We start from the raw sequence: 72,089 nt of genomic DNA, 5'->3' as shown, positions 1-72,089 counted from the left end.
TAGATCAGGGCTACCACGTTCCCTCAGACAAAAAAGAAAAGAATACTAGACCTGTTGGACTCGCAAAGTAGGATCAGGCTTTTTCTACTAGAAACAGAGGAGAGCGAAAACTAAGTCAAAGGGGGAAGAGCTGTTTCTGAGCATTTTAAGGCCGGCTGACAACATCCAATGTCTCCCACGAGGGTGCCTGAAACTCCAGTTTTTCTAGGCAGAGGTAGGTATATATATATTTAACACATTTTAGTTTGTAGGAAGATTCCCCGCTCTGAAATTTTTTCTATTTGGAGCTTCTTCCAAAGAGGTTGGGATTCTAGTTTCAATTGGATGTGTCCCGTAAGATCGTTAACGACTGATATACTGCCTGAGACAGGGCATGCTCTCCCCTCTGCGTATCAAGAGAAAGAAACAACTTCCTGATTCCAGTTTCTTTCATTTATACCTACGATATCCACGCTAAAGATGAAAACTTTTGCAGTTCATATCAGCCTGAATGAGGAAGTAGAGTCAGTTTCGTCCATAAATTGGGCCGAAGATCGGACAGAGGTTGACTTGCTGGCTTGTGAGTTGCCAGCTCCGTAGTTGATTGCTAACCATAGGATAGTGACAGCCAATATTCCTATTCCTGCTTGTGTGCTTGTTTGCTATTCTTCCTGTTCCTGTTACGAGACGACCTCGGCTCAAGCTGACCCCACACCGAAAGTCGTCAAGCAGTCTTGGGCTCCATCAATCAGTGAGGAGGAAACCAAAACATGTTGGAGTTCCCCGCCATCACCTCGCCTAGATCCGGGGGTTCATACCCTCCTGTAGCAGAGATGTAAGTCGCAAAGGCTACTTGCCTGCCGAGGGGGGAGAACTACCTAGTATCAAATTCACAAAGCAGCACATTTAGTAGTTGACATCTTTCTTTCTCGTTTTCATCGGAAAGGAGAGTTTTCACGTTAAGCAAGAAGAGCTACGAGTTGGAGGGCTATTTCACCGACCGTCACTTCTCCTTTGTATCTGCCGAAGACGCAAGTAGCCCAACGACAGGCTTGTGTGGAGTTGAATGACAACACGCAGAGGTCTTTTGGTGAAACTGAGGGCTCTTTGTCTAAAGGAAGGGCAAAGTCAACAGGCCAATCCCAGTTTCAGAATTGGAAGAAGCAGTAGGAGGTTCACCATCAGAAAGGCATGGGACAACAAACTCTCTTAAAGCTTTCTTCGAATAAGTCCTTCGCTTGACTTGGCTCAACGGCTTTAGTTCAGTAAATGCTTTCGTATGAAGCTTGAATCAAGTCTAGTCTCATGCAGTGAAGATCGTCAAGCAATCATTGCTCGTCTCTCCGAAACCTATTGATAAGGAACGCGTTCAAGTGTATGGAATAATCAAACCTTTCATGTATTTGTTAACATAGCGTTGGACGATTGATTCCTCTCTTTCTCCATGGCCTGCTTCCCATAACTGGCCTTACTAAAACTTACGAAATGCTAATTTGACCTAAATTTCCGGTTAACTGCTGACTTTCTTTGCTAGCTCACCCGAAACTCTGTCTTCGGGAGGAAAGCTTGCTTGAGTACCTTACTTGAAAACAAACCGCTTGAGCTGTAACCGAAACAGAAAGGTTTGATGAGCCGCTGCTTGCTCCCTAACTGCTCTTACCGCTTCTTCTTCTTGACCTCTGCTCACTGCTGCCAATGCTGTGACTGCCGCCCCTATCTCTAAAGCTGCGGATTACAGCTCCTGATTCAAGCAGTTTTTTTCTGAAGTATGAGTCTTGTTTGTGACATTCAATTCCAGAATGAACATTCAAAGGAAAAGTAGTATGGGACGCTGCTTGCTATTACTGACTGCGGCTGCCGACCGAAGAACTGAAGATCTTCAATCTATGTTTGAGTGCTCTTGCGAAAGAAAATAATTTCGAATGAAAAAATGACTTCAAAAATAGGATAGGATCGCGGATTCCATATATTTTTGACGGCGATGAAAGAAAGAGAACCCCTCCTATCTTTTGATCGTGGTCAAAATCCTATCCAAGTCCCCTTTTTTCAGATCTTTCTCCTGGTTTTGATCATCACCGTTCACCTACTTGTTACGGAGATCCCGACCAATGCACAATCCAGATTTTTTTAGCTTTTTTTCTCCCATCCCATCTTGGACGGGCCCATAAGCTTTTCTCATGTTTGAATGGAGGTCTTCTGCAAATGAATTTCCATATAGGAATTCTATAATGTGCCTGCAGATATTGATTGAAAGCTTGTTTCAATTGAACGAGGATGTGAACGAGAAGGCAACAAAAGGGAGCTTGGAGCAAGAGGAGTCATTTAGTAGTTCACGAAAAAAGGCATAGTAGAGAAAGTCTGAGGAGCAGGAAAATTTGGTCACGTAGATCTTCTATTTCGCCGGAATTCGTTGATTGCTCCGTACTCATTTACAATGGAAAAACTCCTATTCGTTGTAAGATCACTGAAGGAAAGGTTGGTCATAAATTTGGAGAGTTTGCTTTTACACGGAGACGAAGATCCTATCGAACAAATAGAGGAAAGGGGAAAAAGTAAAGTCATAGCGACATATGGATCAATAAGGAAATCCAATTTCGGTAATCCGAATCCCATATAGGTCTTTTCTTCATACTCGACCAGCCCTAGGTTGGGGATAATGAATTTTTCGAATCTTGTTGGGAGATGCTTCGCTCCGAGTCAGACTGGGACGGAATGGGGGACCCAGGCCCTTCAATGCCTCCCTCCGGATCCACTAACTCGGAAGAGCTATTCAAAGCTTTTCTGGCTGACTGTGAGGACGCCTCTGCATCCCAGGAGCAGACCGCTCCCTCGGAAGCTATGGTCAGTCAAGAGCGGCATCTGAATCCCGCTCCAATGCCTGGAGTGGCAGCGGAAGCTGAACAGAACCCTCCTTCTTTTGATTGGGAGGGACGACCTAAATCCTGTGGTCAGTTCGGACAGGGGCATTACAAACGAGCTATGCTCTATGATTTCGCTTTGTTTACATGGGTGCGTGACCTACACCTTCCAATCTATGGTTTCACCCGCGAGGTAGAACTTTCTCTAAAGCTTCTTCGCTCCGTAATACACTTGCGCCTTCCTTATAACCATGCACTCCCACTACTTCTTTAGGACATGGCTGACTTGCTTATCACAAGTCGTCTCCCGAAAAGGCAAATATCGAGACTGAGATGCTGCTTGGAGTCTTCATTCTCTAGGGCAGAGCTCACTACCACTCATTATCGGAGGGAGACGTAATAATACTGAGCTATTCTTCGATTTCCTTGCTTGCGAGATCAAAAATTGGGTATCGAACAAAGAAATCTGCTCACGGTACCTCTTAGCTCAAAACTTCTATTGGATCTGGGATCAGAAGAATTCCAATTTGAATGTGCTCATATCCAACTACCCGAAGGGACGATATCAGGAAAAGCAAAAGGTGCATGGGCGGTTTCAAGTTGTTTTGGTTGCGCAGCTTTCGATCATTGCGTCAGCCGAGCTCTAACGCTTCTATAAAGTGAGAAATCATGGTACCTTCACGTCTACCTTTCCCAAGGGCTAGTTCAATTCCAGAGAAATGCAAGCAATCGTACGGGACTCCCGCCGCCTGCTAGGCTCACTATACCAAGTTAAGTTCCTCCAAAGTATTTTCATCATCGGTATCAGCAGAGTCACAAGATAAGGGATAAAGATAGTAGCCCATAGCTCCTTTATCAATTTCCTTCTGAAACTTATCAGGGTCTAACAATGTTGGAGAAGTAGTATTGCTGCTGTCAGAAAGAATAATGGTTTCTTGCCCATTGTGACAAATACTCATTGTTCTGGCCTTCCAATCTAAATTGATTGGACTGTGACGATATAGCCAATCATAACCCAGTATAACATCATTGCTTTCCAATTTCAGTAGCTTGAAGGTGTCTTGAAATGTGTGCCCTTTAATAAGTAGTATCTGCAGTGTAAGCTCCAGTAGTTAATTGACCTCCTCCAGCCACTTTGACAGTAAACAAATGTTTCTGACTCTCATATCAGTGAAGCCCACACCACCATAATCTTTAGGGGTGCATAGGTGTTCCCATCTGACCATGTGAAATTTCTTCTTCTTACTCCCAGTAGAAGTGATTTATTATTGTATCAACTTTTTTCTGTATTTTGACAGGCAAAGTGTAGCAACCCAGAAGGTACATAGGGACATTTGATAAACATGCATTGATCAATATATCTCTTCCTCCATAAGAGAAATGTTTGCATTGCCAAGAGTCCAACTTCTTTTCTACCCTTTAATGAAAAAAAATCATTAGAAGAGATCTTGTCTTTGCTGATTGGTAATCCCAGATATTATATTTTATTGGAAATTTGCCTATCTCACAGTTATATCAGCTACCCTCTGCTCCTCCTCTACACTCAACCCTACTGTGAAAATATCACTCTTCAAGTAATTGACTTTCATGCCAGACATTTCCTCTAAACAGTAGAGAAGGAATTAGAATCCAGTAATAGACTCCATGTCATTATGCAAAAAAAAGCAAAGTATCAGAAGCATATTGCAAATGACTAATCCCCCCTGGTATCAGATGTGGTACCAAACCTCTAATCACACCTGCTTCCTTAGCTCTATCCAGAATTGCAGATAGTGCATCACCTACTAGGTGAAAAAGCAAAGGAGAAAGAGGATCTCCTTGCCTCAAACCTCTGAAAGTAGAGAAATATTCTCGCCAATCTCCATTCATATTCACACACACTTTGCCTCCTTCCACTACTTGTCTAATCCAATCTATCCACCTGTCAGGGAAGTTTTTCCTATGCATTACCTCTGCCAAGAAAGGCCACTGAACTCTATCATAAGCTTTTTCAAAGTCCAACTGAAGCAAAATTCCTTCAGAGTGAGAGGTTTTCAACTCATGCAAAACTTCATGAAGAATTACACATCCATCCAAAATGTACCTCCCAGGAATAAATCCAGTCTGAAGAGAGTTGATTACTTGTCGAGCCAGAGGAGTAAATCTAAGTGTCAGAGCTTTGGTAATAGCTTTAAACATAACATTTAGAACACATATGGGTCTATACTGTAGGATACTATTAGCATCCTTAATCTTTGGCAGTAGAGAAATGACACCATAGTTTAGTCTGGACAAGTTCAACCTGCCATGATACAGCTCCTGAAGCATTTATATTAGTATACCTCTCAACTAGGGCCAAAAAGCTCTAAAAAGCTAACAGAGAAGCCATCTGGACCTGGAGCAGTATTTGGTTTCATGCTTTTCACCACCTTGTCTATCTCTTCACTCATGAAGTTAATACAAGTGAGGACTGATTTCTGTCATTCATATAATTCAGAAGAGGAAGGCCGGTTGAGTGCTTTCCGCGTAAGACTATTGAGTTTCCAGCTGATTGCCCATATTTTCCAGGATAGGATTTGTCCACTTGATTGAATTCATGTCATTGAAGCAATGAACTTGCTAGCCAGCGTGCCAAAAAGGTTGCTGACTTTGGGTACACAGAGTAGTGGCGAGAAAAGGGCTTGTGCCTCAGCCATTTCGCTTGATTCGGACCTTATGGTTGTAGTCACAGGGTACAAAGATAACCCCACAACCATTTGTTGTATTCTTTAAGTCAATCGCTCGTAGTATGTGCTAGAATGAGATGAGATCCAGCTCAAAGGTGAAGACCTCATTCTTTGAACCCTCCCGGGCAGTTCCTGTTCTAGCTTCTCTATCTCTAGCAAGTGATACGAACAACACAACATCTTCTCCGGTGGTAGGTCGGTAGGGCTTGCCCTGGCTAAGAAATGGAATAAAAAATTCCCAGTTTCTTGACTGTTTCTGAGATTATTTACCTTTATTTACATGAAGATGCACAGTCTCTTACACTTTTCCTAGCTTAAGTTGGCGGATTGGTAAACAAACGGCTCTGCAGCTCCATTCGCTTCGGCACCACTCCCTTGCTTCTTATCGAGGTCGGTGCCAACAAACAAGTCCCATTCGAGCAATGGAATCTACATAAGAATGTAATCACTGTTAAGTATTCCACTCACTGATGCCCAGGAAAATGGGCCTCTGAAGAAAGCAAAGACGTGGCCCAGACCGAAAAAGGAACTTGATCACCCGGAGAAGATTTCTTTTCTTTGCTGATTCCTCTCAATGAAATTTGCCATGTTGCACTAAGTTACTTACGGATGTATGCATGCAGTCCGGGAACACTTTGGGGTGAACACCCATCCGAACAAGTAGGGTCAATAGTTCAGCATTTAGGCCGTAACATTTAGCAAAAATGAATCTGAAACCCAACAAGTGCTCTCCGAACCAAGCTAGATAGTCTCCTATCACTAGGCTCACCAACCAACCTGGACTTTGATTCTTTCTTATTATTCTAACCGGATATAAAAACCATAAGGATTGTTTCCAGCCGAGAGTTCCCATATGACATAAGCGCTCTTGGGTGGGGTGGGCCCTCATTCGCCAGGTCTTTGAGTGCCCGTCGTACCACGTGGTTGGTACACTAGGCTGATAGATACTTTACTTTAAGGATCTGGCACCTTCACTAGACGGAGAGTAAGCGACTTCTATTAGCACCAGACCGTCGAGTCGAATTTCTCGTGTCATGTGCAACGTCCATCAATGGTGGTTCATTAATGTCCATAGATTTAGACTCCTTCCCCCTTCCCTTATACGCAAAAGATCGAGAGGGGCCCGAACCCAAACCGAGAACGTAAACAGAATTCGACTCACTCTCGTATGGCTCGCCCTCGAGCCCTGGGCGAGTCGGCCGGGTCTTTCCCTCTTGTTCTGTTTCCGCCACAATAAAGACGCACGGAAGAACTATGGTATGCCCAGCGCGTGGAGGATCCGTTGAGAGTGTCCCTTGTCTCGGTAGGGAACAGTACCTATTGTCTTGAAAAAAAAGGTCAGTGCTACGGTCCCCTATTGTTTGATCCAATATTGACCGGTGCGGATCACGTTCTACTACCTCCGGTCCGTGGTTCGACCTCCCGTAGTGGTCCTTGCTTTTCTTTTTGAAAGCTCCGCAGGGCCAATTTTGCGTACTTGCTCAGCGTGCCCCCCTTTCGTCGAGTGCCCCGCCCGGTTCACAGGGCTGTTGGCCTACCAAGCAAGCACTTGCCCGCTGCTCCTGCCGCTTGCCAAGTGGGCTCCGCGCTCGTTATCCTGACTGTTCTCTCTGCTGGGCCCTTTCCTATTGCTCTAACCATAAGCTATGGCAATTCCAGCTCGCACCCACTCTGGCCCGCCCAGCGGGGCCTGAGTGAGCTCAGTGGTCAGCCCCTGACGTTAGGGGTCTTTCGCTTTTGCCAGATCTATAGAGATATTACGAGTCCTCCGTCCCAGATTCCCTCGCCGCGGCCATCTGGTTCACCGGTACTACCAAAAAGTCGCATGCTTACGTTACTGTGACTGATATATAAGTATGATCTCGGACTACGAAGACCCAGTCGTGCTTCTGGTTTCCATTCTCATCATCATATTGAAGGAAACTCCTCGTGCTCTGCCATAAGAACTTGGAGTCCGTATCATGGTGAAGGTAAGGTAACGCTGTGATTCTTGCTCAAAAAACTGACCGAACACGTTCGAGTTATTGGCTCGTCCGACCCGGCAGCATTCATGAGTCGCTCGTTCAACTGTCCCTCGGAGACACAGTCGAGAAGTGCCATGCATGGTCGCCCCCCCCCCCCCGTCCTTTCTTTCTCTCGGTCCCACCAGGGTGGGCCACTCTGGGGTAATAAAGAAATGGATAAAAAAGGGGACTTCTGCTACGGGCTATGCCACCCATTACTTATGAGGGAAGTCGCAGCCGTCCCATCGCAAGCACCTACAATGTCATGATCACATTGGTTTACCCTTTTTTGGTAGTTCAACGGACGGTCGCCCCTCCAACAAGAAAAGGTAGAAATATGGAAACTTCTCTGCCATTTAGATCGGAGAATTTATAGAGGAAATCGGGTTTTAAATTTCCAGAAACCACACGATTATATAGCCAAAGGGAATACGCCGCGCCTAAAATCATCCCAAGCGCAGCTTATGTGGCTACTAAGCTATTTCTTTGGAAAGCTCCTACTAAGATTAGAAATTCCCTGATAAAGCTGCTAGTGCCGGGTAAACTCATATTGGCTAAAGTGAAAAAGAAGAAAATGGTAGAGAAATTCGGCATGGTGCTCACTAAACCTCCATAATATCTAACAAGTCGAGTCTTATGTCGGTCATATAGAACACCAACACATAGAAAAAGGGCTGAAGAAACCAGTCCATGACTTAACATAAGTAAAATGCTACCTCCAATTCCCTGTATGTTCGATAGAGCCTAATATTCCCCCAGAGTACGCCGCTTACCCCCCGAACCGTACAAGATAGTTACCACCTATCATACGGCTTTCTAACTCCACTTATTTTTCTGGTCGTTCCGCTCTGTCGGATCGATGGTAGTCTCAGAGATCTGGTAACCTCCGACATTTTTGACAACACGTTTCCTGCTTCCGTTTTGAGTTGCGCATCTTTCTCCCCGGGGCATACTATAGTATCACATCGTAGACCCCCACCCCAACTCTATCTTCCTTATCAGTGAACCGGAACATAGTGCATAGGTACTCTTCGATGCTGCGAGGACGAGACGAGGTGACATACTACGATCACGCACTGAAGTTCTGCCCTTCGGCTCGGCATATGGAACCTCTCAGCTGCTCCCTCGGGATAGGTAGGCCCACCCCCCCTTTCCCGATAGGCGGCCGGGCTGTGTTCCCCTGCGGCCACCCAATGGTGGCAGAAAATGAAAAAGGGTGGGCTCCGCGCGGTTCGTGTTTTATTGTAAAAAGAGAGCTTTTCATTCTCTTATAGAAGCCCACGCCCACGCGGGTAAAGCCCAGCGAAGCTGCAGGGAGCACTGAGCAATGGGGGGATGAGGGCGACTCCGCCCATGGGTTGGACCACACCACAGGCAAAAGTCCTTCCACGGCAAGAGAAGGGTGACCGGAACAAGAAAAGGGAGCTAGTCGTTGGAGGGAAGACAAGGCTCGTTCCGTGCGACTCCACAGAAGAGTACGCGCGCTAGAAAAGGCAGCCAGCTTAAAAACGCTAGCTAGCTACTTTTGTAGCCTTATTTAGTTTGGTTGCCTACGCTTGCTCTCCGGCGCGCTACGGCAACACCCCCTGCTTGCTTCTTTCTGTTCGACGCGGAGCTCGCAGCCTCCCCACCCTTGCTTAGCGTTCCACTTGTGATCCTGGAGGATTTGGAGAAATGCGCCCGACCATGAAGAATGGATTTTGTATTTTCTTTCATGTGAACGGCCCTATCTTGTAAAGAATGGTTTTTCGTGCTATAGACCACGTTGAGAAAGACCAACCAACAACACAAATAAAGACCGTTCCATTTGGTTACCTCGAAAGGGAGGTGCTCCTTATGATGCTACGGACGGCTGTCCGAAGTGCATGCAATGACGGGCTTGGATAGGATAGGATTGTGCGCGGGCCCTTCGGGTGTCCATATTTTGGCCGACCTTAGCGTATATACTATGTTATGCGGCCGTAATATTTTGATACCTTCCACCGCTGTTACGCCAGAAATCCAAGGTTCCACACGAGCTCCTGTTCTGCGGCGTGGTGGCAGGACCGCTAGGGGATTGGCTCCGGGTGTAGGTAGGGTCAAATCCGCAGGGGTCATGCAAATACAAAGGCCCCTTCCCTTCTGCTGAGTTGTTTAGAAGGTGCTTTCCATTCTACGGTCCCTCGGAGCGAAGGGTTAGGCAGGTAGTACGGGCCCTCTGACTTCCAGCTATGTGCTGTGTGCGACTCCCGCGAAGCGAATGAAGGGAAGCTCTTCGAGCTTTCTCTGCCAGCGGCTTATGTAGTGGTCGGCATTCCTACGTGCTCCGACTGATCCCCACTAGAGATTATATGAGGGGTCTTGGAAACTGTTGTGACGCTTTGGTGACGAAGGTCACCGGGGTGACTATGGAAGGATTCCGTGGTAGTCTCTGACTCCCTCCAACTCAATCAATATCAAGAACATGTCGTGAGCATGGGGGTTTGGCCGACTACTAAACTATTGGCTAGGGCTTTTCTAGTTATAGCTTCTATAGTGAGTGGCCCTTCCGCTTTGATCTAGTTTTAGTTTGTATTGTACTAAATTGAACACATATCAAAGAAAGGCGATCAATCAATAAGTAGTTGCCCTTCTCCGGCCTGGGAAAAGCAGCGAACTCGTTAAACAACAGGCTTTTTATTCATGGTCGCTACTGTTGTATTGTATATTGTCGGGGGAAGCTACTTCTTCTACGACAGCTCCGCTTCCTCATCTTGCTTCTACTTTGCTTGTTTGCGCGAAGGCTTAGAGTCCTTTTTGCTAGGTCCAAATTCGTCAAAGCGAAAGATCTGATCCAACGGAAATCCCGCATATTGAGCGCAGCTGATATGTGGCTACTAGGCGCGATCATCCCGCATGCCATAAAAAAATACTTCTTTTTTTATGGCCCGTCATATAAAGATAGAATAGATATGGATAGAGAGACATTCTATTGATTCGCAAAATGGCTCGTCGATCCAAATGAATCATTCTTCTGGTCTCTCTCTGCCCCCCCCCCCCCCCCCCCGCGCCCCAAAACTGACCCACGACACAGAGCCCATTCATTTCGCGCGCGGGAAGGCAATGAAGTTCAGTTCAAAAGACCCCAGCGGAGTGGAGCAGCCACGACACGAAGTTCCTTACCTTAGCTGGATCTCGCTGGTGCCACCTAAACGGTAGGTATAGGCGGCGGATGTCTGACGTTTGGAGTTGTCGTTCGTGCACCTGTCCCGAATAGAAGAATGAGTGATCCCTTCCCCTGCGGATCATGGCCTTACCACTAGGTCCCCGATGGCCAGCGGGGGATTCGGTATAGCAGCTCACGTTCGTTTGCGCTTCGCGTTCCCACTGGACTGGACACGTGTTAGCTGTAGGAAGTATGGTTACGAAACTGACTTCGGTTCGCCAGTTCAGGCTCAACTCCTCGCTTTACGTTAGCGGACTTACATGTCGGGCCGGGGCTCCACGCTCTTTCTTTCTGTGTGGGACGATGCCGGGGAATGTGTCGAGGCGGCGAACAACAACAAGACAACTAACTACATTTGCTTTTTCCCTCCATGAGATGAGCCAGTGCATTGGACCGATGGATAATAGAACTGAGCTGGCCAAACGCTTGGGCGCTCTACATACGATGTAGAAAAAATCAGATACATATCGATTTCTTTCTGATGGATCCAGAATAGATAGATATCTTGTATCCTCAATAGATAGAAAGAGGTCAACCCTTATTATTGATAGAAAACCTTTCGATCTATCAGAATAGATCAGGCCATCTATCAATCGATTTGAATCATCTCGCTTTTCGTTCATTTCAGCCACGCCATAATAGCCGCCACAATAAGAAAGAAGCAAGCGAAACAGCTAGAAGCGCTCGCTTCGCCGCGCCCAACAATTCTTATTCACGGGAAAGCCAACCGAAAGATTCGATTCGGACTTCGTAGAGCCGGTGATGCTGCTGTCTGCATAGGGCCGTCCCCCACTCCCGTCCCGGGGCGCTAAGGGGTTTTGTTTTAGGAACAGACGGCGGTGTTTTGCTGACGCCTCGAATCGACGCTTTTGTTGCGACATGCTAAGTTTTCTCCCCTATTGCTAGTAGGTTGATGGGTCGCACGCCCGGCACACATGTTTTGGCCTTGCTTGTGTGTCCATAACTCAAAATAGGTGACCTAACGGCCGCCGCCCGACTAAACATACCAATAGTCACCAAATTCATATGGGCTACTGAGGAGTAGGCAATGATCTTCTTAAGATCGATATGTCTTAAAGTGGTCAAGGAAGTATATGTTATAGCAATCGCGCTTAGAGTATAAATGAAAGGAGTGAAACAAAGTGTCGCTTCGGGAAACATGGGTATTGAAAATCTTAAAAACGCGTAGGTTCCCAATTTTAAAAGAATTCCAGCCAAGATGACGGATCCAGCCGTAGGTGCCTCTACATGGGCTTCGGGTAACCAAATATGAACTGGTACCATAGGCACCTTGACGGAAAAAGAGGCGAAAAAAGCAATCCATAGAAGGATTTGGCGCCACTCACTAAATTCAGTGGTTAATAAAATTTGTAAATCGGTGGTTCCTGTTTGGAGAAGAATCAACAGAATAGCTAATAGCATAAAAACGGATCCCAGTAAAGTATATAGGAAAAACTGATATGCTGCCTTGATCTTTCTTTGTCTCAAACCCCATACCCCTATAATGATGGTAGAATCAGGGGTGGCCCCAAAGCGGAATTGACCGGTGGTAGTTGGTCGAAGCTCCAGTGGGTAGCCACTCCCTTCTCAGGGAACCGTACGTGAGACTTCCGCATCATACGGCTCCGTCCCGAGCTTCCGTCATCGGCCCTTGTCATTAGACCACTATGCTTGTCTTTTCCACCTTGACTGTCGAATCTTTTGCTTCTCGGGTGGTGGCGAACAATGATACTTGCGTAGCGGGAGATGCCCGCCCGTCGTTTAGGCCTGCTTCCTGCCCGAAAGAAGGCTAGCCGGACTAGTGGTAGGGGACCCGACCGTCAAAAACCCTACCCTATTCTCGAACCCCCTGCCGAGCTCTACCCTGCCCGCATTTATTTGGAAGGGGGCCAAAGAAATGTCTCCACCTGCTGCCAATAGTCTTTCTTCGGAATTCTACTGAACGGGTCGATCCTCCCCTCCGTTTGTTTTAGCAACTTATCCTAAGGTCGCTTCGCCAAGAACTCTCCGGCAACGACAGAGAAACTAACCTGCCTGCAGTGGCGGGGCGGCTTTTTTTTAAATAAGACCTGGACGATTATCCCTACCCTCGGTAGCTTACGAGTTTACGTCCATCCCTGGTCGGGTACATTTTCCTTCATTTTTATCCGTTGTAGCCGTTACCCGAATTCGCGCAAGTGTGTCCACACCCCCCCTGACTTGACGAGGAATTCATTCTCGCGAACAAACACACCCCCTACACACACCTAGGAGCACCCCTTCCTGCATATCCATACAAGACCTGAGTAGGCGGGTCGAGGTCCTACGAGGTACCCACTACTCGGAGTACCCTCCCACCAAAAAAAGATGTGTGGTTCGGTGGTTCGACCAGAAATGCTATGCTTACGCACAAGACTACCCCTCTTCCCGAAAGCTTCGCGGGGACCTTTACTACTTTACGACGACGGGGGACCGCCGGTAGGGGGTTTACTGCACAAGGCCCCTGCAGAGGAAAAGCTTGATCCCAGCGAATAGAAGATGCTCAGCTCCGCACAACATAGGGATTGGCACGCTTTCGGAAAGAACATAGAATAGTAGAGGATCCAGCATGCAGGACATGGCGATCATTAGAAATTCACGAATTAGAAATGCTGTAATATACTCTTTCCCGAAACTTCTCATACCAGACCAACCCACTGAAATGCAAATAGGGATCAGAAATGTGGTCAATATCACGAAGAATAATGAAAGACCGTCTATACCCATATACAAATGGATGTTTTCATAAGGAAGCCATCGAAGGCTTTCCACAAATTGAGATTTGGCCGTAGAAGGATCGAATTGTATCCGAGGAACAGGGGGATACAAAAAAGTAATAAGAGAAACGCACAAACCAATCAATCGTATCGGTCTTATTGAAGAATTTGGAATGAAAAGAGGAGTAATGCTTCCTAGCACGGGACAGAGAATAGGACCACTTAGATCGAAATAGCATTCACAGAAATGTTCTAACATAGAGTAGAATTGAACATTGAAAAGATTAGTTGACAACAGTCAATCAAAAGATGGGGCGCCAAATTACTAAACAATAGGGGTCTTTCTGTGCAAGTCAGCTGAACACCGTAATTGATGAGTGAGTAGGTGGGTTAGGTGCACCCCTCGCCCAGTGGGAAGTCATGAGGCTAGCCCCCCCCCCTGAATGAAGAAGTAGTGGGGCCCCCTGCCCGCCCACGTATGCGCCTTTATTTAGATTATAACTAAATATTATACTGAACTTTATCCGGCAATCTTTCTAAAGAATCCATCTGGCAAAACGCAATTTGTCGATTTCAATCTAAGGTGCACCTTGCCTTTTTCAGGTAGCTTTGTTACGCCTATTCAGCTAGGTGGGGCATTGGTGATAGCCGAAGTCGAAGGGAAAAAATAAGGTAATGAGATGATGGTGCCATCAAGAAGTTTTCGACGAACGTAGTAGCGGCCAAAAATGAAACTCTTGCATGAAAGACCGGATTTGATGCAAGATGAATGGCATTGGGGTTTTTTAAATGAAACCCGCGATCAGAAAGTCACCAACGGAGCCATACAATCTATCTAGTAGTGTGCCATGGCACGGTACTCCGCTTCGGCAGTGGAAGGAGCAACTGTCTATTGCTTTTATCTCATCCAAGATAGTGTCTCGTCTCCCCATAAAATAGATAAGCCTGTAGTTGAGCACCTATCTGAAGGCCCAATCGGCATTAGTAGTTGCACGCAACTCTAAAGAAGACGATGATGGAAAAAAGGACGGCTCGAGAAAAGGTACCTCGAATATATCTAAGAATCCGATGAACTGTTGCAAAGTGAACTGACCGGGGGGCAGCCATGAAAGGCTGACTTTCTTAGGAAAAGCCATCTGGGCAAGAGATCGTCAGCGCCTTCATAGCAAATAATTGATGAAGGCGACACTTGATCAGCGATATGGTAACGGAGTAATCACCAGTCAGTTTGATATCATCAACATACAACAACAGAATAGCACGTCCTCGAGGATAAACTGATACGAACATGGCCGAATCATGATCACTCCGAGCAAACCCTGCCTGGATAACATAACCACAGTGCTGAACTTCAAAAACCGACGCTATCGGGGCTTGTTGAGACCATAGATCGCTTTGCGTAAAGGACAGACAAGAGAAGAAGTCAGAAGGGCAGGTTCTCTTTCATCCGTCTTTTCTAGGTGCGCATCTCCATCTACTAAAAGTAGGGGTGGTTGCCATAGATAGATTGGGTCATTCGTAACCTAAGCAATAACCGATGCTACTACAGCAATAACGGAAATAACCGATGCTACAGCAGAAACTACAGCTATACGTGGCGGCCCCACACGCAGCTTTGTTTAACAAGCATCACCCTTCCTTTCTTTTCAAATGCTTCCTCAGTCAATCAGCAGCTTATTCGATTCCTATTCTTATTAAACATCTGATATAGATGGTGGGAACAATGAAGCAGATTCTTCATCTGTAGGTTGCAATCCGTATGATTTCTTTTCTCGATCTCCTGCTTGTGTTTCACCTCGCACCTAAGCATCACGTTCCTAGGGACAGAGACATCTGCGCTCTAAGGCAATCATAGTACTACCAGCATGGTTACATCATTCTGCGGGCAAGCTTCAACTTCAAAGTCACCTGATTTGGCACCAGCCAAAGGAGTAGGAACAGCAGCTGGGGAAGCACCATTACCATCCATGGGATGCTTTGTGAACAGCCCCCTCTGTTCAATACCGATACCTATCAGATTCCATAGCTGATGAATCTCTTTCTTTTTCCACTCTTTCCCCGTCATGCAAGACCCATTTCTGGCACAAACCTAGTAGTTATTTGTCCTGCTGATCTTGGGTGAACTGATGACACTGATGCTCCAAGACCAATAGTTTTCACAGCCAAAGCTATTGAAGCTGCTCCCTCCCATGAATCACAGCTTTCTGGACGCACTGCTTGAACACCATGGAGCAAGATAGAGAAAAAACTCCTATCCCAGTTGATCGAGCTGAACCCACCCACCGCCGGGCAGGTGCATCAGCCTCTTCTTTCTAGTTTCCGACAGGGCTACCCGCACTAGCCTCTGACCTCTACTCCAAAACCTGAACTTCACAGATCCGAAGCCTAAACCTTCACTGCTTCCGTCACTTCACAGAGCAGGTCTTGTTTTCAAACTTGCTTTCGGGTTAAGTGCAGAAAATCAATTCAATATTCCTGTCATTGAGGATCTATTAGATGAGCTACATGGTGCACAACTGTTTTCCAAACTTGATTTGAGATCAGGTTATCATCAGATAAGAATGAGAAGAGAAGACATTCATAAATTTTAGGACATATTTTTGTCATTATGAATACTTAGTGATGCCATTTGGACTCACTAATGCACCTGCTACCTTCCAATCTTTAATGAATCATGTTTTTGCTCCGGAAATACCTTTTGGTATTCTTTGATGATATTCTGATATATAGCAAGACCAAACAAGCTCATCTCAAGCATCTAAAGTTAGTCCTGGACATTCTAAGGTCATAAAAACTATATGCTAAGATTAGCAAATGCAGTTTTCCTGTCCCTCAAGTGGAGTATTTAGGGCATGTTATCTAAGGATAGGGTCTATCTACAGACCCCCACAAAATAGTTGCCATCAAAGAATGGCCAGCACCTAAGACTATCACTCAGTTGAGGAGTTTTCTTGGTATGGCTGCAGAAAAAGAAGATTTGTCAAGAATTATGGGATCAATTCTAGGCCACTTCATGACTGTCTAAAAAAAGATTCATTCCAGTGGTCAGATGCTCAAATTGAGGCCTTCACAACATTGAAGAATTGTCTGGTCACTGCCATTACCTACTTTTGCTTGGACTGACATCTCCCTGGATTTCTTTGAGGGTCTTCCCAAATCATTGGGCAAAGAAGTCATATTGTTGGTGGTGGACAGGTTCACTAAATATTCTCATTTCATTCCCCTTGCTCACCCTTATACAGTACAATCAGTCTCTCATGCTTTCATGGATAATGTTTTTAAGTGGAATGGATTGCCAAAGTCAATAGTCTCTGATAGAAACTGGATATTCACAAGTAACATGTGGCAGGCCTTCTTCAAAGCACTGCAAGTGAAATTGAGGTTTAGCTCTGCCTATCACCCACAATCAGATGGCCAGACAGAACGTGTGAATCAGTGTGTGGAAAATTACTTGTGTTGCATGGTTTTTCAGCAACCAAGGAAGTGGGCTAGTTTGGATCAAGCAAATGCCACTTAGGAGGATGCCGACTTCATCAAAGGTCTCTTTCCGGAGTTCTATACAGCTCCTATTCGTGGTTGGTGCCCAAATTCCAACACTTGACAATGCTTTGGGGGAGGTATAATCATATCTGAAGATTACTGTACCTAACTCTCGATTGAATTCAGAGTGCTGCCTTTACTTCATCTGCCGTGAACGGAGCCAAGAGGCTTGCGTTCATTTCTTCAGTTACTCGCCTGTTTACTTTCCCCAGTAGCCCAGGGTCGGGAGCTAGGACTTCTGAGGTGAACAGTCCCTCAAAGTAACCCTGTATCAGAGATGCTAACTGGTCATTACCTTCGATCCTGTTGCCGTTTGAGTCATTCAGAAACTTTATTATGTTCTTCTTTTTTCTCCGTTGCAAAATGATGTGATGAAAGAAGCTCGTATTTCGGTCTCCATGGCGGAGCCAATTAGCCCTTCCTCTTTGCAGCCATTAATCCGAGTGCAAACTCTCTCAATTAAGTGTTGGAAGCAGTCGCTCCTATCCACTCCTACCAGGGAGGGGAGCCCCAAGTATTTGTCAGTGAGCGATTCGGTGACAATATTCAGCAGGTTGCATACCTCTTGTCTGTCCCCCCTATCTGTCTAAGGGTCCTTGGTAAAACTCTCTTCATTGAAGGCAGTACGTGGGTATCCATCTTATCTACGGTCTGCGGGTCATCCACATGACCAAAACAAAGGGTACGAAAGCAGTGAAACCGATATATCTGTTGAAGGCGATCCCACCGGTCCTATTTATTAAGTTGCAATGGCGAGTATCTTTGGACCCCAAAGAGTTGTATAAGTTGGAAAATGGAGATTTGCCTGTGGCATTGGCCGTTGGGCAGCTAGCTATTGCATTTGAAGGCTCCACAGAAAGAACCCGTAGGTACTATTACGACAGGTGGCTTCGAATCCAGTTTGTTAGTCGTTTGCATCTCGGTTAACAAAAATAAGCTTGAATCCCAGCAAGGTAACCAAGTAAGGTAACCAAGTAATCCTCTTTCTTGTGCTTTAGCCCTATGAGGATATGGTGAGAAACGTGGAACATTTGAGAAAATGTGCTGTGTCGTTGAGGGGAAGAGCTTTTCTTTCGAAGGCATCTTTCTGAAGGAAGAGTATCCCCTCCATTTGGATACAGTTTCTGATTGTTAGCTAGAATATATGGGTGTATTGTCATTCAAGTTCTATAGATGGTGTCTGTCTCACTATCTGTTTGAGTGCCTGAAGGCCCCTGGAGGAGTCGTTCTATGAGTTGTATTCAAGCTCGCCCTTAGACCGAGTCAAGTTAGCGATAAGAGTCAGCTACTTTGGCCTTGTCATTCGCTTTGTTGCCATATAGATAGGTTGGAGTGCGGGTGGCCACTAACCCAACGAACGAACTTACGTGTAGGTGTGATCCTATCTGCTCTTCCACTATAGGACTAGAAATCTAGTACAACCATGTCCCTTTCTTAGGGGAAAAGCCCTCTTTGAAGGAGAATCCACTTCTGAGCGCCAAAGGCGGGCATCCGACGTCACCAAAAAGAAGGAGAAAGGCATTCAGGCACCGCAAATCCAAGAAACTCCGAATACAGGCCGGCATGAAAAGCGAAATGACCAAAGGGATTGGGGTTGTTTCGGCACCAAAAAAAGTGTCACTATGCTAAACACATCGAATATCCGTCTCTTTATGTGGGAGCGAACCATCTTCGCTTACGGGTCTACCGATCCTATAGCTCCGATATAGATTTAAGTAACTTGGCAGAAAAAAATGCGGAAAAATGGTTTTGGATGGAAGAGGTAGATGAGAAAGACTTTCCACTTAGAGTCAGAAGTCCATGCTAGATGACCGATCTTTATGACCTTGAGGAAAATTACCTATCTTGAATTAATACACCAAAATCGGTTATTTCAATCGATCCACGAAAGGAATTGATCACCACGATAATGTGACGCAAGGCAAAATCTGTAATCAACATCGGTTATGTGAAATAGGTCATTTGAGAAAAAAAGAGAGAATAGGACAATCTATATGTTTAACACAAGCGGTTAAGTCGATAGCTTTCTTAAGGAACAGCTAAAGAAAACGCTCTCACGAATCCTATTTTCTGATTATGTATGTCGCGACATTACGATTTGGAGCTTTGATCCGGCCATGTAGAGCACTCATAGAGGTCCGGCTTCACGTCAGTAATCTACCACACCCATGCTAGAATTCAGTAGAGTCCCAGCATGAGATGTCTGGCGGCGGTGGGGAGATTTTTTTTAGGGTTAGGGGGAGAGGATCCGCGAATTTGGAATGGGGGTGTATATATAGGCCTAGGGGGAGCTAGGAGAGTCCAAATGAGGTGCGGTTTTTGGCCACGCGATCGTGATCGAACGCTCTAGATGATGGAGCAGAGTTAGGTGGGTTTTGGGCCAAATTGGAGGGGTGTTGGGCTGCAACACACACGAGGCCTTTTCGGTCCCTCAGTTAACCATTGGAGTATCAAACGAAGTCCAAATGATACGAAACTTGACAGGCGGTCTACCGGTAGTAAACCAAGGCCGCTTGGCAAGTCTCGGTCCAATCCGGAAATGTTTAATCCCCACACACGAAAGAAAGCTAGAAATGACCACCGGAGGAGAACGGAACGCCGGAATGCAAAACGGACAACGGGGAAAATGCTCGAATGCATGAGATGAACACATATGCAAATGCAATGCACATGATGACATGATATGAGATTCATGACAACGACAACAACACACGGAGACAAAAACCCGAACCCGAGGAAATAAATATAACTTAATGCCGGAAACGGCAAGAGTTGGAGTACAAATAGGGAAAGTTACATCCGGGATGTTACACATATCTACCTACGGATTGAGTAAGATCCTTCAAGTAAGTTGTCATTGGTGCAAAGCAATAAAAATTGCTCTAAATATGTATGATTGATTGGCGTGGGAGAAATAAGCTTTATACGATCTTGTGATGTGAAAGCAATAAAAGCGACAGACTGCATAATAAAGGTTCATATCACAAGGGGTAATATAAAGTGACGTTCTTTCGCATTGAGATTTTATGCATCCAACCATAAAAGCGCATGGCAACCTCTGCTTCCCTCTGCGAAGGGCCTATCCTTTATTATTATCTTCTACCTTCTGCAAGAGTCATGGTGATCTTCACCTTTTCTTTTTTATTTTATCCTTTGGCAAGCTCAGCATGTTGGAAAGAACATGATATATATCTAATTGGATGTAGGGGAGCATGAACCATTATTGTTGACATTACCCTTGAGGTAAAAGGTTGTGGGGCAAAACTATAAGCTCCTATCTTTCTCTGTGTCCGATTAAAACTCCGTAACCACAAGTATCGCGTGAGTGTTAGCAATTATGGAGGACTAAATGATAGTTGAGTATGTGGACTTGCTTTCTAGCTCTGACATAGACTCTTTCCGATGTTATGATAAATTGCAATTGCTTCAATGATTGAGATTATAGTTTGTCGGAGCCCAATAAGGTTTATGATTTATACTTTTGCATTGTGAATAGATCATCACTTGAACATAAGTAATCATATGACAAAATCTATATATATTGCTGTTATGAGAATAATCATGATGCCTTCATGTCCGTATTTTATTTTTATCGACGCCTCTACCTCTAAACATGAGGACATATTTATTGTTATCGGCTTTTCGCTTGAGGACAAGCGAGGTCTAAGCTTGGGGGAGTTGATACGTCCATTTTGCATCATGCTTTTATATCGATATTTATCACATTATGGACTGTTATTTCACTTTATGTCACAATACTTATGGCTATTCTCTCTTATTTTACAAGGTTTACACAAGGAGGGAGAATGCCGGCAGCTGGAATTCTGGTCTGGAAAAGGAGCAAATATTAGAGACCTATTCTGCGCAACTCCAAAAGTCCTGAAACTCCACGGAACGTCTTAAAAGAAATAAAGAAAAATCCACGCCAAAGATGAAGGCCAGGGGGCCCACACCCTTCTCACGAGGGTGGGGGGCGCCCCCCCTAGGGCGCGCCCCCCTACCTCGTGGGCCCCCTGGTGGCTCTCCGACGCCCATCTTCTCCTATATGAAGTCTTTCGATGAGAAAAAAATAAGAGGAACTTTTCGGGACGAGACTCAGCTGCCACGAGGCGGAACCTTGGCGGATCCAATCTAGAGCTCCGGCAGAGCTGTTCTGCTGGGGAAACTTCCCTCCGGGAGGGGGAAATCATCACCATTGTCATCACCAACGCTCCTCTCATCGGGAGAGGGCAATCTCCATCAACATCTTCACCAGCACCATCTCATCTCCAAACCCTAGTTCATCTCTTGCATCCAATTCTTGTCTCAAAGTCCGGGATTGGTGCTAGTAGGTTGCTAGTAGTGTTGATTACTCCTTGTAGTTGATGCTAGTTGGTTTAATTGGTGGAAGATCATATGTTCAAATCCTATATGCATATTATTACCCCTCTGATTATGAACATGAATATGCTCTGTGAGTAACTACGTTCGTTCCTGAGGACAAGGGAGAAGTCTTGCTATGAGTAGTCATGTGAATTTGGTATTCGTTTGATATTCTGATAAGATGTATGTTGTCTAGCCTCTAGTGGTGTTATGTGAACGTCGACTACATAACACTTCACCATTATTTGGGCCCAGAGGAAGGCATTGGGAAGTAATAAGTAGATGATGGGTTGCTAGAGTGACAGAAGCTTAAACCCTAGTTTATGCGTTGCTTCGTAAGGGGCTGATTTGGATCCATATGTTTCATGCTATGGTTAGGTTTACCTTAATACTTTTGTTGTAGTTGCGGATGCTTGCAATAGAGGTTAATCATAAGTGGGATGCTTGTTCAAGTAAGAACAGCACCCAAGCACCGGTCCACCCACATATCAAATTATCAAAGTATCGAACGCGAATCATATGAACGTGATGAAAACTAGCTTGACGATATTCCCATGTGTCCTCGGGAGTGCCTTTCCTATTATAAGAGTTTGTTCCGGCTTGTCCTTTGCTACAAAAGGATTGGGCCATCTTGCTGCACTTTATTTACTTTTGTTACTTGTTGCTCGTTACAACCTATCTTATCACCAAACTATCTGTTACCACGTATTTCGGTACTTGTAGAGAATACCTTGCTGAAAACCACTTATCATTTCCTTCTGCTCCTCGTTGGATTCGACACACTTACTTATCGAAAGGACTAGGATAGATCCCCTATACTTGTGGTTCATCAAAGCTCTTTTCTTATACTTTCGATTTGGATCTTTTCTCTTGAGTTTTAACCTTGCATCTATTGCTTGAGTGCTTGTGTATGCTATCATTTGTTTGCGATAGAATTCCCGGAGTGCGAAGCGTGCTACTACGATTCACTAGGGTTTTCAGATTGTCAGCAAGGCAAGTAACACTTTGATCATACCCCTTTATTACCCAGTTTTTATGCATTAGTTTAAACCCTCAAACATTGCATGGTTAGGACTTGATAACATGTGGGTATTGGGAAGTAGTACTTGAGGTAGTACCTATTGCCCTTTTTTATTCAAACCCTGGGAGTTACTTCTACGTTATGTTTTTACTGCTATGCTATGCTCGTAGACATGGTTTGTGCTACCTCTTGAGCACTGCGTTGGTTTTTCCCCGAAGAGGAAGGGATGATGCAGTAGAGTAGCGTAAGTATTTCCCTCGGTATTTGAGAACCAAGGTATCAATCCAGTAGGAGGCTATGCGTGAGTCCCTCATACCTGCACAAAACAAGTAAATCCTCGCAACCAATGCGATAAGGGGTTGTCAATCCCTACACGGCCACTTACGAGAGTGAGATCTGATAGATATGATAAGATAATATTTTTGGTATTTTTTATGATAAAGATATAAAGTAAAATAAAAGCAAAGTAAATAACAAAGTATTGGAAGATTAATATGATGAAGATAGACCCGGGGGCCATAGGTTTCACTAGTGGCTTCTCTCAAGAGCATAAGTATTCTACGGTGGGTGAACAAATTACTGTTGAGCAATTGACAGAATTGAGCATAGTTATGAGAATATCTAGGCATGATCATGTATATAGGCATCACGTCCAAGACAAGTAGACCGACTCCTGCCTGCATCTACTACTATTACTCCACTCATCGACCGCTATCCAGCATGTATCTAGAGTATTAAGTTAATGAAAACAGAGTAACGCCTTAAGCAAGATGACATGATGTAGAGGGATAAAATCATGCAATATGATGAAAACCCCATCTTGTTATCCTCGATGGCAACAATACAATACGTGTCTTGCTGCCCCTATTGTCACTAGGAAAGGACACCGCAAGATTGAACCCAAAGCTAAGCACTTCTCCCATTGCAAGAAAGATCAATCTAGTAGGCCAAACCAAACTAATAATTTGGACTTGCAAAGATAACCAATCATACATAAAAGAATTCAGAGAAGATTCAAATATTGTTCATAGATAGACTTGATCATAAACCCACAATTCATCGGTCTCAACAAACACACCGTAAAAAAAAGATTACATCGAATAGTTCTCCACAAGAGAGGGGGAGAACATTGTATTGAGATCCAAAAAGAGAGAAGAAGCCATCTAGCTAATAACTATGGACCCGTAGGTCTGAGGTAAACTACTCATACTTCATCAGAGGGGCTATGGTGATGATGTAGAAGCCCTCCGCGATCGATGCCCCCTCCGGTGGAGCTCCGGAATAGGCCCCAAGATGGGATCTCGTGGGCACAGAAAGTTGTGGCGGTGGAATTAGGGTTTTGGCTCTGTATCTGATCGTTTGGGGGTACGTAGGTATATATAGGAGGAAGTAGTACGTCAATGGAGCAACAGGGGGCCCACGAGGGTGGAGGGCGCGCCTGGGGGGTAGGCGCGCCCCCCTACCTCATGGCCTACTCTTTTGTGTCTTGACGTAGGGTCCAAGTCTCCTGGATCATGTTCAGTGAGAAAATCACGTTCCCGAAGGTTTCATTCCGTTTGGACTCCGTTTGATATTCCTTTTCTTCGAAAGCCTAAAATAGGCAAAAAAACAGCAATTCTGGGTTGGGCCTCCGGTTAGTAGGTTAGTCCCAAAAATAAGATAAAAGTGGATAATAAAGCCCAATAATGTCCAAAATAGTAGATAATATAGCATTGAGCAATCAATAATTATAGATACGTTGGAGACGTATCAAGCATCCCCAAGCTTAATTCCTGCTCGTCCTCGAGTAGGTAGATGATAAAAACAGAAATTTTGATGCGGAGTGCTACTTGGCATAATTTTAATGTAATTCTTCTTAATTGTGGTATGAATATTCAGATCCGAAAGATTCAAGATAAAAGTTCATATTGACATAAAAATAATAATACTTTGAGCATACTTATAAAGCAATCATGTCTTCTCAAAATAACATGGCCAAAGAAAGTTATCCCTACAAAATCATATAGTCTGGCTATGCTCTATCTTCACCACACAAAGTATTTAAATCATGCACAACCCCGATGACAAGCCAAGCAATTGTTTCATACTTTTGAAAATCTCAAAACTTTTTCAATCTTCACGCAATACATGAGCGTGAGCCATGGATATAGCACTATAGGTGGAATAGAATGGTGGTTGTGGAGAAGACAAAAAAGGGGGAAGATAGTCTCACATCAACTAGGCGTATCAACGGGCTATGGAGATGCCCATCAATAGATATCAATGTGAGTGAGTAGGGATTGCCATGCAAGTATATGAAATCTCAACAAAAGAAACTAAGTGGGTGTGCATCCAACTTGCTTGCTCACGAAGACCTAGGGCAATTTGAGGAAGCCCATCATTGGAATATACAAGCCAAGTTCTATGATGAAAAATTCCCACTAGTATATGAAAGTGATGAAATGAGAGACTCTCTACTATGAATATCATGGTGCTACTTTGAAGCACAAGTGTGGTAAAAGGATAGTAGCATTGCCCCTTCTCTCTTTTTCTCTCATTTTTTTTTATTTGGGCCTTTTCTCTTCTTCTTTTTTGGCCTCTTATCTTTCTTTTTTTTCTTTTTTTCGTCCGGAGTCTCATCCTGACTTGTGGGGGAATCATAGTCTCCATCATCCTTTCCTCACTGGGACAATGCTCTAATAATGATGACCATCACACTTTTATTTTCTTACAACTCAACAATTACAACTCGATACTTAGAACAAAATATGACTCTATATGAATGCCTCCGGCGGTGTACCGGGATATGCAACGACTCATGAGTGACATGTATGAAAGAATTATGAACGGTGGCTTTGCCACAAATACGATGTCAACTACATGATCATGCTAAGCAATATGACAATGATGGAGTGTGTCATAATAAACAGAACGGTGGAAAGTTGCATGGCAATATATCTCGGAATGGCTATGGAAATGCCATAATAGGTAGGTATGGTGGCTGTTTTGAGGAAGGCATATGGTGGGTGTATGATACCGGCGAAAGGTGCGCGGTATTAGAGAGGCTAGCAATGGTGGAAGGGTGAGAGTGCGTATAATCCATGGACTCAACATTAGTCATAAAGAACTCATATACTTATTACAAAAATCTACAAGTTATCAAAGCAAAGTATTACGTGCATGCTCCTAGTGGGGTAGATTGGTAGGAAAATACCATCGCTCGTCCCCGACCGCCACTCATAAGGAAGACAATCAATAAATAAATCATGCTCCAACTTCATCACATAACGGTTCACCATACGTGCATGCTACGGGAATCACAAACTTTAACACAAGTATTTCTCAAATTCACAACTAATCAACTAGCACAACTTTAATATCACCATCTTCATATCTCAAAACAATTATCAAGCATCAAACTTCTCATAGTATCAACACACTCATAAGAGAATTTTATTATTAATCTTGTATACCTAGCATATAAGGATTTTTTAAGCAAATTACCATGCTATTTAAGACTCTCAAAATAATCTAAGTGAAGCATGAGAGGTCAATAGTTTCTATAAAACAAATCCACCACCGTGCTCTAAAAGATATAAGTGAAGTACTAGAGCAAAACTATATAACTCAATTGATATAAGCGAAGCACATAGAGTATTCTAACAAATTCCAAATCATGTATGGCTCTCTCAAAAGGTGTGTACAGAAAGGATGATTGTGGTAAACTAACAAATAAATACTCAAATAATACAAGACGCTCCAAGCAAAACACATATCATGTGGTGAATAAAAATATAGCTCCAAGTAAAGTTACCGATAGAAGTAGAGGAAAGAGGGGATGCCTTCCGGGGCATCCCCAAGCTTTGGATTTTAAGTGTCCTTAGATTATCTTGGGGGTGCCATGGGCATCCCCAAGCTTAGTCTCTTGCCACTCCTTGTTCCATAATCCATCAAATCTTTACCCAAAACTTGAAAACTTCACAACACAAAACTTAAAGTAGAAAATCTTGTGAGCTCCGTTAGCGAAAGAAAACAAAATACCACTTCAAGGTACTGTAATGAACTCATTCTTTATTTATATTGGTGTTAAAACTACTGTATTCCAACTTCTCTATGGTTTATAAACTATTTTAATAGCCATAGATTCATCAAAATAAGCAAACAACACATGAAAAACAGAATCTGTCAAAAACAGAACAGTCTGTAGTAATCTGTAGCTAGCGCAAGATCTGGAACCCCAAAAATTCTAAAATAAATTGCTGGACGTGAGGAATTTATCTATTAATCATCTTCAAAAAGAATTAACTAAGTAGCACTTTCCACATAAAAATGTCAGCAGTTCTCGTGAGCGCTAAAGTTTCTGTTTTTACAGCAAGATTAACAAGACTTTCCCCAAGTCTTCCCAACGGTTCTACTTGGCACAAACACTAATTAAACACAAAAAACACAACCTAAATATAGTATATATAAATTATTTATTACTAAACAGGATAAAAAATCAAGGAATAAAAATAAAATTGGGTTGCCTCCCAACAAGCCTATCGTTTAACGCCCCTAGCTAGGCATAAAAAGCAAAGATAGATCTAGGTATTGCCATATTTGGTTGGCAATCCATAAGTGGCTCTCATAATAGATTCATAAGGTAATTTAATTTTCTTTCTAGGAAAGTGTTCCATGCCTCTCCTTAACGGAAATTGGAATCTAATATTTCCTTCCTTCATATCAATAATTGCACCAATCGTTCTAAGGAAAGGTCTACCAAGAATAATAGGACATGAAGGATTGCAATCTATGTCAAGAACAATAAAATCTGCGGGCACATAGTTCCTATTTGCAACAATAAGAACATCATTAATTCTTCCCATAGGTTTCTTAATAGTGGAATCCGCAAGGTGCAAGTTTAGAGAGCAATCATCAAAATCACGAAAACCTAACAAATCACACAAAGTCTTTGGAATCGTGGAAACACTAGAACCCAAATACATAAAGCATAGAATTCATGATCTTTAATATTAATTTTAATAGTTGGTTCCCACTCATCATAAAGTTTTCTAGGGATAGAAACTTCCAATTCAAGTTTTTCTTCATAAGATTGCATCAAGGCATCAACGATATGTTTAGTGAACGCTTTATTTTGACTATAAGCATGAGGAGAATTTAGCACGGATTGCAACAAGGAAATACAATAAATCAAAGAGAAATTTTCATAATTAAATTCCTTGAAATCCAAGATAGTGGGTTTAGCAACATCTAGGGTTTTAATTTCTTTGATCCCACTTTCATTAATTTTAGCATCAAGATCTAAAAACTCTGAATTCTTGGAACATCTTCTAGGTAAAGGTGGATCATATTCAGTCCCATCATTATTAAGATTCATATTGCAAAACAAAGATTTAATAGGGGAGACATCGATAACTTTTAGATCTTCATCTTTATTTTCATAGGAACTAGAGGAACACGCTCTTATAAAGGCATCTTTTTTAGCACGCATCCTAGCGGTTCTTTCTTTGCACTCATCAATGGAAATTCTCATGGCTTTGAGAGACTCATTGATATCATGCTTAGGTGGAATAGATCTAAGTTTCAAAGAATCAACATCAAGAGCAATTCTATCAACGTTCCTAGCCAACTCATCAATCTTAAGCAATTTTTCTTCAATCAAAGCATTAAAATTCTTTTGCAAAGTAATAAATTCATTAATATTAGATTCAAAATCAGAGGGCATCTTATCATAATTTCCATAAGAATTGTTGTAGGAATTACCATAATTATTAGAGGGATTACTAGGATAACGCCTAGGATTGAAATTTCCTCTATACGCGTTGTTACCAAAATTTTTCCTACCAAGATTCATTATTATTCTCAATCAAAGTAGACAAGGGCATATCATTAGGATCAGAAGAAACACTTTTATTAACAAATAATTTCATAAGTTCATCCATCTTTCCACTCAAAACATTAATTTCTTCTATCGCATGCACCTTTTTATTAGTAGATCTTTCAGTATGCCATTGAGAATAATTAACCATAATATTATCTAAGAGTTTAGTAGCTTCTCCTAAAGTGATTTCCATAAAAGTGCCTCTCGTGGCTGAATCTAAAAGATTTATAGAAGCAAAATTTAATCCGGCATAAAAAATTTGTATAATCATCCACAACTTCAAACCATGAGTAGGGCAATTACGTATCATTAGTTTCATCCTCTCCCAAGCTTGTGCAACATGTTCATGATCAAGTTGCTTAAAATTCATAATATCGTTTCAAAGGGAGATGATCTTAGCGGGAGCAAAATACTTAGAGATAAAAGCACCTTTGCACTTATTCCATGAATCAATACTATTTTTCGGCAAAGACGAAAACCAAGCTTTAGCGTGATCTCTAAGCGAAAAAGGAAATAGCTTCAATTTAACAATATCATTATCCACATCTTTCTTCTTTTGCATATCACACAAATCAATGAAGCTATTTAGATGGGTAGCGGCATCTTCACTAGGAAGGCCGGAAAACGGATCTTTCATGACAAGATTAAGCAAAGCAGTATTAATTTCACAAGATTCAGCATTGGTAAGAGGAGCAATCGGAGTGCTAATAAAATCATTGTTGTTGGTATTGGTAAATTCACACAATTTAGTGTTATCTTGAGCCATCGTGACAAGCAAGCAAACTAACACACAAGCAAACAAAAAGCAAGCGGGCAAAAAGAGGCAAATAGAGAAAGAGAGGGAGGATAGAGAGAGAGAGAGAGAGGGTGAATAAAATGGCAAGGGTGAAGTGGGGGAGAGGAAAACGAGAGGCAAATGGCAAATAATGTAATGCAGGAGATAGGGATTGTGATGGGTAATTGGTATATTGACTTTTGCGTAGACTCCCCGGCAACGGCGCCAGAAATCGTTCTTGCTACCTCTTGAGCACTGCGCTAGTTTTTCCCCGAAGAGGAAGGGATGATGCAGCAGAGTAGCGTAAGTATTTCCCTCAGTTTTTGAGAACCAAGGTATCAATCCAGTAGGAGGCTACGCGCGAGTCCCTCGTACCTGCACAAAACAAGTAAATCCTCGCAACCAACGCGATAAGGGGTTGTAAATCCCTACACGGCCACTTACGAGAGTGAGATCTGATAGATATGATAAGATAATATTTTTGGTATTTTTTATGATAAATATGCAAAGTAAAATAAAAGCAAAGTAAATAACAAAGTATTGGAAGATTAATATGATGAAGATAGACCCGGGGGCCATAGGTTTCACTAGTGGCTTCTCTCAAGAGCATAAGTATTCTACGGTGGGTGAACAAATTACTGTTGAGCAACTGACAGAATTGAGCATAGTTATGAGAATATCTAGGCATGATCATGTATATAGGCATCACGTCCGAGACAAGTAGACCGACTCCTGCCTGCATCTACTACTATTACTCCACTCATCGACCGCTATCCAGCATGCATCTAGAGTATTAAGTTAATGAAAATAGAGTAACGCCTTAAGCAAGATGACATGATGTAGAGGGATAAAATCATGCAATATGATGAAAACCCCATCTTGTTATCCTCGATGGCAACAATACAATACGTGCCTTGCTGCCCCTACTATCACTGGGAAAGGACACCGCAAGATTGAACCCAAAGCTAAGCACTTCTCCCATTGCAAGAAAGATCAATCTAGTAGGCCAAACCAAACTGATAATTCGAAGAGACTTGCAAAGATAACCAATCATACATAAAAGAATTCAGAGAAGATTCAAATATTGTTCATAGACACAATTCATCGGTCTCAACAAACACACAGCAAAAAGAAGATTACATCGAATAGTTCTCCACAAGAGAGGGGGAGAACATTGTATTGAGATCCAAAAAGAGAGAAGAAGCCATCTAGCTAATAACTATGGACCCGTAGGTCTGAGGTAAACTACTCACACTTCATCAGAGGGGCTATGGTGATGATGTAGAAGCCCTTAGTGATCGATGCCCCCTCCGGCGGAGCTCCGGAACAGGCCCCAAGATGGGATCTCGTGGATATAGAAAGTTGCGGCGGTGGAATTAGGGTTTTGGCTCCGTATCTGATCGTTTGGGGGTATGTAGGTATATATAGGAGGAAGGAGTATGTCGGTGGAGCAACAGGGGGCCCACGAGGGTGGAGGGCGCGCTTGGGGGGTAGGCGCGCCCCCCTACCTCGTGGCCTCCTCTTTTGTGTCTTGACGTAGGGTCCAAGTCTCCTGGATCATGTTCGGTGAGAAAATCACGTTCCCGAAGGTTTCATTCCGTTTGGACTCCGTTTGATATTCCTTTTCTTCGAAACCCTAAAATAGGCAAAAAACAACAATTCTGGGCTGGGCCTACGGTTAGTAGGTTAGTCCAAAAGATAATATAAAAGTGGATAATAAAGCCCAATAATGTCCAAAACAGTAGATAATATAGCATGGAGCAATCAAAAATTATAGATACGTTGGAGACGTATCAGTTTGGTTTGATTGATTCATGACAGTTGTGAGTATTATTATGAACTAAGGGTTTATTTAAGGTGGCTACTTTAACACACATCTGGGTGGATTGTTTGTGGGCACTTGGGGCAATCCAGTGCTGTCCAAGGAGATCCCAGGGAATTCGTGTGATCATCCTATGGTCCGCCACCCAGGCTCAAAGGGATCATATTGTTATTGATGCTGGAAACTCCCGTGTGTAGCCACAAGCCATTATGGGCTATGGCATAGTTGAGTATGTTGTGTGACCTCTTTCAGTGGTAAACTAGCAGATGTAGGGGATGTAGGAGGTACGGTTTACCCGTCGAAAGGGCTAATGTTTCTGAAAGACTATGTCTCGGTCATCCGTTTCTCAAACATCATGTAGTGCGAGAAAATCAACGGAGGAGATTGAGTCTTGTGGGGAAAAGTGCGCAAACCTCTGTAGAGTGTACAATCTAATTATGATTAGCCGTGTCCCCAGTTATGGACATCTTGAGTATCTGGTGCTTGAATTATTATGTTGATCTCGTCACTTTATTTAATTAACTTGTTGGGTTAATGATTACTTTAATTGGGATTGAGATGGGGTTACCATTCTCAATGTTTATCAACTACCATGATAGTTAAACAAAATATATTCCTTTGTTGTAAGGAAAAATTGGCTTTTCGCAAAAACATGAAAACCGTAGAGCCTCCACCAGCCATATATGCATGTAGTTATAGTTGTTTCATGTTCATTGCTCTACAGTGTTATTTTGCCAGCATATTCCATGTGCTGACCCGTTTTCAGGCTGTAGCGTATTATGTTGCAGACTTTTCATACGAAGAGTAAGGTGCACTAGGTCGTTGTCGTGCACTCAGCTATGCCGTTGGAGTTGATGGACTCACTTACCTTCGAAGCCATCCGCTGTTATCTTATTTAGATGGGTTTAAGCCATATTATTGTAATAAGTTCTCTTTTCGATGTATTAAGTGTGTGATTGAAACTCTGTTATAAATCCTTCAAGTACTCTGTGTGTGTCAGCATTACCGATCCAGGGATGACACTTATGCACAGAGATTTGACCATTTGAGGTCGGATCGCTACGGTTATGAACGTTTGGCAAGCTCGGCATGATGACTACTTGATAGTTTAGTGCGCCATGCTTTACGGCTTAGAAGTGGGACTTCAAAAACGTTTTGAACGCCACGAAGCATATAAGATGTTCCAAGAGTTGAAATTAGTATTTCATACTCATGCTCGTGTCGAGAGGTATGAGACCTCTGATAGTACTTTGCCTACAAGATGGAGGAGAATAGCTCAACCAGTGAGCATGTGCTCAGATTGTCTGGGTACTACAATTGCTTGAATCAAGTGGGAGTTAATCTTCCAGATAATATAGTGATTGACAGAGTTATCTAGTCACTATCACCAAGTTACTATCAGATAACTCTTCGAGCTCTTCGCGATGCTGAAATCGGCGAAGGTAGAAATCAAGAAAAGCATCAAGTGTTGATGGTTGACAAGACCACTAGTTTCAAGTAAAAGGGCAAGGGAAAGAAAGGGAACTTTAAGAATAATGGCAAGCAAGTTGCCACTCCCATGAAGAAGCCCAAAGCTAGACCCAAGCCTGAAACTGAGTGCTTCTACTATAAAGGAAATGGTCACTGGAAGCAGAACTGCCCCAAATACTTGGCGGATAAGAAGAATGGCAAAGTGAACAAAAGTATATATGATATACATGTTATTGATGTGTACTTTAATAGTGTTCATAGTAGCCCCTGGGTATTTGATACTGGTTCAGTTGCTATGATTAGTAACTTGAAACAGGAGTTACAAAATGAACAGAGACTAGTTGAGGGCGAGGTGACGATGTGTGTTGGAATTAATTCCAAGGTTGATAAGATCACCATCGCACACTCCCTTTACCTTCGGGATTAGTGGTGAACCTAAAATAAATGTTATTTGGTGGTTGCGTTGAGCATGAATATGATTGGATCATGTTTATTGCAATACGGTTATTCATTTAAGTCAAAGTATAATTGGTGTTCTGTTTACATGAATAAAACCTTCTATGGTCATACATTTAATATAAATGGTTTATTGAATCTCGATCGTAGTGATACACATATTCATAATATCGATGCCAAAAGATGCAAAGTTGATAATGATAGTGCAACATACTTGTGGCACTGTCGTTTAGGTCATATTGGTGTAAAGCGCATGAAGAAACTCCATGCGGATGGACTTTTGGAATCACTTGATTATGAATCATTTGATACTTGAGAACCATGCCTCATGGGCAAGATGACTAAGACTCCGTTCTCCGGAACAATGGAGCAAGCCACTGACTTATTGGAAATAATACATACCGATGTATGCGGTCCGATGAGTGTTGAGGCTCGTGGCAGGTATCGTTATTTTCTGACCTTCACAGATGATTTGAGCAGATATGAGTATATCTACTTAATAAAACACAAGTCTAAAACGTTTGAAAAGTTCAAAGAATTTCAGAGTGAAGTGGAGAATCATCGTAACAAGAAAATAAAGTTTCTATGATCTGATCGCGGAGACGAAATATTTGAGTTACGAGTTTGGCCTTCAGTTGAAACAATGTCGAATAGTTTCGCAACTCACGCCACGTGGAAAACCATAGCATAATGGTGTGTCCGAACGTCATAGCCGTACTTTTATTAGATATGGTGCGATATATGATGTCTCGTACCGATTTACCACTATCATTTTGGGGTTATGCATTAGAGACAACTGCATTCACGTTAAATAGGGCACCATCTAAATCTGTTGATACGACACCATATGAATTGTGGTTTGGCAAGAAACCTAAGCTGTCATTTCTTAAAATTTGGGGTTGCGATGCTTATGTGAAAAAGTTTCAACCTGATAAGCTCGAACCCAAATCGGAGAAATGCGTCTTCATAGGATACCCAAAGGAAATTGTTGGGTACACCTTCTATCACAGATCCGAAGGCAAGTTATCTATTGCTAAGAATGGATCCTTTCTAGAGGATTTTCTCTCGAAAGAAGTGAGTGGGAGGAAAGTAGAACTTGATGAGGTAATTGTACCTTCTCCCGAATTGGAAAATGGTTCATCATAGAAATCAGTTCCAGTGATGCCTACACCAATTAGTGAGGAAGTTAATGATGATGGTCATGAAACTTCAGATCAAGTTACTACCGAACCTCGTAGGTCAACCAGAGTATGATCTGCACCAGAGTGGTACAGTAATCCTGTTATGGAGGTCATGTTACTTGACCATGACGAACCTACGAACTATGAGGAAGTGATGATGAGCCCAGATACCGCAAAATGGCTTGAGGCCATGAAATCTGAGATGGGATCCATGTATGAGAACAAAGTATGGACTTTGGTTGACTTGCCTGATGATCGGCAAGCCATAGAGAATAAATGGATCTTCAAGAAGAAGACAGACGCTGACGGTAATGTTACTGTCTACAAAGCTCGACTTGTTGCGAAAGGTTTTAAAAAAGTTCAAGGAGTTGACTACGATGAGACCTTCTCACTCGTATCGATGCTTAAAAGTCTGTCTGAATCATGTTAGCAGTTGCCGCATTTTATGAAATCTGGAAAATGGATGTCAAAATTGTATTCCTTAATGGATTTATTAAAGAAGAGTTGTATATGATGCAACCAGAAGGTTTTGTCGATCCTAAAGGTGCTAACAAAGTGAGCAAGCTCCAGCGGTCCATTTATGGACTGGTGCAAGCCTCTGGGAGTTGGAATATACGCTTTGATAGTGTGATCAAAGCATATGGTTTTATACAGACTTTTAGAGAAGCATGTATTTACAAGAAAGTGAGCGGGAGCGCTACAGCCTTTCTGATAAGTATATGTGAATGACATATTGTTGATCGGAAATGATGTAGAATTTTCTGGAAAACATAAAGGAGTGTTTGAAAGGAGTTTTTCAAAGAAAGACCTTGGTGAAGCTGCTTACACATTGAGCATCAAGCAATCTATAGAGATAGATCAAGACGCTTGATAAGTTTTTTCAATGAGTACATACCTTGATAAGATTTTGAAGTAGTTCAAAATGGAACAGTCAAAGAAGGAGTTCTTGCCTGTGTTGCAAGGTGTGAAGTTGAGTAAGACTCAAAACCCGACCACGGAAGAAAATAGAAAGACAATGAAAGTCATTCCCTATGCCTCAGTCATAGGTTCTATAAAGTATGTTATGTTGTGTACCAGACCTATTGTGTACCTCACCATGAGTTTGGCAAGAGGGTACAATAGTGATCCAGAAGTGGATCACTAGACAGCGGTCAAAATTATCCTTAGTGGAATAAGGATATGTTTCTCGATTATGGAGGTGACAAAGAGTTCGTCGTAAAGGGTTACGTCGATGCAAGTTTTGACACTGATCCGGATGAGTCTAAGTCTCAATCTGGATACATATTGAAAGTGGGAGCAATTAGCTAGAGTAGCTCCATGCAGAGCATTGTAGACATAGAAAATTTGCAAAAATACATACGGCTCTGAATGTGGCAGACCCGTTGACTAAACTTCTCTCACAAGCAAAACATGATCACACCTTAGTACTCTTTGGGTGTTAATCACATAGCAATGTGAACTAGATTATTGACTCTAGTAAACCCTTTGGATATTAGTCACATGGAGATGTGAACTAATCACATAAAGATGTGAACTATTGGTGTTAAATCACATGACGATGTGAACTAGATTATTGACTCTAGTGCAAGTGGGAGACTGAAGGAAATATGCCCTAGAGGCAATAATAAAGTTGTTATTTATATTTCCTTATATCATGATAAATGTTTATTATTCATGCTAGAATTGTATTAACCAGAAACTTAGTACATGTGTGAATACATAGACAAACAGAGTGTCCCTAGTATGCCTCTACTTGACTAGCTCGTTAATCAAAGATGGTTAAGTTTCCTAGCCATGGACATGTGTTGTCATTTGATGAACGGGATCACATCATTAGATAATGATGTGATGGACTTGACCCATCCGTTAGCTTAGCACTATAATCGTTTAGTTTATTGCTATTGCTTTCTCCATAACTTATACATGTTCCTATGACTATGAGATTATGCAACTCCCGAATACCGGAGGAACACTTAGTGTGTTATCAAATGTCACAACATAACTGGGTGATTATAAAGATGCTCTACAGGTGTCTCCGATGGTGTTTTTTGAGTTGGCATTGTCGGAGAGGTATCTCTGGGCCCTCTCGGTAATGTACATCACTATAAGCCTTGCAAGAAATGTGACTAATGAGTTTGTTATGGGATGACGCATTATGGAACGAGTAAAGAGACTTGCCGGTAACGAGATTGAACTAGGTATGATGATACCGACGATCGAATCTCGGGCAAGTAACATACCGATGACAAAGGGAACAACATATGTTGTTATGCGGTTTGACCGATAAAGATCTTCATAGAATATGTAGGAACCAATATGAGCATATATGTTCTGCTGTTGGTTATTGACCGGAGATGAGTCTCAGACATGTCTACATAGTTCCCGAACCCGTAGGGTCCGGACGCTTAACGTTCGATGACGATTGGTATTATGAGTTTATGTGTTTTGATGTACCGAAGGTAGTTCGCAGTCCCGGATGTGATCACGGACATGATAAGGAGTCTCGAAATGGTTGAGACATGAAGATTGATATATTGGAAGGTTAAGTTTGGACGCCAGGATGGTTTCGGATGAGTTCGGGCATTTACCGGAGTACCGGGGGGTTACCGGAACCCCCCGGGGAGTTTATGGGCCTTAATGGGCCATGGTGGGAGAGAGGAGGAGGCGGCCAAGTAGGAGGCGCCCCCCCCCCCCAAGCCCAATCCGGATTGGGAGGGGGGCGGGCCCCTTTCCTTCCCTCTCTCTCCCTCTTCCTTCTTCTCCTACTCCGACTAGGGAAAGGGGAGAAATATACTCCTACTAGGAGTAGGAATCCCCCTTGGGGCACACCATAGAGAGGGCCGGCCCTCCCCTCCTCCACTCCTTTATATACGGGGGAGGGGCACCCCATAGACACACAAGTTGATTCTTAACCGTGTGCGGTGCCCCCTCCACATATTTCCACCTCGTTCATATCATCGTAGTGCTTAGGTGAAGCCCTACATCGGTAACTTCATCATCACCGTCAACACGCCGTCGTGCTGACGAAACTCTCCCTCGGCCTCAACTAGATCAAGAGTACGAGGGACGTCACCGAGATGAACGTGTGCAGATCGCGGAGGTGTCGTGCGTTCGGTACTTGATCGGTTGGATCACGAAGACGTTCGACTACATTAACCGCGTTTCTTAACGCTTCCGCTTTCGGTCTACGAGGGTACGTAGACATACTCTCCCCTCTCGTTGCTATGCATCCCTAGGTAGATCTTGCGTGATCGTAGAATTTTTTTGAAATACTGTGTTCCCCAACAGAAGCTACTCTATCAGTAGATCGAGATCTCCCTTGGCTCCCCTAACTACGTAGAACCCATTCACGATGCCAAATCCGCAAAAAATGGCTCATTTTGGTGTAGAAATTGGAGGCATTTCGAATGAGAAAGAGGAGAAAGAAAGAACAGAGAGTTGTTGCGCGCGTGGGGAGAAGGAGAAGGAAAAAGGAGGAAGAGGCCAGCCGTTGTGGGGTCTGCACCCTGTCGGCCCGCAGCTGACCGATCGGTCGACAATAGGCTGACAGGGCGCCCCGTAAGCAAGCCACGCCGACAGCCCCTTCGTTGTGTGGCCTAGCCAATGCTCGATCTGCACGTGGCGGACTGGCCAGCTGTCAGCCGGCTATTGGCTGACTAGGTGCAGTCGGCTTGCTGTGGGCTGACTAAATCCAATCGTCAACAGCGGGCTGATGGTGTATTATTTTTAAAAATAACTAGGAAAAATGCCTGTGTGTTGCAACGCGAAAAAAATTATATAGAAATTACCAAAGGCCTTGCTAGCAACGGCTAGAATTCACCTAGAATGTCACGGGCGATTTTTGACGCCCATTCTATCCTATCTGAATCATCTGAGCTCGACCCGCCACATGGTTCACACAACAAATAATTGATACAACAAAGAGTGGTAGCAAAGAATATCAGAAAAGCATATCATAATAGCAGCAGAAATCACAATTCTTATTCTATCACTTTTCTACAAAAAGGCGAAGCTCATCCCAGTCAAGAGAGTATGATATAGTGGTATTCGCCCTGCTCTTACACATCCCGAAATCAACCATAGAACATCAGCCCCGAGCACCCATACGTCTTCCCAAATTATTAAGATTTCTTTGAGCTCCGATAAACAATGAAAATACTGCAGAACTATGTTTACATAATATGTGTTGCCATTATTTAGAATACCGGCATAGCTATCACTTATTTCTGCTTGCCCTCGGAAACCTAAACCTTTTGTGGGTCTTCTGATATGACATTACCAATGTCTTTGCATGCAACAGTAAGATTAGTAAAATCTTTCCAATGTGTTCATCATCTTGCTCAATGATATTTGCTTCGAAATCATCATTCTGCCATTCATGCTCAGAAGAAGAGTGTCGCACATTTTCTATGCTGGTCATAAAGTTTTCCACTTCATTAGGAATTAGGTAATTAAGGCTAACATTGTCCAACAGTTCATCCATCTTGCCATCCGCTGGTGTCTCCTCTCCCTTCTTTGACATGTTAAACTATAAAAGTATGATAAAATATAACGCTTTATTCTCTCCGAGCCACTTGTTAAAAGGATATCCAGCTTATTAGTGGAGGGGCCCTACCAATTGGGATGTACTGGTATATCTTATATGTAAACATTGGAAAGAATGGCTTCTTCGCGTGAAACATCCATAACTTCTGGTCCAAAATATTCACCACTAGAACCCTCTGGCTCATGCATTGACATCTTTCCTCTTTTCATGTTTGCCCATTTGTCTGGGGTTAAATCTAGCATTACGTCTGATGCCGTATCACTATGATCAACCCAATCATTGGCTTCATCAACAAGTTCTCGGCCCACTGTGATGACTCATAAAAAATTGTTGTCTATCTTGCGGAACAACTTATCTGACCTTCTAGACTTGGGCAGATGCAGGATAATGGAATTGCAAGCTTCTGTTACCTCATTAATACTATGTGGTACTGGTTGAAAGAGCTCATGTATTTATGCATACCATCATCACAGAATCTAAAAACTAAAGTACCAACGCATTTCAACAAAAGCTCACTTAAATGTGTGGTTGCTACCCTGAGCTCTGTGCCTGACAAACAATATCGCATGAATGTAGCCTGATATTCATTAATTCATACGAATTTTTCCTGAGAAAATATGAAGTTTTAAGACCTATTTTTTAGATGGCATCGACAGCCACCCTTGACTAATCACCTTGCTAACTCCAGCTGCCTCAACCAAGATAACAACATGGCATGCTAGCTCAAGCCAAGCACCCAGGACGACCGCGCGCACAGTTACTTATCAGGCCAGGCAAGTTCCATCAAGCCTCCAACAAAACAGGCCTTGACTCCTGATAGACTTATTCAGCTAGCAAAGAAAGCTCTCCATAACTTCCCCTTGCACATTTGCCACCAGCTCTCGGTTCTGTCTTCTGTGTGCAGAATTCAGAATCTGCACCTCTCTCAATCTGTAGAATTCAGATTTTGCACCTGCTCTCAAGACACATCTCTCACGGTTATCAATAATTCAAAGCAATGGTTTTCCTCATAAGAGAGTTCTTCTCATCATCGACATCAATGCAAAGTAAGAAGGCCTCAATCTCAGCAACATTTGTGTCATCCTCCTTGATCAAAGCTTCTTTGAATGATTGTAATGTTTTTATAAGAAACGATGAATCCTTTTCTGTGCTCTCAGGACCAACACTTCCAACAATGTTTCCAGTAACTTCATATTCTGAATCCTCCTGTAACAAAAAGGAAATTCAGTGTAAAAAGGAATACAAGTGTTTGTGTAGACAAATACTCCCTCCATCCCGAATTACTTGTCACAGAAATGGATGTATCTAGAACTAAAAATATGTCTAGATACATCCATTTCTACGACAAATAATTCCGGACAGAGGGAGTATGTGCAAGGCAATAGATTCTAGTGATATAGATCATTTTATCTAGCTTTTATAGAAGCGATGAAAGTGAAATAAGATACTGATATACCACTGCCATCTAGAACTTTTGAACTCTGCTATCATTATAATAAGAAAGCAACAGGGCCACACCAGTCGAAGGAAGTTTGCGAGCACCTTCGATATATATATGGCACCTTGGTCGTTGCAGCATTCTCTTGTATTTTGATATCCTTACCAATGCTTCTTGTTATAAACCCAACAACATATCCAGTAGAACCATCTGTCACAGTCACAACACACACATCTTTTCTTGAAAGCAAACACACCAAGAAATATCTGCACTCTGGTAGCATACAACTTCACCTCCTCGCATCAGCAAAGCATTAACGCTCTGAACTCATGTTGAAACATCACAACCGAAACTGAAGAATAATTGACTGCCAGATCTGTCTGTCTTGTCACTTCTGGCCCATTCAGGTTTAGGAGAGCATAGTTTTGTTGATAGAACACAACACAATTACCATCACATATCTTTTTATTTCAAAACAAAATGTAATTTATATTAAGTTATCACAAAGTCGGAAAATGGAGAAGAGTAATAGTTAAGCAAACAATCTAAATACATGAGGGATTCCTCTATACACATACCCAGAAAGTACCATGTAGGTATATAATCTATCTACGCACATCCATCAATCGCCACATTACAAATTATGGTAACCAGTGACGAGCCGAAGCTATGTAGTTCCATAGTGACCATCTTGTGGTATTAAGATGTTTAGGTGCAGCTGCATAATTTGTCATTGTTTGGCCTAGATCCTCTTGGTGCATGTTTTAATAAACACAAATTCTAATCAAATCTAGCCGAATATTTGGATAGAGTAGAGAACCTTTTGAGCTCAAGCTGCTACCCAACTCATACAGAATTAAACCCAATTGATCAGTCAAAACGAAAAGTACAATCATCCGAGCATGAGGTATAGAGTAGAGCACCACGAAATCCTAGGTTACCTCTTCCAGCCGTCGTATACGAGCCCCTTTCCATCCTCCTACGCACTCTTCTTCGGCACCCCAAGGCCGCTGCCGCTTTGGTCACCTCCCTCACCTCTCTGGCTCCCCTTATAACCTAAGCGGACGACGACGAGGAAAGGAAATAGAAATCAAATCTATTCAACCTATTGTAGACTCACTATAAAAGTATAAAAGAACATATGCCTTGACTGGAAATTGCAACTATAATTATTAAAATAAATTTTCACATACATAAACTAATCAGACCATTAGGCAGTTGATTTTGAGTGAACAGAACACCCTCCTTAAGCGATTAACAGTTTCTCATGATATCTATGATATAATAGAATAAACAAACCAAAGAAAAGCTATATATGATTACTAAAAATTGTTGTTTGCTATCAAGAAAAGTGATGGTGTTGCAGCAAGATTATCTAAATGTAAATCAAATGGAGCTGAATTCCGAACCTGCTTCTCGCACCTAGCTCGTCTAACAGTGGAATATGAGTAGCACATTTGTATGCACAACCGCATTGCAGTAGCTAAAGGGGCTTGTCGCCCTCTCCCTCATGTCATTAGCTATCAATAATCATTACCTAATTAGCCATTTGTAGAACAAGGTAAACACAGAGAAAACGAGATGGATTAATTCCTCATAGATGAGATGTATCCTCTCAGCATTACTCAAAAAAGGATACCTGATAGATGAGATGTATACTCTTAGAATTACTCAAAATCACCGAGTTCACTTTCACATACCTCAAGATCAGGTAGAACATTATATCTCTAATTATCCTCTACTCAAAAAGAATTTCAATTACTTGCAAAACCTGCCATCACCAAGACATCAACACTTGTAGCAATAGACATCGTATATTACAATATATATCATCGGCTCATCTCATGTTGCCTAAATCTACATGGACCAATCAAATAATTGTAGCCATATGAAAGAAAAAACTGAAACAGTTCAAAGAAAGGCAAAGAATCTTCAGGCTCTGTAGCAACAATGGGATTGCTCTTATTTTCGACAAACTCCTTTTGTGTAGAAGCAGTCAATCATGTCTAAAAAAATCTGGAAACAGCTAGCAGGCTAACAAATATGGCATTATTACTGCACATAACTGAATGCAAATTACAGTAAGGGGCATAACCTGTGAAGATGGCCATCTGTCCTTGTTGCTGCAACTCAACGAACATGTGAAAGGCACACCTGCAGTAGGAAGATTCAGTAGCCACATGCAGCAAGTCAGGAGTCGTGTATGAGTAAATCAGAGAAAGGAGAAAAGATGAAATCCAGAACATAAGCGGGAAGAGAAATTAGATCCTTTTTACATCAAATCAAGGCTAAAAACATGTTGAAACATACCGGTGGGTGTCTAAGGATTTATGTTTTCCAGACCAAAGAAGAAAACGATCTAGTTTTAAAGAGGAGAGTGATTACCCTAGCTCCAATCATCAGGGGCGTGCAGATCTGAGTAGGGGGTCGATCCGGAGAAACCAGCGTGCACCAAGCCGCACCGCCTCAACAGGAGTTCCTCTCCCTTCCCTCCGGCCGGTCACCGGAGCCGCCGTCGCCGCCGCCGGCGACCGCCTCCCTCACCTTGTGCCCCTTCTCCTCCTTTCTTCCTCTCTCCCTCACGCCCTGGTCTCTTTGCATCAGCAGGACACCGTCGCCACCGGAGCAAGACGCCGCACCCGCCGCCAGATCCATCGACGCCGCGCCCGGATGGCCGGTGCGGCGCCAGATCGAGCGCCTGGCGGTTGGGATCGGGAGGCGAGGGAGAGGAGAGCCCGTTCTCGTGTGTGTTTTCTGGCGTGCTTTTTTTCAATTTAGAAAGGACCGTGGGTTGAATACGGTAAACTATAAGGATTTATTTGTAAAATGTTTAAACGAAACGTTTTCTCACTTAAGAAAGGACTGCGGGTTGAATACTACAAAACAGAGGGGCTTTTTCCCAAAGCGTCGACGACGTACGACCAGAAGCAGTAATTGCTTTATTAGTAGGGAAAGATATGTCTGGCATAATACTTATGAAAATTAATAAAAAAATATTATTTAAAAAATAGCCTATAACCGATGGAAAAAATCAAGTGGGGGCAGCTGCCCCCACGTCTCTTCACGTAGGTCCGCCCTGTCGACCGGAGCTCCTCGTCCGCTGACTTCTACAGCTCCGCCCCACCTCACAGTAGTACTCAGACAGCCCAAGGTCGTCTCTTGACGCACACGCGGTGGTGTAGGCGGCCGCGGCGGTGTTGGTTTTGTCAGGCAACCGATGAAGTGCACGACGTTGAAATTATGAGGGTTGAGAGAATGGCGATTGAAAAGGACCAAGGGATAGCGAGGAAGAGGATGGGCGGTGTGTGGGTCCATGCGAGGACGCGCGCCCGTGACAAGCTTTGCGAGGGGATCGATCAGGCTTGATCCCATCCAACGGAGCGCATTTGACCGGCGGAGAATGTGGCCGGTTGACCAGCCCGCAATGTTTCCCATGTGAAGTATACTGGTTTCTCAAAAAAAAAATGTAAGTATACTGTGATTAACGTTACCTTCTGAAGTGGAAATATTGCACCAGTGGCTGCTAATTTATCTCAACAAGAAACATGTTGTCAAAGAAAATACGTACACCGGATTTTTTTTATTTTTACAATTATTAAATCTGCTTTCAGATTGCAGGAAGAAAGGAGAAAGGACTGCTCAGCTCTCTTCCTTTTTTTCAGTTCGCCTAACACCAATTTAAATCAAATACCTCAATATAAACACTTTGAGTAATCACGAAACATGACTATAAGTAGCTTCATCGTTCGAGCAAGAGAGAATAGAAAATTTCACCAAATATAATACGGAGTAACAATTTCCATTACAGATAAATTACATATTGTTTCCTCTTGTGAGAACATGGTAAAAGGCTTAGATTACTAAGGCCAAACTATCTTATAAATATTCTCCTGTAGAATGAGAAGCTTGGAGCAGATTTTTTTAGCTAGATTACATCACAAGAGGTTGTGATTTTTATGGCCATGTTGGATCATCTCAGACTTCCAGCAAATGAGCTTTCTCGTTCACAATTGTGCCAGATCCTTCCCACAGCTCCCACAGATCATTCCTCAACCATGACAGGTACACAATGGGCCCGAGTGTCGAGGGCACCTGAAATCAGAAGTTCCGTCACAAAGAAGATCATGCATACCATACATGCCATTGTGGCATTGCTCAAGCTGACTACAAGTACTTCGCTGCTTAAGAATAGGCGCAACCAAGTCTGGCAAGCATAGCTCGGTAGGGCAAAGAAAATGAAAGTAATGTCTGAAAACCTGAGACTATCAGCAGGCAAAACATACCAGGTAGAGTAGAGCAGGCTGGGGAGACTGAGACAAGATCCCAGCTGCCAATGCAGTTACCAAGCCAACACCATAACCTGTTAGCGCAAACCATACATATTTTCGCCGCTTTGAGGAGGGAGATAAGTCTGATGGAACAGCCACATCTTTGCTCTTGCGATGATCGAAAGAGAGTACAAGAGCTAGAAGCATCCCTGGGATGGCCTGCAGTTTTCACAGTAACAAAGCATAGAAGTGAGTTGAGCATATGCAGCTTCACGTGAAGACGAATATGCAAATTAATCAATAAAGATCAGTGTAGATGACTATAATACACCTTTTTAGACTTAACCATATGATAATATGCAACCTACAATAATGTAATACATTAACCGTATGATGACAATAATGTGCTTCAAGACCTTTTTAGGCTGCAAAAGTTCTTAGATCGGAACTAATTTTCCTGATCACATAACATCAGAGGGAATGAAATGCGCCATTAGTCCTTTAACTCAAACTGTGCACGCCTTAGGCCAACAACTCAGGAATTGACCGATTTAGGTCATAAACTTGCTAAATTGATCAAATAAGGCCAAAACCGATTCGGGAGGAAAAAAAACTGACCACGTAGCTGCCACGCCAGCCTACCTTTGACCACTTGCAAATTGACTATTATTTACAGGTGTATTTTTGCAACAGCGCTGACTTCCTTGTTCGATTGCATTTAAATTTTTTTTAAAGGCCACACAAGTCTGAGTTCAACAGGGCTCGAACCTGAGGCCCCAGGGTAGAACCAATGCTCAATCACCACAACGATGCTAAGAGATTTGTGTATAGATTAGCTTACATGGTGCATATATTAATGTGGCATTCTTCAGGAACGGCTGGTGAGAATGCTCCGCTCCCACCCCCGCCTAGCTCCTTCCCTCCTCTAGCCCCGCTGTCGCCGATTCCCCGCCGGCGGCCCTCCACCCCACCGCGAGCCCCTTCCAGCTCCCCTCCCCGCGGCACCCGCCATGGCTTCCTCCGGCGCTGACCCTGCTGGGCGCCGAGCGACCCTCTCCGACTGCGACCGCGTGTCCTCTGGGGGCAGCGGGTTCGAGTCGGAGAGCGAGTCCTCGCCGCGTTCCTACAGCGATGTCGCCTGGACCCCGCCAGCTTCTGCACCGGTGCCTACGGCGCTGCCCGCCCCGGCGCCCCCTCGACAGCTTGCCGCAACCCGCCTCGGCCCCCGCTCCGAGGTGCATCGCATCTCCGGCGGGGTTCAGGTTGATGCCGACGGGTTCAAGCAGCCGCGGCACAGGCACCGCGGCAACCGCCCGCGCTCCTCGGCCGGGCCAAGCCCTCCGCCGCTGCGACGGCGCAGCCCGTCGCCGGAGGAGGTCGCGGGGCTCTGCTTCCGCTGCCTCGACCATCGCCACCGGGTCAAAGACTGCACCAACGACATCCGCTATCGCCGATGCCTCGAATCTGGCCACGACTCTCGCTCCTGCGAGAACAGGCGCCGCGACGCCACCGGACGTGCCCGCGCCACCAACGTCGGCCCCTCTGCCGTGGATGCGGCCACGCGCCAGACCGCCCCCCCGCCGCCACCCCCGCCGCGCCGGGCCGCGCCTACGCCGCCAACCCTGCCGCTGGTGACCGCCCTGGTCACGGCGCCCCCCCCCCCTCGCGCGCCGGAGCCCGAGCCCGTGCGGGTGATCATGGCCCACTCCGTCGAGATGGAGGAGGCGGAGGACGTCCTTAGCCGCGCCATGGTCGCCTCCATCACCGGCAACCGACCACGTGTGTCCGGCGCTGAGGTCTCCGATGTGCTCATCAACACGTTTGAGCTGGTCGACGGCGACTTCACCGTGCATGAGCACCACCCCGAGGACTTCTTAATCCTCTTCAGCTCCCATACCACCAAGCGCCGCCTCGACGGAGAGCACTTCATCAACTCGCCGCGATTCTCGCTCTCCCTCAGGCCATGGAGCAAACTATCTCACGCCGGCTCCGGCGACTTCGAGTACCGCGTCGAGCTGGAGCTCCGCGGCGTTCCGGCGCAGGCTTGGCACCTGTCCACCGCCGAGCACGTCCTGGGCACGAGCTGCTGGATAGAGCGCCTTCACCCCAAGACGCGCTCCAGGGCCAACCTTGCGACGTTCAAGTTGGCCGCGCGCACACACCACCCCGACAGCATCCACCGCGCCGCCGTTCTGGAGATCGTCGAGCAGATCCCCGCGCGCCTGAGCTCCGACAAGCCCACCATCAGGACCCTCACTTACCCCATTGCCATTGCTGTGGCCCGCGTTGAGCCAGCTAGTGCTCCAGTCCTCCGCGGCCAGCATGGAACGGGACAGGGTGGGGATGGTGCGCACGGCGGTGCCCACGACAACCGCAACCGCGCACCAGGACCCGGCCAAGGTAGAGCGCGCCGCCGGGGCCGCAAGCGCCGGCGTACGGACGCCGCGCCGCCCGGCCGCGTTGATGGCATGGCGATGGACGACGCGCTGTGGCGGACACAAAACCGGCCCGGACGTGTGGACGGACTCGCCGTGTCGCATGCTTGGCCTGCTCCCGCCGGCGAGGGCTCGCCGCCGTCCGTACTGGGACAGGATCTTCGCATGGTATCGTGGCCTGGTCAGCAGGGGACCCACCCCCCTCGTCAACGTGCCAGAAAAGGAAGAGGCAGAGGATCACAAAGGGGCGCTTTGCAGGCGGGCCCCGTGGATAAGACTGTCGGGGACGCAGTTGTCCCCGTGACCACGACGACCACGCCTGTTGGTAGCACTGCTTTGGCTACTGCGGCCCCGGTTGCGGGCGTGGTGGCGGGCCAGGCACCAGCTGGCGACCCCCCGTTGGTTGCAAACTCACCAGAACCAGCGCGGGATTCGAATCCGGCTGGGAACGGCGTGCCCGAGGACGATCGCGTGGGGGCCACGTCTGGCTCGCCTGATCCCATGCATTGTCAGGATCTGGACGCTGTCAGCGCGGTTCCTGATACGCCGCCAACGCCTGTGGGCCATCCTGCGGCTCGGTCGGGCCAAAGCACCAACCCCTCCACGCCAGCGTCTGGGGAGATGGGCCCTGGTGACGGCGACTGCCTACACATCGGGCCCCACGCAGAGGCATGCGCGCTGTCCCCGACAGCCTCGCAACCGCCCAATCCCGTGCCAACGACGCCCGCGTCACGGCTGGCCACGCCCCAAGCCCGGCCCACCACGCAGGAGGCCGTCGTGGGTCTCGTTGCCCCCATGCCGACAGAAGCCCAACATGGCTCCCCACGTCCGACGCCGGGGAGGTTCGCGTCGCCGCCAATCACGCTGCGTCGATCTCGCGCACGCCCCTGCATGCCGAAGACTTGGACTTTAGGCGAGTTTCTCGCAGCCGCAACGAAGCACATTACCGCAGCTTTGCCAACCCCGGGGAAAAAACCGCGCCGCCCGCTGAACTTCTCGCCCAGACGTGGCCGATCGGCCACCATCGCCGTCTCGCCAGCTGCACCACCCACTGCTGAGCGCCGTGCACAAGTTCAGATCCTCCGCACGCTAGGGATTGTCGGGACCAACCAGAGGATCACCGTTGCCGAGATGAAGGCGTATGACGACATGTTCGCGGCACCAATCCCGCTCTCGGTGCTCACGGCCATCGCTGCCCTTGTAGACCGAGAACTACCCGCGGACTTCTCTACCGCGGCTGCTGCGACGGCCACCGTTCGGTTGGCCGGCTCGCCATAGGGCTATTGCGATGTCCACCCCCGTCAATCATGTGCACCCATGGATCACGATATCAAGATAGCTATATGGAATGTGCGCGGCCTTAACGCGCGTGCCCGGCGCTATGCCGTTAGATCGCGGCTTAACACCATCGGAGCCTCCATTGTATGCCTACAAGAAACTAAAGTGGCTTTGATGTGCTCGTCCGTTGTCCTCAATACCCTCGGTTCGGAGTTTGACGACTACACGTACCTCCCGGCGAATGGCACGAGGGGAGGTATCCTGCTCGCGTGGAAGAGTATGGTCGTGTCAATCACTGACCCCCTGTTCACCGCGAACGCCGTCACGGCAAGAGTGGCCGCGGCTAATGGCACGCCATGGTGGATGTCCGTCGTTTACGGCCCCCAAGAGGACGCGGAAAAGATCGCCTTCCTGCAGGAGATACGCGATATACGCACGGACTGCCCCGGGCCATGGATGCTTTGCGGTGACTTCAACTTGATCCTACACGACGAAGACAAAAATAACGGCAACCTGAACCGCCGCATGATGGGAAAATTCCGCCGCCTCATCAACGACCTCGCGCTCAAGGAGGTATATCTCAATGGAAGAAGATTCACGTGGTCCAATGAGCAAACTCCGCCCACCCTGGTGCACCTGGACCGCGTGTTTTGCACCGCGGACTGGGAGGACGCGCATGGCGGCTGCCACTTGAGATGCCTCGCCTCCGTCGTGTCCGACCAGTGCCCGCTCCTCCTTGATTGCGCACCCATGCATGCAGCACATCGGAGGTTCCATTTTGAGGATTTCTGGTTGCGGCTTGACGGATTCCACGACACGGTTGCGGCGGCTTGGGGATCGGTGCACGACCCGGACCCTTTCCGGCGTCTCATGCTGCGCCTCCAGAGCACGGCCCGCTCACTGACGAGTTGGAGCACAAGTCCAAAGGTTGCATTCGTGACAAGATGGCCTTTTCCCGCGAGCTCATATCGCGCTTTGATAAGGCCCAGGAAGACCGCGCGCTCTCCCCCCCGGAAGATTGGCTGCGAAAACAGCTCAAGATCTCATACTTGGGTTGGCTTCTCTCGAGCGCACGATTGCGAGGCAACGGGCGCGGATCACCATGCTCAAAGACGGCGATGCTAACACAGCCTTCTTCCACCGGCAATGTTCATTCCGCCGACAGAAGAATCACATATTCCGCCTTGTGGTCGACGGACAAGTGATCACCGATCAGGAGGGAATGGCCCAAGCGGCCTTCACGTACTTTGATGAGCTCCTTGGCTCCTCCGTCGCCCGCAACCACACGCTGGATCTATCGCAGATCATCGAGCCCCATGACCTGACTGACCTCGAGGCACCATTCAGCCCGGAGGAGATTTGGGACGCCGTCAAGCGCCTCCCGGCTCGCAAGGCGCCGGGGCCGGACGGATTTACCGCGGAATTCTTGCGGGCCTACTGGAGCATCATCAAGCAAGACTTTTTCGACGTCTTCCAGCAGCTCTTTGAGCTGCGCGGTCGTGGATTCAGCAAGCTCAACCAGGCCCTCTTAACATTACTCCCAAAGCGGGCAGATGCGTGCCAACTACGCGACTATCGGCCAATATGCCTCATTCACCTTGTGGCGAAGATCTTCGCGAAGGTGCTATCGCTCCGCCTAGCGCCCAGACTGGGAAACATGGTCAGCCGCAACCAGAACGCTTTCATCCCGGGACGGAGCCTGCACGACAACTTTGTCCTCGTCCGGCAATCGATGAAGCTGCTGCACCAACTTGGGGCTCCGAGAGCGATGCTCAAGCTCGACCTAACGCGCGCCTTCGACTCCCTATCATGGCCCTTCCTTTTTGAGGCTCTTGGCCAATACGGATTCGGACCGCGCTTCAGGGAGTGGCTCGCGATCTTGCTATCGTCTTCGAGCACCCGGATCATGATCAATGGTGAGCCGGGACCGCCAGTGTGGCATCGCTGCGGGCTGCGCCAGGGAGACCCCGTTTCTCTGCAGCTCTTCGTGCTCGCCGTGGACATCCTTGGACGTCTAATCAGCCGCGCCCATGACGCCGGCATACTGCAGCGGCTGCACCCCCGACGAGACATTCCGGCCATATCCTTGTACGCCGACGACGTGATGCTATTCTGCCACGCCACGCAAGACGACGTGGAGGCCGTCCGCGCGATCCTGGCCACATTCAGTGAAGCTAGCGGCCTCTAAGTCAACTATGCCAAAAGCTCCGCCACCGTTTTCAATGGCGACCCTGAGGCGGATGCGGCAATTGATCAGGTGGGATGCGCGAAAGCGGAGCTACCCATTACTTATCTTGGCATCCCTCTCACGCTACGCCGCCCCTCAGCTGCCCAACTACAACCCCTCGTCGACCCGGTGGCCGCTCGGCTCCCCACATGGAAGGCATGGCTCATGAACAAAACCGGGCGGCTGGCTTTGGTCAAATCGGTGCTCGCCGCGATCCCGATACATCAGCTGCTCGCGTTCGCGCCGCCCAAGAAGACCTTGAGACAGCTCGAAAAGATCCAGCGCGGCTTCTTGTGGGCTGGGCGCGCTGCTGCTAATGGCGAACACTGCCACGTCAACTGGCGACGTGTGTGCCGCCCGCTCGAGTATGGCGGGCTCGGGGTCCAGGACCTGGAGCGTGCCGGCCTAGCGCTGCGCCTGCGCTGGATGTGGTTCTCCCACACCTGCACTGGATGTGGTTCTCCCACACGGACGACGACCGCGCATGGCGAGGCCTCGACCTCCAGTTTTCCCGCGAGGAGCGCGCGTTGTTCTTCGCATCGACGACCATGGAGCTTGGCGATGGACAGACGGCATTGTTCTGGGATGACCGATGGCTCAACGGCCAGTCCGTGCGGGAGCTCGCGCCGGCACTCTACCAATGCATTCCCAACCGGCAACGCAAGTTGACAACGGTGGCCGCAGGCCTAGCGGGCAATGCTTGGGCTCGTGACATTCAAGGAGTGATAGGGATCCACGAGATTGGCCAATATCTCAGACTGTGGCAAGCCGTGCAGCAGATCAGCCTATCAAACCGGCCCGACCGAATGCTCTGGAGATGGACGGCTAGCGGCAACTACACGACACGGTCATGCTACGCCGCAACCTTCCATGGATCCATGAAATGCCCCTCCTAGAAGCTTACCTGGAAGAGCTGGGCACCGTGCCGTGTACATTTCTTTCACTGGTTGGCTAGCCAGGACCGGTGCTGGACGGCGGAGAGACTAGCCCGTCGCGGCCTACAGCCCCATCCACGATGCCTCCTCTGTGATCAGGCCCCAGAGTCAATGTGGCACCTGCTCCTGGAATGCCCGTTTACGCGGCAGGTCTGGCACGACGTGCTGGCTTGGGCAAGGATACCTTCTCAACCGCCAAGCAATGAGCCCACCCTCACGGACTGGTGGCAACGAATGAAAGGGCAGACCCCACATGTGCTACGGAAAGGCCTGCAATCTATCGCATGCTCGTCCCTTGGATGATTTGGAAACAACGCAACGAGTGCGTCTTCGACAATGCGCGCCCCTCGGTTACCGCACTGGTAGATAGGATTAAGGCCGAAGCCAAATGTTGTGCACAAGCTGGCGCTTTGGGTCTCAGGGTAGTCCTCCCCACCAACTGGGATGTCCACTGATAGGTTGCCAATCCATGTAACCACCACCTCCTAGGAGGATTGTATCTTCTCATCTTTTCAATGAAATGAAACACAAAGAGTCCTTTGCGTTTTCTCAAAAAAAATATTAATGTGGCACACTGGTTTTTAGATTTATTTATTATTTATTATTTTTTTGCAAGGGGGCGACCGAATCCAATCAGGCGATCTATTTCCTTCTGTTGCGATCGTTGCTTTCTCTTTCGATGGATGTTTCCTTCTGTTGTAGATCCTATTGTTCCAGTCAGGCTGACATTAAGTAAGCATGATCGGCTGCTGTGGCAGCAGAATCGGCTGCCATGGCAGCAGAATCCATTGATCGTATGTATATCATGTAACCCTCTACATACACAAAATACTTGGCATCCTAGTGGTCAGCATGTGTCCCCCCTTACCCTTAGGGCACGGGTATGAGTTTTAGTGAACACACCATGGGCTTTATATAATTTTTCAAACACACTTTCGAAACAATCAACTGTATCCTTGTGTCCTGATATATCTTGTCCGCTGCATCTTTGTGCACAAAGCTCTTAATGTTCTAGTGGTTCAAGTCCCATGAAACACGCGGCATTTTATTTTATTTTCCCTATATCGGATTAGGTTGGCGCTTTTGCAAAAAAAAAACTGTAAAAATGAGTCAATTTGTGAGCGGTCTAAAGTAGGCTGACATGGCGGGCACATGGCTGGTTTTTCCCCTCCCGGATCACTTTTGGCCTTATTTGATCAAATCATCAAATTAACGAGTTTATGGTCTAAATTGATCAATTCCGAGTTGATGGCCTAAAGCATGAATCAGTTTGAGTTAATGAACTAATGACACATTTCACTCCATCATGTGCTCAACAAAACTTTCGACAAAACTGATCAAGGAGTGCGTGTGTTTAGCTTGCTTCCTTAATAAATTATGACCTAGGAGAAGCCAAAAATGTATAGAACGTAACTCAATTCACACTGAAAATATTCGTAGTCCTATAAGGCTCCTATTATTATGTTCAGGAATGATTCACCATCAAATTCCTACATCTTCAGTTCCATGTAGCCAAAACGATATGCACATAATCAACAGCCCACATTTAATTTGGCAAGTCACTTATTGTAGAAAACAAAACCAAGTTAGTGAATTAAGACAGGAAGAAAGAGTAACCAAAAACAAGTTTGAAACCTTTGAATACAATGGCTATGAGTACTATTTTAAGGCAGGATTAAAGAATGAACACGAAATCATATTTGGATCGGTGGCACTAAAAGGATCAAAACACCAAGTTTGCCTGGACGGAAAAATTGTAACATAAGTAACTTACCATGTCTCCAAGGCCAAGCATCATGTAGTCACCAGGAGTGCTTCCTGGAAAAATCCCGCCCAACAAATTCCTAGGGAAGACAAGCTTCACCGGAAGCTCTATCTTCTTCGTAATCAACCGCAACCCAGGCAGGCTAAGCTTGTTTGCTACTGTGTGAACTGGGTTAGATGCCTTCTGAGTGGCAACAGAAACCATAACATTTGCTCCGAAAAACCTCTCGGAGAAGAAGACCCAGAAAACATCATAGACAAACAGACAGACAAGAAGCAACGAACAAATCTTTATGTTGGGAAGCCTCACATGACTGACAAATGCTATGCATATGGAAATCCCAAGTACGTTATTTAGCAACCAATGCCCTGTTACCAGCCACACTGCCACCGTGCTTATGCAGAAAGTCAATAGCAATCCTTGCAACCGGGTAAATGACTTGGAACAGCACCTCGACACGAAAGGATCCATTAGATTGAGCTGCGACTTGGCGTAGGCGATAGACGGAGACAGACAGAAGAAGAGCGCCATCACAGAGGCTCCGGCGGTAAACGCGGTGACGAGGTGCGATACAGATGAAAACAGATAGAACATCAGCAGTAGGCTGCATGAGCTTGCAAGGGGGATCATGAGAGCCTGCGACCGATCAAGTGTGATGGATGCCTCCGAGAAGTCCAAGTTCCTCTCCATCTCCTTGGCATGGTCCAGAGCACGCCATGCTGATGCGTAGGCAACTGAAACAGCCGTCACGATGAGGGCAAGTGACGCCGGCTCAAGCAAATAGGACAGCTTCCACAAGGACTCCATTCTATGAAATATTAACAGTAGCCCACCTTTATTTTATACTCTGGTCTTTGACCTGCTATGCCCAAAGAGTAGACAGTAGTGAATATCAAGTGGGATGCCAAAAGCCCAAAACATGGCACACAGAGCACAAGTCGTTCTTTCCATTTTTATTCTTTTCATACAAATTTGTTAGCAGTTGTGCAGTTTCTCTCAGATTTTCAATTAGTACTACACAAATTGAACAAAACTTTGACAGAGCCAGGGTAGGACTTAAAAGATCAATTTTGGGGTGAAAAATTAAACTCTAATTAGGAGTAACTTTTGGATAATCCTATCAATCAGGGGCGGATCTGGATGGTGTGCCAGCTGCAGAAATTGTCGAGGGCGACGGGCTTAACTAATAACGGGATGAAAAAACAAGCTCGTACCTTAAAACCCACTGGGCAAATATTGCGGAGGGCCACGATGTTGCGACGAGGAAGAACGCGGACGGCGATGGCAGAGATTTACAGCCGCGTTGGTAGTTCAGGACTCAGGAGGAAAAGGAAAGAAAGATTGGATCGAACCCCCTCCTTGCCCACGAGCTGCGCGGGGGCGCAGATGGGAAGCCGGCGGCGGACCGAGAATATGAGTTGCCGGCGGCAGGTTTCCCCCGTGAGATTGATGTCGGGGGCAGTGCAGTAATTCTGCGCGGGAGGGCAGCTCTGTCTTATTTATTTTTTCTGTCTTGGTGCTTAGGCCCTCCACTATGTGACCGGTGCCTGGTGCATTAAAATATGGTAGATTGGGCATCGATGCCCTCGGGAGAAAATTTGGCACTGCCCTCACACCGTTGGGTTGCAGCCCGTAGAAAAGCGGGACCCGCACGTACATAAAGAAATCGAGCAAGCCAACCTCCCCCTCGATCCTTTGCGCTGGAAGTGGGCATCGGTGCACAGTTTAATGTATTTTATTGTCATGCAGGAAGTGGGCATCGGTGCCAGCACTTGCTCCGGTTCCCACAATATTTTTTATAGCACCGCATGGGCTATGGAGGGCATCGGTGCCAAATTGCGCAAAAATAGATTTGGCACCTCTTTTGGGCTACATAGTGGAAAGCCTTAGGGCATGTCAAACCGCGACCTGCAGTTCCCACGTCTGTCCGACACGGCACCAGTCTACGGACACACGTACGGAAGGTTGTCATCAAACGCTGAGCGCATACATTTCAACCGTATTTAAATAAATCGGACGAGATTCATACAAACTGGATGATACTCTTCAAAGTTTGGATAAAAAATAATACAAATCATCCATACATAACATACAAATTAAGTCTAACACAACAATATCTCAAATTCAACTAGATTAACCGGATGTCCGACAAGTTTTTCATCAACGGATCATGCCCTCTCATGCATACCCCTCCTTCAGCATCATCCAACAATGTGTGTACGTAAATGACCATCCATTTGTCATGTGGTACATCATGGCAGCGTGCAGATTACATAATGTGTAGATCAACATTGAGTGAATGAATCAATCAACAAGTTGAGCAAGAGGAAGCAAAATTTACGATCTCGTCCTTTGTCGCGTGCAATAGACACCTTGTCTCCAACTGACGAACCACATTACAAAGCTCGGTGACGCTGGTCTAGATAGCGTACCTGTGATACGATGACGACCTCACATTGCGTTTGTTGAATGATGTACATGTTTTAGGGTGCAATATGCTTTCCTGCATGAAACAATTCATGCACTTGCTGCCAGAAGGTCCCCCTTTGCTCTTGCCTACGAAATCCACGGATACGGCCAACCACGCATCGCACAACAACTCATCCTTCATTATCGACTAGCTCGCCATGCTTCGTACTCTAAAAAACGACATAGCGTTCGAAAATAAGCTCAAAGGCATTTGACCGAACCCTGGTGAGCGTGATGTCCGCCATGGAGGTCGTCTAAAGGGGGCGGAGTGTACCTGGCTACAAACGGCTCCAAGGTGGACAGCGTCGTCATAGAGGCGAGTGGGCGCGTCAGTGCTGGTTGCGGACATTCGGTAATGCTTTATGCCAGCCGAAGACATATAGCGGCGGTGGTGGAGGTGGAGAGTGCGGATGCAAAGCAAGGGGGAGAAGAGACGGAGTGGTAGGAAATGGGACCGGGAGGGGGTTGGGTGGACTGGGGGTGTCGGAGTCCTACGTGTTTGCTATCCGGACTCCCGCAAAACTTCCCCCACTTTATCTCCAATTTGCGAGAGAAAATACGTCCAGACCGCTCGGTAGACCGATACGGGCCTGCGTTGGATGGCTTCCACGGTTCGCGTAGTCCGGTCCTGATGGATGCGGGCGGTCTGAGGGTCGGTGTTGGAGATGCCCTTACTGCTTAGGCCAACTCCAATGCACAGGAGCAAACACACATCCATTTTGCATGGATTGTGTCTGTTTTGCGTCGGCAAACAGACATGCGCATGTGGATGTGGTCATCTAGGCGTCAGTGTGCCCAATTGACCATCAAATATCATTTTTTTTTGCTTTTGGACTTTTGAATTTTTGACCCAAATAGTCATCGCAAATATTCTAAAAATGATATATATTACATAAACATCCACAAAGTCTTAAGGCCACACATTCAAACTAAACTTGAAATTAAAAAAACATAAAAACTAGTTTTAGGGTTGTCATCACCATCGTCGTCCATTGTGAGGTCGATGTAGGGCGGTGGTTGCCATAGGTGGGTGTCGGGGCAACAAATCTGACAGTGAGTACTAGGGGTACGAATAGGGGCGGAACCTACCTACGACACATGTGTAACACTCGAATTTAGCGAGTTCAGGCCCCTCTCAGAGAGGTAATAGTCCTACATCTTGTGCCCGGGGCTTCTGTTTTCTCTTGGGATATAAGACTACAGTAAGTTGCCAACCCTTGTCATGGCGTTGGAGGGGGCTTATATAGAGTGCCCCCGCCTCATTAATGCTACATTACAAGGGGAGATAAGAGGGGAAGTGACTATAGGCGTTACTAGTAACTGTCGTTATAACTACACTTGAAGTCCAACGTTAAGCCTCCCGACCATTGCAGCTCCCACGTCGTCTATCCGCCTCATGTGTCCAGGTGGTGCTGGTGAGGCTAACTGGTGGGAAGACATCCGAGTGACTGGACAGTATCCGAGTGGATACCTTGGAAGGCTCATCTGAATGCGCCTATGGTCCGGAGACCTCCCAATGATGGTGTGGGGTCCTAGGTGGGCCCTAGATGTCAGGTCTATGACCCTACCCTTAGTAGGTGACCCCATCATTAGCCCCCGAATCGGTTGAGGTTTCGTAGGACGAATTGGATGAACTCTTGCTTCGGGTCGAGTGCTTCAGGGGCACTTGGAATCCGTCGTCAAGTTATAACATATCGTGACCTGACTAAAATCGCGGTGGATTTTGGACTAAGAGTTTCCTGACCGATCAGGTAATATTGACCGCTGGGAAAAACTTGGTGGCATTTGTATGTCTCTCGAGAGAGATAGACTAGAGGTCTAAATGCGGACATGTCATGAAACTCGAGTGACGATGCAGGCGTCTGGGCTGATTCTCTGGAGAGATGCCACTCATTATCCCGGGGGAACGCCCACGTAGGCTATCTCCAAGTCCAAGTTTATGAGACACGCGCCTTGGAGCCTAGAAGAAGGGCTAAGTTAACCCGTAGAGGGGCGTCGAGCTCATCACATTGCAATCCTTAAGATGACTTCAGTCGGCTTGATTACGTGTTCGAGTGCACGGTAACCCTCGAAGGGCGGTCGGTCGGACCGATGAGTGTTCCTTAGGAAAGGAATCATAAGCGATCAAGCGGGTCGATTCGTAGTGGAAATCTCGCGGTTTGAATATTCATGTGCGCGCGTGGAAGCGATTATGCCGCGTCTAGTTGGGAAAGTGGGGCACGATGCCTAGATTTCCGCCCTGGAAACTTCCACGTGCCCTGTTTGTTGAGAAGCATAGTAGAAAACAAAAAAACCATGCCTACGATCACCCAAATCAATATGAAGATGCATAACGGGTTGGGATCATGATCGTTACCATCACCAGGTTGTGGTAAAAGAAGAACTTGTTGGTGTAGATCATACTTGGAATCCCTTGAACCGTCGATGTACAATCCCTCGTACCACCCACGAACAATCCCTCGAACCAAAGACTGAAAGCACGACCTCTCTACTTGGTTGCAATCATGCAACCTTCATGATCCGACAACGCTTCCTCGTCCAGAGCTAATCATCGCCGAAGAATTAGAGGGAGGAGATTAGAACCACACTAGGCTTCTAATTGTGAGGACAAGAGGATTAGACTAGTTCTAGTTAGTCAACTAGGACCAACTAGAACTAGAAGAACTAGAGGGGGCTCTAAAACTTGTATCTTCCATAGAGCAAAAAACACCCTAGTATATATATAGGTTGGAGGAGGAGGAGAGGGCAGCCACCAAGCCCCCCCTTGGGGCACCGGCCATGGGGGAGGATTTTGGCTCCTCCCCTAGTCCACCCCCCCCCATAAGGAAAGGGGGGCACCACTTCCTTATGGGCCTATGTGGCCCATAACTCTTTGCACCTCTTGGCCTTTTAAGGCCCGTTGATATTTAAATTAAATATAAAGTGTTATAAATACCTCTAGACCACTTCATATTTTTTTAACATCTTCGGAAACACTTTCCACCTATATATAATATATAGGTAATACCCGGTATTACCCGATATTCATTGAAACCCTCTAGTGACCCTGAAACGCTTCCGGATCCTCTCGGAACTATTCCGAATATTCATGAAATAATTCCACAAATATATATTCATGACTCCCGTACTACTAACAGTCAACATATCATGATTGCCTTCAGCTTGTGATCCTGTAGGTTCGATAACTCATAGACATGAACGAAATCGTTCGTTCAATGACCGGCAACGGGACCGTGGATGTCCGGGCTCACCATACCGAAATCCTCACGAATGATATTCGAGTGAACCTTAGGTTATCATGTGATGTTCCCTTTACTTCGCGATACTTCACAAAACCTGGATGCATCGGTATCCTCCTGAATCATCACTATGCTCAGTATACAGAAATCCTCGTCATCGGTTTTCACTACTGCAGGATGCTGCTAACGCAACACTACAATCAGAGACCCTTCGACGAAATTGTATGTGATGCATTAATCGTAAACGGTGGTGTAAGAAAACCGTCAGAAATGATATGAATTGTTTGCGACGACAGAGACATCAAACACAATTCCGATTAGAGTTGTGTGTGTGATATGTGGCAAACAGTTGACCCATACGAACTGTTTGCGATAAGCATAACAACAGAAACAATCAGCCAGATGAAGGTGCATGCGATACAAGGCATATAGTTCACTTGGATGAACTGTTTGTGATTAGACGACACAATAGGAATAGTGAGCCAGATCATGGTGTGTGCGATAGACGACATACAGTTCACCCAGATGAATTGTTTGCGATGAGCCAAGACAACAGAAATGGTCATCCAGATTAAGGTGTGTGCGATAGACGGCATACAACTCACTCAGATGAACTGTTTGTGATGGGCAAAGCAACAGAAATGGGTTAATTTAACACGATGTGTGTGATACGCGACAAACAGGCCAGTAAGCAGAAATGTATGGGAAGACAGATAACAACGCAAACGGTTCCTGCTAACAAGCCTTGTGTGTTGTGGGCAAACGCTTGTTGGTATACAATTGTAAGTGATTGATGAAATCATCACCGACGGCTTCCCCATTTTAATCCATGTGCGATGTGATTTGCTCTGTACGTACAACGTCTATGCTCTGTCTACGGAAGAACAACATATATACTTATAAGAACATGATTGCATAACCAAATTAAACATAGAATCACATAAGTGACTACACACATAACATTTGCACACACCAAAGTAAATAGTTACATGCATACTAAACTAGGAGAAACGATCATCTAATCATCTACTTCTTGTTGTGACGATGCTTGCCATTGCTCTGCTTTCGGTTGGGAAGGAGGCACTTCCTCATGTCAATGATCCGCATGTACATCTCGTAGCTCGTGTATACCTCCTTGGCCACGTACACGACGTGAGCTTTGTCAAGTTTCTCCATCCAGGCCGAGTGCCAGGCACGCTTTTCCTTGTTGTAGGAATCCTTCATGTCTCTCTAGTAGGGGTAGATAATGGCCTCGATGAGGTGAACCAGTGAGTCCTTCTCGTGCGTCTTGCTGCCCGAGATCTTGTATTGGCCCTGGATGTCAACAAGATTCTGGCAGGCGATGCCCTAATTCTTGAGCACCTTTACATCGTTGGTGATGTCCACCATAACGAACATGTAGTGGGGTCTATTGACAAACATGGCGAAACACTTGCAAGGCCTTGTGGCCAGGCAGTAGTGGTAGACGAGGACGTGATTGCGCACACACATCTAGACGACGGCGACCTTGTGACGAGACCCGGCATGAGCGCAGGTGTACTCGAGGTCGAACCCAACCACCTTGTACTTCTCCGCAGCAAGCCACAACTCCAAGGTGTGGATGGAGTTCTCCACCCAGATCAGGTTGTTGATGTACACCACCGAGAGCTCCGTGAACCTTCTGTGGGTGTCCACTACGACATTGATGGTGAACTGCCGCTCGTCGTTCATTGGAGCCGCACATGATACCCTCTAAGAATTTGTCGTGGTGGGTGTGCTTCTTGCAACACCGGGGCGCGATCGAAAGGTTAAAGTGACACAAGGGTTAAATGGATGTTGTAATAAATGGGGGTCGGCCGGCCTGTAATCATCACGTCTTTTCACCGCGTTCCTAGCGGAGGACTCCAGTGCACGCTAGAGCACCCCACACGTGTTTTGTTTGACCACGCATGGGCTCGAAGAGGCGCCAAATGTATTGTTGGTGAGCTTGTTCCCATGCAACCACGCAGGTTACCGCGCACAACTGCGCATGCTTCCCACCTGGCTAGTTTGGCCATGCGTCGCCTAGAAGAGGGGCAAATCATGGGTGTTTATTGGCAAAAAGCTTTGCAAAACGAAATGTGTGGAATGACTTAGAGCAGCGCACACTGTCGTTGTTTTGTCACGACAGATGTCCTCGAAAAAGGACTTAGTCGTGAGGCCATCGCAACTAGGTCGTAGCTTGGATGAGGTTGATCGGAAACGAGAAGACACGAGTTTTACCCAGGTTCGACCCCTCACGGTGGAGGTACAAGCCTACACCATGCTCGATTTCTATTGATCATCATGGTCTCGATTACAAGGGCACTATTTCACTTCGTCTGTCTTGAGAGCTATCAAAACATCTATCTCGAGACCTACCAAAACATTTGTCTCGAGACTTGTCTGTCTAAAAACCTTATCCTTCTGATGACCCAGGGACTCCCTTTATATAATAGTTGAGTCCATGGGCTTACAAGATATTCCGGGTTATACTCGTAGTCAGAGTCCTACTCTAAATCCTCTAAGTCCTCTGTGTCATTGAAGTCGGGGTTCTCTGTCTTGTATTTGGACTCTTGGAAACCAGGACTTATCTCTCCTAGTTGGGACTCATCCTCAAGCTGGGTCTCGTCTCCAGAGCCGGCTCATATCCGTGAGCTGACTTATATCCAGAGCATGCTTATCTCCATGAGGCCGCTTAGCTCCGTGAGGTCGGCCGCTTAACTCCGTGAGCCGAGTCATCCGTGAGCTTGCTTATCCATGAGACTGCTTATCTATGAGCCTGCTCATCTCCATAAGCATGCTTATTGATGAGCCTGCTTATCCATGAGCCTTCTCATCTCCATGAGCGGGCTCATCTCCGTGAGCCGGTTTAGCTCCGTGAGCCGGCTTATCTTCAGAGTCAGAAAACTTGTCTTGTAATAGGTCGGGTCAAGATTGTGACCGGTTCAAGATTATAGACAGGTCATGATTGTAGCCGGTCGACTTAACTCCAGACATGACTTAACCCCAGAAATGACTTAACCTCAAAGCCGGGTCTAGCGGCGGGTAATTCCCCTGCCATTAGCCCCCAGGTTACCTTGAATACAAGCTTGGTGTGCATTCACGGTAAGCTCCTGAAAATAGAAAATAATTAGTACATTAAGGGACCGACTCGCTTAGATAACCAGTTTAGTCAATGAACCGGCTCATAAAAAGTCCGGGTCTATTGTCATATCAACAATCCGGCTTCACAATCAAGTTGCTGATGTTAGTCCTCACAGGAAAATGTTGGGAATAATAACCCATCTGACGTTGAGCCGGTTTTTGTGATTCGGCTTAAAAAATATTGGGAATAAAAATTCGTCTAATGTTTGAGCTAGCTTCTAGTGCTTTCTGTGATGAACTTAGAGGAGATAAACTTTGCAAGCTTCGACCAAGAAAATGAGACCCACCTTGCTCAAAACTGAGAGTTTGAAGGTGTTCTTCTGTTTTTTTATCTCAATATTACATGTGGCCCCCAAGCTCCGAGTTTATCAGTTCATGATGACTTGGTGCTTTGCATAAAAATAATATCTTGACTGTAGAGCCCCCAAGTGCCGGGTTATCTTGCATGCAGCAACCTGTGACTTGTATTTGTGTTATACTTATAAAACTTTAGCAAGTGTAGCCCCCAAGGGCCGGCTCATCAGTATGTGATGCCCCGGGTCTTCAATTTGGACCTTATGACCTGTTTAAACAACTAAACACTGTAGCCACCAAGTGTCGGGTTGTATGCTAGCATCGACTCGGGACTTACATGTACTTCTCCTTTGAAAAGAATAACATCATATGATGTAGCCCCAAGTTCTGGGTCGCATGCCTGCATCGACCTGGGACTGTGTGAGAATAATATTACCCATTTGTAATTATATAGGCAATGTTGAATTAGGCCGGCTCAGAATTTTCTCAGTTGAAGGAGCAGGACTTGTCGCTTTATCTGGTAGTGCCCTTATGCACTCCATAAATTATCTTGAACTGATATTAATCTGGCTTGAATGAATCCTTAACCGTGGTTGCAGTGCAACCTAGAAACTTATCGGTTTGTACGAATATCCTGGAATAATGCCTTTGTGCTTGAAATAAATCCTGGGCCATGGTTGCAATGCAACCCGACAAATATGTGTGGAGAAATCCATGAGTGTTGTAGTTTACTACAAGGCACATGTTGAATAACCCAAAACCTGGTCAATTAAATGACCTGACTTTATATGTGACCCGGCGGATCTATAACCCGAGAATTTAGAAAAATTGATACCTACAAAGAAAATGCATAGATAGATATATATATATATATATATAGAGAGAGAGACATAAATAGCATATGACATAAAAAATAAATAACAAGATGGCTTTCGAGGCATGACATAAAGACCGGCTTTCAAGGCTCGAGTCTGATTTGCTTTTGTGAAGCAGGCCTTGTAGCCTCTTATGATTTATCCTAGCTCTCTGAAAGCCGGCTCTCACGTGACTTAAGCATGTGTTTTGACTTTGATAGGTTTAGGGTCAACAAAGTCCATGATAGGCATTAGTGTGATTGACTTATCAAAAGTACAACCGGGTCACCTTTTCGGAGAAGCATCAAGCTAACAGGTAGGTTTAACCAACATTATGGTGGCATATGCCGGGTCAAGAGGGATGTTATTAGCTAAACTCGATGAGTTGGAAGCCCCCAAGTGACCATATGATCATGGAAAAACTCAGCATAGGATATACAGGAGACAACACTACTACTGCAAAACATCAGGGGTCCAGATAAGCCGGCTTCATTCCATTGATCATAATATGATGAGCCAATAAGACAGGATACCCATGTTTGAACTGTGCATCATGGCAACTAGTTCTCTTTGGCAACCTTTACTTTTTTGCCAATAAGGCAGGATACCCACGTTTGAACTGCGCATCGTGGCGACTTTCGGCACAAGCCGGATTTTTGTGACAAGCCATATTTTGGCGACAAGCCAGATTTTCAGCACAAGCCAGATTTTGGTGACAAGCCGGATTTTGGTGACAAGCCGGATTTTGAGCACAAGCCGAATTTTGGTAACAAGCCAGATTTTGGTCACACGCCGGATTTTGAGCACACACCGAATTTTCCTTGAGCCAGATTTTGAGTAGGATTTTGAGCTGGACGTTCCTTGAGCTGGATTTTGAGCTGGACTTTCCTTGGGCTGGATTTTGAGTGGGACTTTCCTTGAGCTGGATTTTGAGCGGGACTTTCATTGAGCTGGATTTTGAGCGGGACTTTCCTTTAGCTGGATTTTGAGCGGGACTTTCCTTGAGGGGGATTTTGAGCGGGACTTTCCATGTCCGACTGACGGAGAATTTTCTTGATCCTTGGGAGAGCTCCCTCCAAGAACACAACACCTTTAAGCGCAAGCCCCATGGTGGGCGCCAACTATCATGGTTTTGTCACGACAGATGTCCTCGAAAAAGGACTTACTTGCGAGGCCATCGCAACTAGGTAGTAGCTTGGATGGGGTTGATCAGAAACGAGAAGACGTGAGTTTTACCTAGGTTCGACCCCTCACGGTGGAGGTAAAAGTCTACATCATGCTCAATTTCTATTGATCGTTATGGTCTCGATTACAAGGGCACTATTTCACTGCATCTGTCTTGAGAGCCGTCAAAACATCTATCTTGAGACCTACCAAAACATCTGTCTCGAGACTTGTTTGTCTAAAAACCTTATTGTCGTGGAATTGTCACGGCAGATGTCCAAGTGCGAGGACTTAGTCATGGAGACATCGCGATGAGGTTAGCTTAAAGGGGTTAATCAAGACAAAGGACACGAGGAGTTTATACTGGTTTGGCCCCTTACGATGAAGGTAAAAGCCTAATCCAGTTGTGGGTGATATTTCTAGGGTTTTGATGAGCAGGGAGCGAATACGCTTAACCCGGCTCTCGATCTATTGTTTCTTGTCCTCAAACCGCCGCCGGCTCGTCCCGGCGGTTCATAAATTCCCGGCCGGCTCATAAACAAGTTCGTCTCGGTATCTCCTCTTTCCTATCTTACAATACAAGTCATACTCATATGGCGGTTTACATTTATTTTCCCTAATCCGCCTTCGGGCCTTGGGCCTTCTTACTAAGTCTCCTTCGTAAGTTGCCATCCTCTTATGTCTTCATGGGCTTTAATATTGGTAATAATCACGAGTATAACCCGGCCCCTCCTGGGTGGTTTATACTCAATAGTTATATCCCCAACATTAGGCCCCAGGTTGATTTGAACTTTTTCATGTCAATCTTCAACACTTGTGAAAATTCCTTCTCCATTGCCTTTGCGAAAACTTGTAACTCGTCGTGACGTCATCTTCTGAGATCATGATAACTCACCATGATGTCACATGTCATTAATTATATACACATCCAAAATCATTTATGAACCTTCATTTTTAATGAACCTCCAACAATCGAGGCGTCGGCCTGGTTACATATCCAATTTTGAGCTTCTCGATTCCCGCGCATGCCACTTATGCCTTTGCCTTATAAATAGGGCCAGGGGTCCTTTTTACTTCCCCCCTTGCCTCTTCGTTTCCATCATCTTCCTCGCGACGCGGTCTTCTTGAGCTCAGCCGCCACCGTCGACCCTCTCCTCTGCATCACCGTTGGCCGCTGCATCAACCTGATTTGGTCCAGATCTCCCTCGCGCGCCTCTGCCACTCCAACAACCTCGGTAAGTTCTTCCTCCCCCCTCATAGATCCCATTAGGGTTCCAACAAGCTCATATAGGTTCGGCGCTGTTCTTCACCGTAGCTCCGATATTCGGTCCAAACTTGTTATCTTCCTTGCACGGCAATGATTATAGCCCCTTTTTCGTTATCAGAATGCCTCCTTAAGTGAAAAGATCTAGTCTGGCTTATATGAACTGCTCAAGCATCAATATTTAAGTATGAATATGTTCATTTCCTGTCATGCGGTAGATCCAAAATTATAAAATCAGTCTGTGAAACCTGTTTTTCACCACTTAGCAAATTTTTCCAGCTTCAGATCTATCCTTTCAATATTTGTGTAGGCAGTTTAACTCAGAAAATAATAACCCACCAGGTACCATTACTCCCCTCTTAAACTGCCAATTGCTTATCTCTGCAACCTAATAATGTCAATCTCTGGTTTAACACTTATACACGTCCCAACATTTTCTGCCTCTTAACGGATTAACCATGAATTTTTAAACCGGCATAAATCTTCTTTCAGGCTATCCGATAAATGGCCAAATCCTTTTATTCTTGCAACTAGGTTCCATCCCGGGTTACAGAAGAAGAACTGAATGGGTATGTTGCCACTAGCGCTTTAGCCAAAAAGGAAGACATCCATTGGAGAGTCCCTGGTCCGGAAAATCCGCCTGAACCCAAGGAAGGGGAAGTGATTGTGTTTGTTGACCACCTGCGTCGAGGATTCAACCCTCCCGGATCAAAAAAATTCCATGATGTGCTTCATTTCCTTCAACTTCACCCTCAAGATATTGGACCAAACTCTGTGTCCAATATCTGCAACTTTCAAGTGTTATGTGAAGCGTATCTGCAAGAGGAGCCGACGGTCGAATTGTTTAGAGATTTCTACTAGTTGAACCGCCGTACAGAGTTTGTGGATGGGCCCAATACTGAACTTGGCGGGGTTTCCATCCAAAAGAGAAAAGATGTCAGTTTCCCTCACGCTAACCATCATAGCCACCCCAAAGATTGGAATCAAACTTGGTTCTACTGTCAAGATACATCTCCAACTGGTGAGAATCCTCTGCCGGGTTAGCGTGCTCACCGGCTTACCAGCACACATCCACTTCCCCAAAGACTCACTACCAAGGAACGGTCCAAGTATGCACCACAGCTTTCGAAGCTCAGAGCCTTTGTTGCAAACGGTTTAACAGGCATCGATTTTGTCCGTTGGGTGTCTTGGAGTATTCTGCCCTTAAGCCATCGCTCCGGGTTAATGTGTGAATACATAGGGAACGTGAAAGACCCTCAACGCCACACTGATATCCAGCTGACTGACACTGAAATTACTGAAGCCGTCAAGAAAAAGCTGAATGAACCGGTGGCTGAGTGCAACAAAACATGACTTAGTCCTTTCTACACTTCAAATAAACCACCAGTTGTAAGAATTGCCCAACTCCTGCTTAATCCATACGCTTGACACTCCCTTACTATCTTTCTAATTTTTAACAAGGTGATGATCCGTTCTGGAAGAGGAAACCACTGGATAAACCAACCAAAATAGCTCGTCCCAAGACCAAGGCCAAGAAACCCGCCAAGAAGAAAACCGTCGAGTTAAACCTTGATGATGATGATAATAACCTGGAGCCAGAGGTAGAACTTGACTCACTTGGCTCCTTTTTCATACACCTCATTGACAATGATTATTATGAGGACGATGCAGAAGCCAGCCGTGCAAATGATGTAGAGGTAATTACTCTCTCATCCGACTCAGAACCTCTGCCCACATAGAAAACCCAACAAGCAAGCCGGAAAGTAAGATTTTCTCACCCTCTTGCTTACTTGGATCCAAAATTTCTTTTGAAGAAACAACAACATGAAGCTCGCCACACAACCCGACACAGCGGCCATGTGGTGACTTCTTCTGGTTTACCGAACACGCCGATTCGTAAACGCCGCTCAGAGGTCTCTTATACTTCTGATCCATGTTATCCCAAGGCGGGTTATTTCCAACAGCCTCTTCATCCGTATGATTCGAATTATTAGGGAACTTCCCATTCTTCCTCTGGCGAGTCAACAGGAACGCAGATTCCAATCCTTAAAACGGTTCTTGGGTGAGCATATTTAACTGACCCTTCATATCTTATACTTGATCTTTATACTGATCTACACTTATTATTTTCAGGGCCCAAGCCAGAGCCAGTAAAAGGGCCAAACCAAATAAACCGGTCGAGGACAGCATTCCCACTGATCCGGAAGGGACTCCGGAACAGTCTAACCCACATACTGAGGCTATTCTTGATGATCCACCGCTGCCAGACCATGAAATCTCAGCTGAGCCTATGGAAGTTGATCTGATGCCTCTTACTGATAATACGTCAAGCCCCACCAAAGTTGCTGATGATAAGACTGAAGATGTCATAGTCACTGGTGTTGGTTACACATCTCCAGGCAATCCCACTGTTATGTCAAAACAAGTGCCAAAGAAGAATTGTCTGCTATTGACCAAGGCAAGTGGAAGGCAGATTTGGAAAGCTATGCCCACCTCAGCGCCCAAGATATTCATTCTGGGTTTTTAAATCGTTTGTACACAAGCCGTGACTATGAAGCCGGTTTACTGAATATGATGAAGGAACGATATGAGGTAAATGCTGTTAACTCTGCATAAATATTCTTCCCTTAGCCGCCAAGTTGATTGAACATGATAGAATAGAATGTTCTGTAAACTTCCAAGAACTATATAGAACAACTCCAGTATCCCCCAAGGGACGGTTTATATTGTCAATATGAACTGGGACTTGTAGAATAACAACTCTTCGATTTTGCCTGTATAACCTCCAAAGGCCGGTTTACACTCTCAAAATGAACTAGGATTTCAGAATAATAGCTCTTCAAATTTGTCTGTGTAGCCCCCAAGTACCGACTTAACAAATATTTGAAGTTGGGACTAATTATACTGCAAGGCACAAAATTCTTGTTTTTGGACCTTGGTAAACCGGTTAACAACCAAGCTGATAGTGGAAGAAAAAAAAATCCATAGTGTTAACGAGAGCAAATACACATTAGCCCCCAAGTGCTAAGAATAATACTTGTGTTGAGCTTGGGACTTGTTAAAAAATTTGATAAGAAGCAATAGACATTAGCCCCCAAGTGCCAAGGATGATACTTGTTATGTACTTGGGACTTTTGAATATGACTGTTATCTCATAAACGACTTATCTCTCGCAGGCTGATCTTAGCAAGAAGGAATCCCAAATCGCCGACCTTCACGAAAATATCAAATCTCAACAGGCAGAGACTTCCAAAGCCAAAGATGAGCTGACCAATGCCTTAGCAACAATGAAAAAACCGAAGGAGGGCTTCAAGAACGAGCGGGAAGGTTGGGATACAGAAAAATCAACTCTGCCGAAGAAGGCTGAGCATGCTGAAGCGGCCCTTAAACCGGTAGTAGAAGAGCCGACTGGCTTAAAGCAGCAAAAAAATGCCATGACTGCTGCCATTTTTGGTAAGTAGCTTCGTGATGAGCGTTACACATGTATTCTCTAATGACACGCCGGTTTATAGACATTTTTGTTGATGATGCAGGATCTCGCGTTGCTCATCTTGGCGCAGATATGCGGCAAAGACTGAAAGCCGCCTATACACTTATAGAGCAATTATATACCGGCGCGCAACGGATTATCTGCAAAGCTTCTTATAACAAACAGCCGCCAACCTTGATCAAGGAAACATTGGAAAAATTGTCGATGATGCCTGCACGGTTTGAAGAGCTAAAGAAATCATCTGCCAGGGCGGGTTCTCTTACTGCGCTAACTCGGGCCAAAGCATGGATATCTGATCTTGATCCGGCCGATTTGGCAAATGGCTACCCAAGCAAAAAGGAGGACGGATCAGACTTTGATGCTGATGATCTCGGAACCCTGACTAGGGAAATTCGCCAATTGGCTAGCAAATTTTCCAAAGAGACCAATCTTTCACATTATCAGTCAATTTATGATGCCAACAACAAGAGAGTTAAAGCGCCAACTCGTGATGTTCCAGATCTTATTCCTCCAATCCGTGAGCATACTTATGCCCCTGATGTTGACCCCTCCACACTCATAAGTGATGAAGCTGTATTCAAAGCCTTAATTGGGATCGATTGGACAACCATTGACTTCCAGCCACTGGGTAGAGAGGAGGAAGATGAACCGGCACAGGATGATCCGCAACCGTCAAGTCAGCCAGGCCAAGATTCATAAACCGGGGCCAGTTTTATCATCTGGTTTCTCCGAGACATTTAAAAATAATTATTCTTTTAGGCACCAAGCGCCTTGTAATAGGCTAGTTTGAAACTCTTATTCTGCTATGCCATCATGCATATTTGCTGAGCATGACACTGTTCATCTGTCATGTTAAGATATGCCATGTATGCTTTATGATATTAGCAATTTTGAATCTGTTCCTGCATACAACAGGTGAAAAGTGTCCTGGCGGTTTACCGCTGGACGGGTTATAATGCTCAATATAAACCATAGGAAACTATTACAGTTTATAACCAAGGCTCAACTGAATGATAACCATATATGATTGAAAATATGTCATACCTGTGATATTTGATCACTTTGTTGGTTTTACCAAACCAGTGTGGTAAGGGTGATAACCCAAAATTTGAGCACTGGTAATTTATCAGAGATTACCGGCTTATAAACAAAACCAGGCCGGGTTAATAAACAACGGGTATTATCTTATCTCAACTTGGAAACATATAGTCAAAGCCACGTCGGGTTAATAAACATCAGATTGTATCTTATCTCATACCGGCGACTTATAGTCAAAAGCCAGTCCGGGTTAATAAAACACCGGTGAATCATAAAACTTTATAAGCTTTATCAAATATAAACCTCAAAAAGAAAGAATCTGTCCAAGAAAAAACAAACGAGAAACGAGGCTTTTCATGGGCTGCCAGGCCGAAAAACGATACCTTTCATGGGTTTCCAGGCCACTGAGTTAAACCATTTTACAAACCTTATAAGATGGACCTCACATAACCAGTCGTCGTTTTAACTTTGACAAGTTCAGGGTCTGCATAAGATTGACTTGTCAAACGTTCGGTGGGTCATTCCAGGATTACCTGGGCGGAGTGGCTTACTTAAAAAGGCAGGATAACCCGGGGTTTTAGGTGAATACACCTGGCTTCCAAGCCTGGCTTTTATAGCCTATTACAAGGGTTATACAAACTCTTTGTTCTTTAGAACAAAAGAGCCCCCAAGCAATATTTTGAGCTGTGCTCAAGGGGCACCTATGTTTGAGTTGTGCTTTTGCAACAGACTCTCTTTGGTCCCTTTAACCTGGGTAGCAAGCCCCCAAGTTTTTTTATGTGGCCTATAAGCCGGATCAAAGGGTAATAATAACTTTGTTGTGTAAAGCAGAAGCCCCCATGTGACCAAAACCTCATTATTTAAGGAGAAACAATGACAGAGGCCCTGCTTTAATAGGGATGCCGACTTTATTATATTGATCATAATATATACATTGTCAAAATATGTACATTGGGAGAGCCAGTGGCTTAAGTGTAGTAAGGCCAAAGATGAGCAATATTTCATGGCTGGTGGGTCCCTTCCTCCGATGTGCGTGAGTCCTTGTGGTCTCGAACATCGATAAGGTAATATGACTCATTGTTCAGATTCTTGCTGACCACAAAGGGTCCTTCCCAAGGTGGGGATAACTTGTGCATATCAGTCTGATCCTGGATAAGCTAGAGCACCAGATCGCCTTCTTGGAAAGTTCTGGTTTTAACCTGGCGGCTGTGATAACGGTGCAGATCTTATTGGTAAATCACCGAACGAGCCGCCACGATGTCACACTCCTCATCCAACAGGTCAAGTGCTTCCTGACGTGCTTTTTCATTGTCAGCTTCAACATAAGCCACCACACGAGGTGAGTCATGACAGATGTCACTAGGGAGAACCGCCTCTACTCCATAAACCATGAAGAAGGGTGTGTATCCCGTAGATCTATTAGGGGTGGTATTAATGCTCCATAACATGGAAGGCAACTCCTCCACCCAACAACCCAGCGTCCGCTGCAGGGGAACCATAAGCCGGGGCTTGATGCCTTTCAAGATTTCTTGATTGGCTCTCTCAGCTTGACCATTAGATTGGGGGTGAGCCACTGACAATACATCAAGCTGGATATGCTCACGTTGACAAAATTCTTCCATAGCACCCTTAGAGAGATTAGTGCCATTATCTGTTATGATGTTGTGTGGAAAGCTAAAACAGAAGATCACCTTCTTCATGAATTGAACCACCGTTGTTGCATCACACTTACTGACTGGCTCTACCTCTACCCACTTAGTGAACTTGTCAACCGCCACCAAAAGGTGGGTATTCTTATCCTTGGATCTTTTGAAGTGTCCAACCATATCAAGCCCCCAAACTGCAAATGGCCAAGTAATTGGAATCATCCTTAATTCTTGAGCCATCACGTGAGCTCGCCGTGAAAATTTCTGACATCCATCACACCTGCTGACCAGGTCCTCCGCATCAGCATGAGCTGTTAACCAATAAAACCCATGACGAGAAGCTTTAGCCACGAGAGACTTTGAACTGGCATGATGACCACAATCTCCTTCATGAATCTCACGCAGGATCTCACAGCCCTCCTATGGAGAAACACAACGTTGAAATGCCCCTGTGACACTGCGATGATGTAGCTCTCCATTAACAATTGTCATTGACTTAGACCGTCGGGTTATCTGCCTGGCTAAGGTTTCATCCTCAGGTAACTCACCCGGGTCATATAAGCCAAATAAGGGATTGTCCAGTCCAGAATTACATGAAGAGCCGCCACCAACTGAGCTTCGGGGTCAGGAATACCCAAATCCTC

The 72,089-nt window shown here is 45.4% G+C and overlaps 1 protein-coding gene and 1 long non-coding RNA gene across 5 annotated transcripts; both read right to left on the bottom strand.

Moving 5' to 3' along the window:
* Positions 1–38,996: 38,996 nt before the first annotated feature.
* LOC147959456 (uncharacterized) lies at positions 38,997–42,821 on the bottom strand. 4 transcript variants are annotated; one of them, XR_015611745.1, is made up of 4 exons: positions 42,321–42,821; positions 40,877–42,089; positions 40,040–40,329; positions 38,997–39,703 (listed from the first exon to the last, which is right to left on the bottom strand). It is a non-coding gene; the product is annotated as an uncharacterized LOC147959456 (long non-coding RNA). The 4 variants fall into 4 exon arrangements; XR_015611744.1 differs by having other exon boundaries at positions 40,040–40,991; positions 41,345–42,089; XR_015611746.1 differs by having other exon boundaries at positions 40,016–42,089.
* An 875-nt stretch (positions 42,822–43,696) lies between these two features.
* Positions 43,697–54,381, bottom strand: SPPL1 (SIGNAL PEPTIDE PEPTIDASE-LIKE 1). The gene is made up of 4 exons (XM_048689805.2): positions 54,058–54,381; positions 52,853–53,702; positions 44,219–44,422; positions 43,697–44,027 (listed from the first exon to the last, which is right to left on the bottom strand). The coding sequence occupies exons 2-4, from the start codon at positions 53,648–53,650 to the stop codon at positions 43,911–43,913; spliced, it is 1,119 nt and encodes a 372-aa protein (XP_048545762.2). The 5' UTR covers positions 53,651–53,702; positions 54,058–54,381; the 3' UTR covers positions 43,697–43,910.
* Between the last annotated feature and the right edge of the window lie 17,708 nt (positions 54,382–72,089).

The sequence above is a fragment of the Triticum urartu genome, chromosome 7A (genome assembly GCF_056163025.1).
Source record: "Triticum urartu cultivar PI428250 chromosome 7A, HENAU_Tu73, whole genome shotgun sequence".
NCBI lineage: Eukaryota > Viridiplantae > Streptophyta > Magnoliopsida > Poales > Poaceae > Triticum > Triticum urartu.
This window is presented reverse-complemented; position numbering and strand designations above follow the sequence as displayed.

Excerpts from the sequence above, each read along its gene's own strand:
- SPPL1 (XM_048689805.2), bottom strand. The coding sequence starts at position 53,650 with ATGGAGTCCTTGTGGAAGCTGTCCTATTTGCTTGAGCCGGCGTCACTT. Across the intron at positions 44,423-52,852 it reads TGCTTGGCCTTGGAGACATG|GCCATCCCAGGGATGCTTCT; the intron begins GTAAGTTACTTA and ends TGAAAACTGCAG. Across the intron at positions 44,028-44,218 it reads AGCCTGCTCTACTCTACCTG|GTGCCCTCGACACTCGGGCC; the intron begins GTATGTTTTGCC and ends TTCTGATTTCAG.